Source organism: Syngnathus scovelli, chromosome 21, assembly GCF_024217435.2.
Source record: "Syngnathus scovelli strain Florida chromosome 21, RoL_Ssco_1.2, whole genome shotgun sequence".
NCBI classification, from domain to species: Eukaryota; Metazoa; Chordata; class Actinopteri; order Syngnathiformes; family Syngnathidae; genus Syngnathus; species Syngnathus scovelli.
Genome location: NC_090867.1, coordinates 2,734,705 through 2,794,672, shown reverse-complemented (window position 1 = coordinate 2,794,672; position 59,968 = coordinate 2,734,705). Strand labels below are relative to the sequence as shown.

At 46.2% G+C, this 59,968-nt stretch overlaps 1 protein-coding gene, 2 non-coding genes and 1 pseudogene across 3 annotated transcripts; 2 read left to right on the top strand and 2 right to left on the bottom strand.

Moving 5' to 3' along the window:
• The first annotated feature begins 5,636 nt into the window (after positions 1-5,636).
• Positions 5,637-12,214, top strand: LOC125991004 (transcription factor IIIA-like; annotated as a pseudogene).
• An 11,276-nt stretch (positions 12,215-23,490) lies between these two features.
• LOC125991005 (uncharacterized) lies at positions 23,491-27,348 on the bottom strand. The gene is given in 12 exon segments (XM_068649494.1): positions 23,491-24,166; positions 24,236-24,341; positions 24,479-24,599; positions 24,681-24,733; positions 24,735-24,789; positions 25,482-25,624; positions 25,704-25,764; positions 25,836-25,891; positions 26,057-26,139; positions 26,224-26,272; positions 26,351-26,391; positions 26,977-27,348. Coding segments are annotated over 8 exon segments (702 nt in total). The 5' UTR covers positions 25,885-25,891; positions 26,057-26,139; positions 26,224-26,272; positions 26,351-26,391; positions 26,977-27,348; the 3' UTR covers positions 23,491-24,052.
• Positions 27,349-39,391: 12,043 nt separating this feature from the next.
• LOC125991815 (U5 spliceosomal RNA) lies at positions 39,392-39,506 on the bottom strand. The gene has a single exon (XR_007489456.1). It is a non-coding gene; the product is annotated as a U5 spliceosomal RNA (small nuclear RNA).
• Positions 39,507-48,426: 8,920 nt separating this feature from the next.
• Positions 48,427-48,540, top strand: LOC125991816 (U5 spliceosomal RNA). The gene has a single exon (XR_007489457.1). It is a non-coding gene; the product is annotated as a U5 spliceosomal RNA (small nuclear RNA).
• The last annotated feature ends 11,428 nt before the right edge of the window (positions 48,541-59,968 follow it).

Genomic DNA, 59,968 nt, shown 5'->3' with positions numbered 1-59,968 from the left:
AAAATTATGAACAGAATCGGTGACAAAGGGCAGCCTTGGCGGAGTCCAACCCTCACTGGGAACGAATCCGACTTACTGCCGGAAATGCGGACCAGACTCTGGCATCGGTGATACAGGGACCGAACCGCCCTTATCAGTTGGCTCGGCACCCCGTACTCCCGAAGCACCCTCCACAGAACCTCCCGAGGGACACGGTCGAACGCCTTCTCCAAGTCCACAAAACACATGTGGACTGGTTGGGCAAACTCCCATGCACCCTCGAGGATCCTGCCGAGGGTGTAGAGCTGGTCCACTGTTCCACGGCCAGGACGAAAGCCACACTGCTCCTCCTGAATCCGAGGTTCGACCTCCCGACGGACCCTCCTCTCCAGCACCCCTGAATAGACCTTACCAGGGAGGCTGAGGAGTGTGATTCCCCTGTAATTGGAACACACCCTCCGGTCCCCCTTCTTAAAGAGGGGAACCACCACCCCAGTCTGCCAATCCAGAGGCACTGTCCCCGATGTCCACGCAACGTTGTAGAGGCGTGTCAGCCATGACAGCCCCACAACATCCAGAGCCTTTAAGAACTCTGGGCGGATCTCATCCACCCCCGGGGCCTTGCCACCGAGGAGTTTTTTAACTACCTCAGTGACTTCGACCCCAGAGATTGGAGAATCCGCCTCAGAGTCTCTAGGCCCTGCTTCCTCAATGGAAGGCGTGTAGGTGGAATTGAGGAGGTCTTCGAAGTATTCTCCCCACCGACTCACGACGTCCCGAGTCGAGGTCAGCAGCACGCCATCCCCACTGTAAACAGTGTTGACGTTGCACTGCTTCCCCCTCCTGAGACGCCGGATGGTGGACCAGAATTTCCTCGAAGCCGTCCGAAAGTCATTCTCCATGGCCTCACCGAACTCCTCCCACGCCCGGGTTTTTGCCTCAGCAACCGCCGAAGCCGCGTTCCGCTTGGCCATCCGGTACCTGTCAGCTGCCTCCGGAGTCCCGCAGGCCAAAACGGCCCGATAGGACTCCTTCTTCAGCTTGACGGCATCCCTTACCGCCGGTGTCCACCAGCGGGTTCGGGGGTTGCCGCCACGACAGGCACCAACGACCTTACGGCCACAGCTCCGGTCGGCCGCCTCAACAATGGAGGCGCGGAACATGGTCCACTCAGACTCAATGTCCCCCGCCTCCCCCGGGACGTGGGAAAAGCTCTGCCGGAGGTGGGAGTTGAAGCTCTTCCTGACAGGAGATTCTGCCAGACGTTCCCAGCAGACCCTCACAGAGCGTTTGGGTCTGCCAGGTCGGACCGGCATCTTCCCCCACCATCGGAGCCAACCCACCACCAGGTGGTGATCAGTTGACAGCTCCGCCCCTCTCTTCACCCGAGTGTCCAAAACATGCGGCCGCAGATCCGATGACACGACTACAAAGTCGATCATCGAACTGCGGCCTAGGGTGTCCTGGTGCCAAGTGCACACATGGACACCCTTATGTTTGAACATGGTGTTCATTATTGAAAATCCGTGTCGAGCACAGAAGTCCAACAATAGAACACCGCTCGGGTTCAGATCAGGGGGGCCGTTCCTCCCAATCACGCCCTTCCAGGTCTCACTGTCATTGCCCACGTGAGCATTGAAGTCACCCAGTAGAACGATAGAGTCCCCAGAAGGAGCGCTCTCCAGCACTTCCTCCAGGGACCCCAAGAAGGGTGGGTACTCTGAGCTGCTGTTTGGTGCATAGACACAAACAACAGTCAGGACCCGTCCCCCCACCCGAAGGCGGAGGGAGGCTACCCTCTCGTTCACCGGGGTGAACCCCAATGTGCAGGCGCCCAGCCGGGGGGCAATAAGTATACCCACACCTGCTCGACGCCTCTCACCGTGGGCAACTCCAGAGTGGAAGAGAGTCCAGCCCCTCTCGAGAGGGCTTGTACCGGAACCCAAACTGTGTGTGGAGGCTAGTCCGACTATATCTAGTCGGAATCTTTCTGCCTCGCACACCAGCTCGGGCTCCTTTCCAGCCAGAGAGGTGACATTCCATGTCCCAAGAGCCAGCTTCTGCAGCCGGGGATCAGACCGCCAAGGTCCCCGCCTTTGGCTGCCGCCCAGCTCACATTGCACCCGACCCCTTCGGCCCCTCCCACAGGTGGTGAGCCCATGGGAAGGGGGACCCACGTTTCCATTTCGGGCTATGCCCGGCCGGGCCCCATGGGCGAAGGCCCGGCCACCAGACGCTCGCCTTCGAGCCCCGCCTCCAGGCCTGGCTCCAGAGGGAGGCCCCGGTGACCCGCGTCCGGGCGAGGGAAAACTAAGTCCATTTATATTACTCATCATAAGGGGCTTGTGAGCCGTGCTTTGTCTGGCCCCTCACCTAGGACCCGTTTGCCATGGGTGACCCTACCAGGGGCATGAAGCCCCCGACAACATGGCTCCTAGGATCATAGGGGCACGCAAACCCCTCCACCACGATAAGGTGACGACTCGCGGATCTAAATAGTAAACAGGATTAAAAGTTTTGTTTACAACGTCGCCGTAACTACCCTCAATAGGTAGGGTCCCAAGCATTGGAGCGTAGGCGCCACCAACTGTCTGATGATGTATGACGTCAGTGTAGACGAACATGAAATATGATCCGGCTCGTCTGTCGGCAGGATGTTGTGCGTTTACGCCTTCCGGCTTGAGCGAGAGCCAATGTTCGGGTTTCATTCCAACAATGTACGCTAGGGGGCTCTTGAATATAATTCTCAACCCTTCTTCGCCCGAAAACAAGAACCTCTGTTTATGTTGATCAAGTTGGACATCAATCTTTTTGTTACTCGCTTTAGTTAATAGAGTTTGAATGTCCAAAGCTAACGACTCATGATCTTTATAGACCCCTCCTCGCGTTTTAATCATGGTCCGGACTTCTGATTCATCTTGGAAGACGTCCCCTCTATGAACCGGAAGCTTAGGCTGTTTCAGATAGAAATTCCGTTTTTTCTCAGGAACGTTAGGGATTGAGTTGATGTATGAAATCTCACATAAACCGACCTCCCAAGAACCTTTTAAATCGATATGTTGCGCCAATTCGGTTTTAAATTCTGTGAGGCTGTTTTCGCTAAAAAGATGCATACTAGCATTTGACGCTAATGTTACGTAGAATTCTCTCTGGCCTTCACCCATCTTGTAATTTTCACAGACTGACCGTTTTATCGAACGTCAAATGTTTTTAATACTCTTTGCGGGTACCCAACTGTCGAATTTGGCTGGCCATCCAACCCAGTGGACGAGGGACTCGCGTTTGCCTGACACGGTGCGTGATTTAAGAATTTTCTGTATGCGAACATTTTTTATTTTTTTTATTTTTACTTTTTGCAATTCCGCTTCGTAAAAGCTGCCTTCTATAGGCATACCATCCAAGTCCGATATTTTATAGACGGGAGGAACGCGATGGAGACGTTTTGTTATTCTGAATATTTCATCTGTATAACTTTGTAAATAACCTTTCTCAAAATCCCCTCTCAGCTTGGAAAGGCGCACAGTTTCACATGGAACGAATCGGAACTTGTCCCAGCGTTGAAAAGGGTTGTTTGTATACAGGTTGGTAAAAACAATATCTTTATTATCCTCGTTTACGGCGTTGTGTCATTTTTATACTACTGTGAAAACTGTCATTATAACTGACAATAAAATCCTGAATTACATCAATGTAGCGTTGCGTGTTCTTAGATGTGAAATACCTCCACATGCGCGTTTTCAACGTTTTGTTGAATCGTTCAACGGTTTGCGCTTTTGTATCGGAAGATGTTGCAAAATGTGTAATATTGTACTTTCTCATTAATTTCTGGAAATGTTTGTTAAAAAACTCCGCCCCTTTATCTGTTTGAACGCGTAATGGCGAACCGCTAACTGATAAGATATCTTCAAATGCTTTGGTGACCTGCGTACCTGTTTTAGCTTTCGAAACGCGTACATATGCACGTTTCGAGAAAATATCGATTACGGTTAGTAAATATTTATATCCATCGTTGTAGCGCGCTAGTGATTGCATATCACATAAATCTGCTTGGAATTGTCTCATAGGACCTCGAACAAAAACTTTATTTCTAGGAAAAGTTATTCTGGCTGGTTTGTGTAAAGTGTAAGCATCTTGATCGGATAAAAAAGCTTTCACTTTTTGAATGTTAGTGTTTTTACAGCTAACAGCCGCTGTTCTGTGTAGGCGTGTCTCTCCCCCAAAACTAGCTGGACTCTTAGCACAATAATAGAGTCTTTGAAGACATCTCTCGCCACCCATTGTTAGGTAAATTCTGCTGGATATCAGAGTGTGACGCTGTTAATAAAACAAACAGGTATAACATCTTGTGATTTTTAATTGAGTAAACACGGAGAAACAATCGCTTTTCACGTCACAATAGTTTATTACAGGAAAAAATCAACTAGTTCTTAAAAGCATTACTAATAAGCAGAAACAGGTATAAAACATGGTAAAAATAAAAACATGGTAAAAATAAAAACATGGTAAAAAAAATTTTTTTTCTACAACTCCCAAGGTTTAACATAACGCATGAATGAAGATAACATAGATGGTGTTACTTTGGACCCTATTAGAGTTTTAAACTTCTTTAGCTGGTCCCCGGTTATATCTAGAAATACTGTTAGGATAGTCACCAGTTGGGCCCACATTTTTTTCACAATATTTCCCATTGTGTCTTTCCAAACGTTCTAAATAATAGCGCGACTTCGCTGTTAGTCAATACAGTGTCACGAGCATCTTGTTTTATCATACGGAGCCGCGCAAAGATCTTGCACTCGTGAGCTAGGTCGTGTAGAATGGCAGAAACAGTATTGCGAATGTTTATAAGAGATGCTGAGGTTTTAAAATAGAAAAGCATTGTCGACAACGTATGGAGGAAGTCATCATTGCACAACTCAGCCGCCACTGCTTCAGAATTCACGTAGAAATAAAAGCTTCGATCCTCAACATACAAGCACGTATGATGCATCTGGCTAAGATCATCAAGAGCACATCCGTCACATGTTATTTTCGCATGCTTCATTAAGGCATCATACAAAAGATGAGCCACCATCAATTTCAGGCGTGTGTAATCTTCAATCACCAGCTATTTAAGAGGCTCTACCGTCATATTATATTCTGCGTCCTGTTGTGTGCTGATTCTCACAGGTGTCGACGTCACCGTAGGAACGATGCCAAACTCAAGGTCCAGCGGGGGGTCGTTGTCAACAATCCTGTCGTCAGCCTCCTCAAAATCACCGGGCACCTCTGTCTCTGTCTCTCTGAGCATGACTCTTATGTCAGCAGCAGACAAGCAGGGCAAATCCATGCCATTTTCAGGATAGCGTGCGCATGCCTCGTCAAACAGCTCGATGGGTCGAGACAAGGACCACGGTTCATGCTGTTGCTGCTGCTGCTGCTGTTGCTGCTGCTCCATCGTGCTTGTTAGGTTGTACCCCGAGGTTTCAGGGGTTTCAAACACGTCAAAGGTTGATGACAAAGCTCCGTAGAGAGAATCGGGTTGCAGATCGTCGAGGCAGATCGGTGACATGCGTTCGCTCGGGTCGGGAGTAGGCAATGGAAGAATCTCAAACATTTCCACCTCTGTCGCTGGCGTTGGTTCCGGTTGTTCAGCCGCCGTGCTTGGCCATGGTGCCGCTATGAAAGCCGTGTCCGCATCATCTGTCTCTCCATCAGAGTTGTCAGGGCTGGACCAGAATGTGATGCCAGGCCCATGTTCCATAGGTACAAAACTTGGTAAAAGTCGTCTGGCTAGGATTTTTTGAGCCATCTTCTTTCTCTGTTGTGTGTGTGTGTGTGTGTGTGTGTGTGTGTGTGTGTGCGTGCGTGCGTGCGTGCGTGCGTGCGTGTGTGTGTGTGTGTGTGAAAGAGGCATCTGCAAGTCCGCTCTTATACATTTTAGATAGTTATGCTAATGACTTTGTACAACTCCACCTTTCTGTGACTGCAGGTGAGAAAAAGAGGGGGGCTAGGAGGGGCACAGTCTAGTGTGCTGAGGAGGGGGGTAGTTTAAAGTTAATTTTTTTTGTAAGGGTTAATCTAAAGTCAGTTTACGTTTCACTCCGACGACGTTTGTCCAGACACGGCTTGATAGAAAAAGTCCCGTAATACTCTCACCAAATGCTTGCATCCTTTCATACCAGGCCAGGGATGTCAAAGTCAAACACACCGAGGGCCAAAAAAAACAAATTTGCTACAAGCCGAGGGCCGGACTGGTTCAATGTTTATTAAAATATATCGGAATGATTGCACATAGCCTTTTGAACTAAGACCTAACACAGTGTACATTATTTAATGATTAAATGAATATGGCAAGATTTTGTTATGGCTCTGTCAGTAACTTCAAGGGAAAACATTTTCAACAGCCAAACAGCAAAAAATTCAATTGTTTTAAAAACAAAATGTGTTTCTTAATATCAACATAAATGCATAAGTAAAAGTGCATGCATTATAAACTGAAAATGTATTATTGTGCTGCTCTATGATCTACCAATCATTGCTTTCAAATCGTAAAATAAAAAAATAATCAAATCAGTTGTATTCTTTCTCATGGCTCTTATCTGCAATTTTCCCTTGGTCCATTCAACTGAAAAATAAATATAAATAAATAAAATTCAAAAATTTACGGCACACAGACAAAACAATACTTTCTTCAAAGAAAAATCACATCTTGTAGAAACAAATGTAAAAATGTAACCGAATTAAAAAACGGAAAATACGTTACTGTTCTGTGATCCTCACTTGTCTGAGGCTGAGCCTGATACTTAGAGGTGTCTCATTGTTTGTACAAGTTCATCAATGTTCGGGGTTAGGCTCTGAGGCTCAAAACCCGTTTTTGATCAACTCTCCTTCTGCAAAGGGCCGGGCTGATTTGGCGATCTCTTTTGCCACAATAAAGCTAGCCTTGGCAGCAGCCTCGCTTTGTGATTTAGCATACGTGAGCATAGCCTGTCTGGACTTAAGGCCTCGTTTTAATTCTTCCACCTTCTGTAGCTTTTGTTCATATTCCATATTCTTGTCTTGGTCTGTGTGTTTCTTAGACGTTTGATAGTGCCTTCTTAAATTTAATTCTTTCATTACAGCCGCATTTTCTCCACACAGAAGACACACAGGTTTGCCTCTTACCTCCGTAAACATGTACTCTGCCTCCCACCTGGCCTGAAACCCCCTGTTCTCAGCGTCCACCTTACGTTTAGCCATTTTTGAGGAGGGGGGTATCAGAAAGTTGAACTCTGCTCTGACTACTGATGAATAATGAAGCCGCTTGTGCGAGCTGCAGGGACATCGCGGGCTACCGTTGCATTGTGGGAAATGTAGTGTTGGTGCGTGCAAAACACCAGCGGGCGGCTGTGGCCTACGGGCCGGTTCTAATAGTAATTCAATATCATCCAGGGGGCCATAGATAATCAATTCGCGGGCCGGATCTGGCCCGCGGGCCGTAACTCTGACATATGTGTACCAGGCAGTCAATGGCATATTCAATATTGTCTGGAAAACTCCACATTCGCTATTAAACACTTCTAGCTTTAGATACATTAGATCGATTAGCTCTCCATCTTCTGTCCCATCAACAGTTTGAGGAGAAACTGTAAGCCGGAAAAAACATCTTCCGCTGGCTGTAATTCTTGAAATCCAAGTTACATTCAGCTCACCTTCTAACCCTATTCATTGAGAAATTCAGTCAAAACCTCGGGCAGGAGTTGATTTAAAACACCCCATAATGCCGACTCCACTATTGTTTGTCAAATTACACGCGACAACACCTTGATTTTTTCTCTTTCAGATAACTTTGGCACCATGCTGACGACACTTCAATGATTTTCTCAACAAAACCCCCTTGATCCTCTAAACTATTGTTTTTCGAATTACATGCAACTCTCTTTCAGATAACTTTGGCACCAATTAATGCCGACTCCACTATTGTTTGTCAAATTACATGCGACTCTCTTTCAGATAACTTTGGGACCATGCTGACGACTCTCACGACCCCCACACTGACACAAACACCCCTCCCCTTCGCCTTCTCAACAAAACGGCCCCCTTCAACCCACACGTACTGACTGGTAGCAAAGCTAGCTCAGATGCTGCACCTGTTTTGATTCATAAAAATACATGCCCATACATATCCACATCTAAAAATGGCGCCAGCAAACCAAAATGGCGACAGTCAAAGATGGCGCCGTCACGACTAGCGCCATCTTGATGCCGCCGACCCCGCCCCAACCCAAAAGGGGGTGATTTATGATACCATAACAAGTCATAAAAAGGTCATACAATTTTATGACCCCTAACTCATTTGCATATGAATAGACATCAAGGCCTGGAGCATTCTTCTATTCTCTCCACCAAACGCGCAACCGTAGCGCGCCGCCGACTGCGCAACTGCTCCGCGCTTGTCGCATTATTGTGAAAGAGCGGTCGCTAAAATTTAGAAAATATTTTTAAAGTCCTGATGTACTTTCCAAAATTTAAGTTGACCTCAGTGCGCAGGGAGCTTAATTTCGTCCGATCGCGCATCTGCAGCACACCGCCAAACGCGCAACCGTAGCGCGCCGCTGACCGCGCAACTGCTCCGCGCTGGTCGCATTATTGTGACAGAGCGGTCGCTAAAATTTTGAAAATATTTTTTAAAGTCCTAATGGACTTTCCAAAATTTAAGTGGACCTCAGTGCACAAGGAGCTTAATTTTGTCCGATAGCGCAACTGCAGCGCACCGCCAAACGCGCAACTGTAGCGCGCCGCCGACCGCGCAACTGCACCGCGCTGGTCGCATTATTGTGACAGAGCGGTCGCTAAAATTTTGAAAATACTTTTAAAGTCCTAATGGACTTTCAAAATTTAAGTGGACCTCAGTGCGCAGGGAGCTTAATTTGGTCCGATCGCTCAACCGCAGTGCGCCGCACTGTCGCATTGTTTTTGGAGCGTCTTTGTGTTTTAGATTCAAGATTCAAGAGTTTTTTATTCGCCATGTTTGAGCGTGCCAAACAAGGAATTTGACTTCGGTAAATCACAGCCTCTGTTCAACATTTAGGTGACTAACAACAACACTCAGGACATGTGAAAAACGAAAGATATTCTCAAACATCCCCTGATCTTAAACTGATCTTAAACTCCCAAGAGGGCAAGGAAAAACTCAAAACTCCAGCTAGGGGAAATGAGAAACCTTGAGAAGAGACCACAGATGGGAGGGTCCCTCACGAGGATGACCAGGCTGCAATGGATGCAGAGAGTACACATAGTACAAACAGTGTAGACAAAAAAGGTGTGGAAAGCGGGATGTTATTTTAGGATGGCTTTACTGCTCCCACTTGCTTCCTTTGGAGGCATGATTAGAGTTGATGCAATCCTCAGAGTAATGAGAATGTAATAACGAACGGAGTCAGTTGGCATGCGGGTCCTCCCGGCTCATCTCGCGAGGTTCGACAACCGAATTTCGTCCGACATCCGAAGCAAAAAAAATCTCGAATTTTTTGTTCGAATACCAATTTGTTCGAGACCCGGAACGTTCGAAAACCGAGGCTCCACTTGTCAGGATTGAGTTAAGCCAGGGCGACCAAATGCAGCTTGAACCAGGATTTATTGAAGGGAAGGGGGAAAGTGAACAAAGGAACCGGCGGAAAGAGGCTCACGGACAGCGAGCGGGAAACGGGATTCATTCAAACACATTCGGTATAATAACACCATCAACTACAAACCAACAAATACAAAATTAAAACATCAATGTCGGCATAACATGTGTCGGCTGTAAATGGTTTTAGCAGCAATGCTGTCTGTCACTCACTCGTGAAGCAGCGCCAGCGAGCGTTAGATGGAGGAGGGACTTTACGAGTCAGTGACGTAACTTCCCGTTCACGTTGGTGAATTGCATTTCCCGTTCACCAACGAACGAATCTGTGAGTGAACGCATCACTCAGTGAGTGATTCACTCAGTGAGTGAATCATTCACTGAGTGAATCACTCACTGAGTGAATCACTCACTGAGTGATTCGCATTTCTAGTTCACCGCGAGAACGGATCAGTGAGGGAACGAATACTGGCTTTCCCGTTCGCGAACGAGACAATGAGTGAACTGCCTTCCTGTGCATCAACGGATTAGTCAGTGGACGTGTTGCGTCTCCTGGCGTGAACTATGTAAACCAAAATGTAGATTCACGAATTACTTATAGTAGGTTTTAAATAACGTGTATACTGTGTATATATGTTTCTAATATATCGACTGCAGTTCCACATTCGATTGCTGGTTTGAAATGTATTTTTATTATTATTATTATTATTAATAATTTATTATTATTATTATTATTATTATTATTATTATTATTATTATTATTATTATTATTATTATATGTATGCATATATATGCCTAAATATTGTTATCCAATATATCGACTGCAGTTTCATATTAGATTGCTGGTTTCAGATCCATCCATCCATCCATTTTCTGAACCGCTAAGTCCCCACGGGGGTCGCAGGCGTGCTGGAGCCTATCCCAGCCGTCATCGGGCAGTAGGCGGGGGACACCCTGAACCGGTTGCCAGCCAATCGCAGGGCACACAGAGACAAACAGCCATTCGCACACGCACTCACACCTAGGGACAATTTGGAGTGATCAATCGGCCTACCAAGCATGTTTTTGGGATGTGGGAGGAAACCGGAGTGCCCGGAGAAAACCCACGCGGGCTTGGGGAGAACATGCAAACTCCGCACAGGGAGGGCCGGAGGTGGGATCGAACCCGCACCCTCCTAACTGTGAGGCGGACGTGCTACCCAGTGCGCCACCGAGCCGCCTCTGGTTTCAGATGTACTTTAATTATTATTATTATTATTATTATTATTATTATTATTATTATTATTATTATTATTATTATTTTAATAAACATTTAAGTTAGAACTTGTCTGGTGTTTTACTCCTTGTTTTTATATTCGCCAATCAACACAAAAATCAGACATTTGCTTAACTGCTTTATATGACAAGATGTACGTATATGTATTTTACGTTGTTATATGAGTTGGAGACCCCAAAATTAACAAATGTCAGCACAACGTTTTTTTTTTCAACCTTTTATTCAAACACAAACACTTTCGATATATAATAACACCATCAACTACAAGCCAACAAAAACAAAACCAAGTCTGGCCGCGCGCATCACTTCGGCGGAATGCATGCCGTTCGGTCGGAGAGCAAGTTGTACGCGTGCACGGCGGACGGCTGCGACTTCGCGTTCAAAAAGCACCAGCAGCTCAAGGCGCACATGAGCGAGAGCCACACGCACTTGCCCGCCTACGCCTGCCCGCACGACGGCTGCGGCTTACGATTCAACTTCCCGAGCCGCCTCAAGCGACACCTCAAGGTCAGTGGCGGGAAGGGACAAAAAGGGGAAAGAACCCCGTGTTATGTTCCGGACACGATGAATCGGTACTACCTCTAGAGAAATGAAGCTATTTGACCCGCTTCCATTCACTTAGTTTCTTGGCTGAAATATGTGAACCATCAGACAGACGGACTCATGGAAATGTTGGATACGCTGTCAACGATGTTGACCGTGCTCATTTGTTGTTGTTGTTGTTAAACTAGTTCTACTGGAGCACTAAAGGCTTTGCTGTCTTTGCCGTCCGTCCAAGGTTCATCAAGGCTACCCCTGCAACCAGCCGGGCTGTACCTTCACAGGCGCCACCTGGACTGAGTTTGTGAGGCACCGCAAGGCGCAGCACCAAACTCGAGTGTTTTGTTTGGAATGCGGCAAGGCTTTCCGTGACTCCTGATTCCTGGAGCAGCACGGGCGCGTGCAGGCCAACACGCGGCAGGTGTACCGGTGCTTGCAAGACCACTCCGGCCGTGCCTTCACCACCCCTTTCAACCTGCAGAGCCACTTGCGCTCCTTTCACGGCGGGCTGTGACCCTTTGCCTGCAACCACCCGGGCTGCGGCCGGACCTTCGCCATGGGGCAGAGTCTACGGCGCCACGGCGTCGTACATGACCCGCGGCGGAAGAAGATAGCGCGGCCCAGGAGGAGGTCAAGGTCTCTGATGTCCCGCTTAAGCGGGTGCAGCGACCAGGTGGCTGAAGGGAAGGCGTCCGAGACCCGGGAGGCGTCCGAGGCCCGGGACGCTCCTGAGACGCTGCAGCTGCTCCATCTCCTGCGGGACACGGCCCTGTTGGGTGAACACCCTCAGGAACTGTCGGTGGCGCTGATGTCGCCGCTCATGCTGTAGATGAACCCTTCTGAAAGTTGATAAATCCTCCAAATATATTTGACTATTCTACAAGGATGCACTAGAGTGTTCACTGACCGGCCCCTACCAATGGCGTGCTGGCTAATCGGGAGAGTCGGGACTTTTCCCCGAGAGCCGCTCCATTGTGGGGCCATCATTTTATAGGCTACAAGTTAAGTTTTATTCAAGTTTTCAATTCAATTCATCTTCACCATATTAGCACTCATTGAAATTGAGTCCGAGTTTGTGCGCCTGGATGACGACGCCAGTTGAAAGGAAAACGCTTCAATATGGGGCGGGGAAGTTCCAAATAAAGGTATTTCCAACATGAAATCATTGTGTGGTCCTAGGTATAGTACGTCATATCATAGAAGTGAATAACTCTACCAAAATGACATTAAAAACACATTGATTGTAGTATGACTCATTTTTCACCCACTTATGGAAGAGTGCAGGCTCCACTCACTTGTGCATCGAAGGCATTGGCATGTTGGACGCTGTTGGAATAATTTTAAGTGAAGCTTTGGCCTGCCAGACCTGGAGGCCTCGCCTTTACGGGTTTATCTTTCCTTTTATCTAGGTTCTTGCTTTTATGTGATAGGGATGTCTTTTGATCCCTGTCAGCCATTTGCATCCTTCCTGTCCTTATGTTGTCTGTGTGTTTTTTGTTCCTGTAAGAGGCCTTCACTAACAATGAGCATTGCTTATTTGCATAGGTGACATGTTCTTTGTTTGATTCAGAGGAACTTCATTCCTTTTCATTTAGATGTAGGTTTGGTTCATAGATTGTAGTTCATCAGACCTGTTTTTCTTTGTTAAGGGTTACATACAGTTAGAAGTAGTTGCATAAAAGTTATCCCATATTTACTCAATGTTTGTTTAAGGAACTGCATACCAGTTACCTCACGTTTGCTTAATGTGTGTTGAAGTGTTTAGGACAAGTTACTTATTATTATTGTGTGTTAATTTACCAAGTAGATAAAGTTAGCAAAGGTTTAGTTGCATTTGTTCCACAGCAAAGCGGCAATCAACGTGCTTCAAGGTATTTGATCACAGTCGAGGACGAGTCAGCCAACTGTGAGGGAAGACGGCTGGGAACGGCCTCTGCGGGGGGTCACGAGCCAACAATGAAGTGCTAATTCACACCACACTACATTCTTTTGCTAATCAGCGTTGCTACAGACACAATCTCCCCTCCCTTAGTGTAGCAACGCCTCTGTAACCAGGGCAACCATAACATTAAAAAGAGGGGCACGTGGAGTAAGGACTCAGAACTGTTGGAGGTTGTAACTGAGATTGCTTTCTCTATCATCCTCCTTGCGAGTAAACCTGTTCTGGTTGTCTTCTCCTCTTCATTCCAGCGAGTGATTTAATGTCTAATTTTATTTAGACCTAACATTTAATTGGTCCTTCGAGCCGGATGCCAATACACCTGAGGATTCCAGCTGGCGGCAGCGGAGATCCAGAAAGACCGCGCGTGGCAGGACCTCCTGAGGTGGGGTCCTAGAATCCTTTTTAAGGGTTGGCTGGCTGCTCGTCAGCTGGGATCTAAAGGTTGAAGGCAGTCCGAGGTGCAGAGGTGAAGAGAACCAGAGGGTGAGTTTGTTTGTTTTTTTATAAAAGAAATGAGCGGCCGAGGGCTCGTCGTGCCCTATAAAAGTCCTAGGACAGAACGGAAAGGTCCGTTCTAAAGGTACCAAAACGGAGAGGTCTGTTTAAATAAAAGTTACACAATGCAGATGTAACAAACCGGTTAAATAAAAGGACAGAGGTGTCCGACGAAGAAATCCGTCTAAAAAGGTCAGCGGAGTCCGCGTGATGCCGAAAATTCCGTAATACTGAGTGATTGAGAGTGTGAATGGGAATACGTATCACTAGATACAGTATTCCATATTAAAGCAGTGGGGAACACATAACGTGGTTCTGTGGACACAATAGGCAAGGATTCTCCACCAGAACGCTGGTAGAAGTGAGAATCACAACAGGATCTTTTCATTAACCCACTGGAAACACCCGACTTTAGAAACCCCTATGGTTTTGCAGTTGGGACCAAATTGATTAAAATGGGGAACTGGCATAGCAAAGATAATATCCGGGATACACTACAAGAGCGGGAGGAGAAAACGCAGGCTACAAATCCGAAACTAAAGATCATAGCGAAGTTGTATCCGCAAATACATGACACATACAAAATTGAGGAATTACCTCCTCCTTATGGGTTGACGGACAGAGCCACTAGGCAGAAAAGCCCGCTAGAAATGGACTGGTCAAAGGAAATGAGGGCAAATTATACAGAAATAGGGAGAACAAAGCAAAATGATAATGAAGCCTTTGACGAGTATCGAGTGCGCATGACAAAAGTGTTTAAAACACATAGTGGGCTGGTGGAAGATAATGCGCCTCAAGGTGCTTATCAACAGCAATTAAAAAATGCCATCCACGCAGGGTCCAGGCCAGCAATACAAGGCTGGGTGATCAAACATTATATAGGCATGAACACCGGAACTTTGGAGGAATACATAAATCACGCCCTCCATGCAGAAAAAGTAGTCAAAGAAAAACAGAAACAAGTGAAAGCGACAAAAGACATTTTTTTGGTAGATGAGGACAGTGACACTTTCTATCAAGATACAGGCAGAGGGTGGAAAGGTCAGAGGGGGCGAGGAGCCACTAACAGAGGAGGCTTTAGAGGCAGAAGCAGAGGCAGAGGCAGAGGATTTGGACAACCCTGCCAGATAGAATGCTGGAGTTGCGGAGAAAAAGGTCACATGGCACGTGACTGCACAAATGTACAAAAACAGTTATGACTAGACTAGGATCAAAATAAACCAGGTCCCCATGTAACAAAATGGGAACCTGACTGCCAATATGAAATGGAGATTAGCCTAAATATACAGGAGATATTTTCTCTAGACACAAAGGGGCCGCAGATCAGATTGCTGGTGAATGGGAAGGCAATCACTTTCTTATGCGACTCAGGAGCATGTAAAAAAGCCTGTAGGGAGCAAATACCAGGCGCACGCGAGTCAGGGAAAAAGGTGGGGGTCAAAGCTGCAAATGGGCTAATGACCCATGTCACAATGTCTGAGCCAGTTTGGATAAGAGACCCTGAGGGAGGGCATCTAACCTACCGGTTCTGCTATATCCCAACTGTCCAATGAACTTATTGGGAAGAGATGGCTTGACGCAACTGACATTGGCATTGATAACTGATTCAAATGGGAGATTGGTGGTGAAGAGAAGGGATGAATTGCTGAACAGCAATGCAATGGTTCTCCAAGGTACAGGACAACCATTCTATTATTATGCTTTGGGCATACCAAACATACACCCAACGAAAGTTGCGGAAGCACTACTTCATGAAGGAGAAATGTCTCTGACAAAACCGGAAGAAAAAATGCAATCTAATGATTTGCATGTCACCACCTGGTACAAAAACTTTCCGGGGCCTAACAAATTGTACTATGACACTCTTATGAAGCTGTCACCAGTTGGAGCCACAATAACATATCTGTACTCAGATACTGAGAGTGTGGCAGCAGCAACAATAAAGATACCAGAAGGGATAGATCAAAAAATAAATAGGATGAATTATCCATTGCATGTATCATTATTCCGGGGCAAACATATGGAATGGAAAGATCTAGGGGAGTTCGTAGAAGAGGGGGATAATGCCACTGATTGGGTCGCAACATCAGTAAACACATGGAGAAGTGAGAGCACTGGAATGACACGTAAAGCGTTGAATTGGACAACCCACGTTAAAGGGAAAGTCCACATGATATCCGATGAAGACATGTGATCTATACTTCTAACGCAAGAAGAAGAGGAATTGTTGGCAGAAGTTCCTTTTCAGTTGTGGTTCCAAGGACCAACTGATGTTGGATTAATAAAAGGAGTTTTGCCAGTAATAGTTAGATCAAGAACAGAATATAGGCCGTGCGTTAGACAATACCCATTGAAAAAAGATGCATTGGAAGGCATAAAACCAGTAATAAGCGATTTAATCCAAGCAGGGGTGATAGTGAAATGTGATGATTCACCCTGCAACACTCCAATTTTTCCTGTGAAGAAGGCACCACCTTCCACAGGGTGGAGGATGGTGCAAGATTTGCAGGCAGTAAACAACACTGTCATTCAAAGAGCACCATGTGTACCAGACCCACATACGCTGCTAAATTCATTAAGACCTGATGCTAAGTATTTCACCGTAGTGGACATTAGCAATGCATTCTTTTCTGTACCAATTGATGAAGGAAGTCAATTTTGGTTTGCATTTACATATGAGGGACAGAGATACACGTACACCAGATTACCTCAGGGGTATTGCGAAAGTCCTACTATTTATTCGCAAGCCATGAATGCAAGCATGTCCACGTTTCAACCTACGGGAGGAAGCCAACTTTTGGTGTATGTAGATGATGTGTTGTTAGCCTCACCCGATGAGGACAGTAGCAAACGAGATACCATAGAATTACTCGGTCATTTGGCAAAACAGGGGCACAAAGTGAACAAAAGCAAGTTGCAGTTATGTAGGTCAGAGGTAAAATATTTAGGACATAACTTAAGTACAGGAGGAAGACCAATTGTTTCAGACAGAAAAATTGCCATACTGCTAGCACCAAAACCAACAACAAAGAAGCAAATGATGTCATTCCTGGGGTTAACAAACTACTGTAGATGTTGGGTACCAAATTATGCAGAAATTACAGCACCATTGCAGAGATTAATGTATGAGAAAGATATGAAAATGTCATCACCAATCATATGATCAAAAGAGGCAGAAGAGGCATTTTGTGTGATAAAACAAGCATTAGTGTCGAGCACAACCTTAGCATTACCAAATTATGCTAAACCTTTCATCCAGACTGTAGACTGTAAAGGACATTTTATGACATCACTGTTGATGCAGAAATCAGGAGATAAGTATCAGCCGATAGCATTTTTCTCAACCAAATTAGACAGTGTAGCATGTGTGCTGCCACACTGCGTAAGGGCAGTAATTGCGGCATCTATGGCAGTGGAAGCGAGTGTAGGAATTGTGCTGTTTCACCCATTAACTCTTAAAGTACCTTCAGGCCTGCTTTTACAGACTAACATGACATTCTTATCATCAGCAAGACATTTCTCATGTATGGCAACATTGCTGTCACAACCCCATTTGACCTTGGAGAGGTGCACAATATTAAATCCAGCCACATTGATCCCAAGTGAGGAGGATGGTGAAAAACATGATTGTCAAGAATTGGCCGAAAAAACAGCAAAGTGTCGAACAGATTTACGGGACACACCTTTAACAAAGGGGGAAATCCTGTATGTAGACGGATCGTCAAGGAAAAGTGAACTGGGAAAAACGTTAACTGGGTACGTGGTTGTAACAAAAGATAAAATGTTGAAAGCAGAAGCTTTACCGTCGAATTATTCTGCGCAAGCTGCCGAATTGGTCGCCTTAACTGAAGCATGTAAGCTAATGAAAGATAAAGTGGCAACAATTTACACAGACAGTCAATACGCGTTTTCTACTGTTCATGTGTTTGCACAATATTGGAAAAATAGAGGAATGGTGACCTCTACGGGCAAGAAAGTGACCCATGGCAAGTTACTAGAAGACCTTTTACAGGCAGTTCAAATGCCTCAAAAAGTAGCTGTATGCACACACACACACAAGGCTGATGAGGTGTCAAGAGGAAACGAGTTTGCAGATAAGGCCGCAAAGGCTGCTGCAGAAAAAACACCAACACTTTTTTACACACAAGATGCAGACCAAATCACTGACACAATTTTAAAAGATATGCAACAACAAAGCCCAAAGAATGAAATTCAATTTTGGATTAGAAAAGGGGAAAAAATGGTGAATGACATCTATAACTGACCAGAAGACGGACCTATCTTGCCAAAAAAATCTATTCAAATGGGCAGCAATATTGACACATGGCGCGACGCATGTGTCAACAGGGGGGATGGTAGGGCAGGTCAGCCGGACGTATACAACATACGGATTTAATTCATATTCAAACATTTATTGCAGAGCCTGTTTGATATGTGCTAAACACAATCCACAGGGTAATCTTAGACCAAGGCGAGGGAAATTTCCCCAACCACAATATCCATTTCAAGCAATACATATGGATTATAGTGAATTAAATCGAGATGATGGGAAAAAATACTGCCTGGTCATAATAGATGTGTTCTCAAAATGGATCGAATTGGCTCCAACCAAAACGCTGGATGCTTTAACAGTGGCAAAAACGTTATGTAAAGAAATAATACCAAGATATGGGATTCCAGAGAGGATTTATAGTGATAATGGGACACACTTTGTGAATCAAGTGATAAAGAAAATCAGTACAATGTTCCACAAAGAAATTAAAAAATCATTGTTCTTACAGACCTGAGTCAGCAGGTCTGATTGAGAGGATGAATGGAACAATAAAAAAAACGTTTAAGAAAGTGCATGGAAGAAACTGGAAGACCATGGACAAAATGTCTAGATTTGGTAAAACTGTATATTAACATTACAAGTACTGCGGGTTTAACCCCATATGAAAAACTGTTTGGGCGACAATATAGATTACCATATTTCCAAAATGAATGGGAAACTGATGATGATTCCAATCTGGCAGATTACATGAGAAAAATGTTTGAGAAGCAAAAAAAAAAAAAAAAACACTAATGAGGATGTTTCTGTCCCTCAACAGGATTTGGAATTAGTGGAACCAGGGGATTGGGTTCTCATTAAGAGCATCAAAAAGAAACACTGGCATTCTCCCAAGTGGGAAGGGCCGTACCAAGTATTGTTGACCACTCCAACAGCACTCAAAATAGCTGAGAGGTCAACTTGGATACACCTAACACATTGCAAGAGAGTCATTTCCTTTGAGGTAACGTCCGATCAAAACGGTGAGCAAAAGTCTGATTAAGGTGGCCTTATCTGTCAGTGAAATACCAATGCCAAGGAGGTGGATCAATGAGGCTGTTGCATGCCTGGTAGCCACCTGGGTTGCCATTGTGTTATTCTTGGCAATATGATATTCGCAGGAACCAGTGGGAGCACGGCCAGCCATGATGAGTGAGGTAGAGATGGGTGAGCAACTTAACCACACTGTCTTTGAAAATAGTACTGCATTGTATTGGGCTAAACGACAAATTGGACATGTTATCGAGCCAAAAACTGTGCCCGTGGGACACATTACAGACAGGTGTGTGAGAACTTCTGGCAGTAGTGCGGAATTATTGCACCAGAAAGGGACAACGGTAACTTATCAATTCGACCTTTGCAGTGTAATCTATTGCGGTAAATCTGGGCTGCCATGGAAAAAGCATGATATTTACATGTGTACTTTGACAACGAATGCTGTAGATGCAGTGCCATGGTGTAAGTGGGAAAATGTGCTGTGGAACACTGGGCCTAAGGGGTATGTTTCCGCTTACACTAGGGCATGGGAGAGGATGTTACGGAAGGAAATTACTTTGGCTAGGGCGCAAATACAGCCAGTGAAAGATGGCCAGTACAATCCAATTTTACTGACTATATCAAATCTCAAAAGTAACCCATACTCATTTCGAACAGTGGGAGCTTTCGCTCCTGCTTTGCAATTGCCAGGTTGTGCAGGGGTCTCATCGATCAATGATTTTTATCTGGTGTTAGGCGTAGATGTACGTGGTGAAGACCCCTTGGGGCTGATAAAGATAAAGTTGATCGAGGAGAAACAATCACAACAATTAATCCATCAAAGTTTACCTGTTCAGAAAGATGACACTCAAATTGTTTTACCACAGGTACCTTCTGTAGTGGCAGTAAATCTGTCAAAAATGAATGTGGATGATTGGTTTCAAGCTACTACGGGTGTGACTGGTAAAAGTAACAATTGGTTGTTATTGGCAGAACAAGCTGCACAAGCAGCAAAAACAGAATGTGTTGTTTGTATGGGTCCCCGACCATTGCTGTATGTTGTCCTGTCGCCATTGTCCAAAGATTGTGTGAAATCTGTTATGGCTACTACAAATCCTAGCCCAGAGTGTAAAATGTGGGATGAAGTGTTCCCTATGACGTCTGTTCAGAAAAGGAAACCATTGTTTTCGAGAAATGTAGCAAAAGGTAATTTTACGTGTATTTACATGACCGGATCTGGAAAAAAAGCTGGGAAATCTGTCAGCTGACTGGTGCAGTGAAAAAATTGAAACCGATGTATCCTTTGTTCCTGTGTCATGTAGCGATATATGGTGGTGGTGCGGAGATAATAGAATTTTTGATCGTCTGCCAAGAAACCGTACGGGTAGTTGTGCTTTAGTCACGTTAATTCTGCCCACAGCCATATATCCAGTGACTGCCGTAAATCTTGTGAAAGAGGAGCAAAGGGTGATGCCGGTGGAATGGGTCAAAGTCGGTAGAACCGAAAGATCTCTAAATTGGAAAGGCGACCATGATCCAACTTACATAGATGCAATTGGAGTACCCCGAGGGGTTCCTAGCGAATATAAATTAGTTGACCAAATTGCAGCAGGATGGGAGTCTTCCATTTGTTGGTGGTGTACGATAAACAAAAACGTAGACAGGATAAATTACATCCATTACAACGTGCAAAAATTGGGCAATTGGACACAAGCGGGGCTTGAGGCAGTGCATGAACAGCTAGCCACGACTTCCTTAATGGCCTTCCAGAATCGCATTGCTCTTGATATGTTGTTGTCTGAGAAAGGAGGGGTCTGTGCAATGTTCGGAGAACAGTGCTGTACCTTTATCCCCAACAACACCGCCCCTGATGGGAGCCTGACAAAGGCCATTGCAGGCCTGCGATCCCTCAACACGAGGATGAAAGAGAACTCTGGTGTGGACACATCAATGTGGGACAACTGGATGCATGCCTTTGGGAAGTATAAAGCCCTTGTGTCCTCAATTATAATATAAGTTGCAGTATTTACTGCTATACTCACCTTGTGTGGATGTTGTTGTATTCCATGTCTGCGTGCTCTGTTTAATCGTCTCATCACTACAGCAATATCGCCCATGGAAGACAAGATGGCCCGGGTATGCCTAATGTCTGAACGCCAGCATGTTGATGATAACGATGAAGATGAAATTTTTGCACTTGAGTTTACAGACTTTTTCCCAGATCTGTGTGTTTCCGAATGATGATGATGCAACATTTATCCTTTTTAGTATAAACATATTTGTGCTCATACCTGTGATCCGACAACTATAAATCGAGTGAAGTGGTTGTTTTTGGTGATGTAAAAATTGAGCAAATATGTGATAAACAGGAGGAAATGTTGGAATAATTTTAAGTGAAGCTTTGGCCTGCCAGACCTGGAGGCCTCGCCTTTACGGGTTTATCTTTCCTTTTATCTAGGTTCTTCCTTTTATGTGGTAGGGATGTCTTTTGATCCCTGTCAGCCATTTGTATCCTTCCTGTCCTTATGGTGTCTGTGTGTTTTTTGTTCCCGTAAGAGGCCTTCACTAACAATGAGCAGGGCTTATTTGCATAGGTAACATGTTCTTTGTTTGATTCACAGGAACTTCATTCCTTTTCATTTAGATGTAGGTTTGGTTCATAGATTGTAGTTTATCAGACCTGTTTTTCTTTGTTAAGGGTTACATACAGTTAGAAGTAGTTGCATAAAAGTTATCCCATATTTACTCAATGTTTGTTTAAGGAACTGCATACCAGTTACCTCACGTTTGCTTAATGTGTGTTGAAGTGTTTAGGACAAGTTACTTATTATTGTGTGTTAATTTACCAAGTAGATAAAGTTAGCAAAGGTTTAGTTGCATTTGTTCCACAGCAAAGCGGCAATCAACGTGCTTCAAGGTATCTGATCATAGTCGAGGACAAGTCAGCCAACTGTGAGGGAAGACGGCTGGGAACGGCCTCTGCGGGGGGTCACGAGCCAACAATGAAGTGCTAATTCACACCACACTACATTCTTTTGCTAATCAGCGTTGCTACAGACACAATCTCCCCTCCCTTAGTGTAGCAACGCCTCTGTAACCAGGGCAACCATAACATTAAAAAGAGGGGCACGTGGAGTAAGGACTCAGAACTGATGGAGGTTGTAACTGAGATTGCTTTCTCTATCGTTCTCCTCGCGAGTAAACCTGTTCTGGTTGTCTTCTCCTCTTCATTCCAGCGAGTGATTTAATGTCTAATCGTATTTAGACCTAACAGACGCTTAGCGTGTTTCTCATGGCCACCGAATGGCAATTCTTGGCAACAGTATCAGCTTTTCAATTGATGGGCCAACAGAGGGTTCTTTGGAACGCTATGAACAAAAGGGGAGTCGGTGGGAAGTGGTGTATGGAAGGCAAAACAAAATTCATATTTGTCATTGGATGAAATGTGCCACATGGTCCACGAGCGTCCAATCAGATCAAGTCTCCCTTGATCTTCTGCTACGAGACTCAGTACAGGTCGGAAGTCGACCTTGTGGCCACGTGGTGCAGGGACAACAACCTCCTGCTGAACGTCAGCAAGACCAAGGAGATTGTTGTTGACTTCCGGAAGGGTCACACCCAACACCTGCCACTTACCATCGATGGTGCTGTGGTGGAGAGAGTGAGCTGCACCAGATTCCTGGGGGTGCACATCAGTGAGGACCTCTCCTGGTCCACCAACACCGCATCACTGGCGAAGAAAGCTCAGCGCCGCCTGTACTTCCTGCGGAAACTCAGGCGAGCAAGTGCTTCTCCTGCGGTCATGACTACATTCTACCGTGGCACCATTGAGAGCGTCCTCTCCAGTTGTATCGCTGTTTGGGGTGGTAGCTCCACTGAATACAACATGAAGGCCCTGCAGCGCATAGTGAACATGGCTGGTAAGATTATTGGTGCTTCACTCCCCTCCCTGAAGGACATTTACACCTCCCATCTTAACCGCAAGGCAACCACGATTGTGAGTGATGTGAGTTACCCCGCTCACTCTTTGTTTGATCTTCTGCCCTCTGGGAAGAGGTGCAGGAGCCTGCCCTCCCGCACCACCAGACTCACCAACAGCTTCTTACTCCAGGCTGTTAGGATCCTGAACTCTCTCCCCCCTTCTGCGTAGCGTCCTGTACTTTTGCACTATATTCTGTCTGCTGTATGCACACTTGCTCCATTTTTGCTCCTCTTATTTATTATGTTATTTATTCATCAGTCTTATTTATTCATTGTTTGTGCCTTCTTGTTTTTATTTTTTGTTGTTTACCTGTATGTATCTTGTGTACTATGTCTTGTCACCGTGGGATAGTGGGAACGTAATTTTGATCTTTGTGTGTCTTGGCATGTGAAGAAATTGACAATAAAGCAGACGTTGACTTTGACTTTAATATGATGCCATTCGTACAAATCTGTCGCGGTGGCTCAACGTGGTTTGTTGGAGCAAAAGGGAAAAAGTCCACACGTATGCAGGCGCTATATCGCGGCGCCGTCGTCGTTTGCGTCGGGATCTTCCGGCTAGGCCGCCCACACTTGGACGCAGCCTTCGCTGGCGGTGAGGAGACGCGGCTGCGTTGGATGGAAGAACAACTTGACCACCGCCTTGCCCACAGGAAGCTTCAATGACAGCCAACCCTGATGCGCGCAGAGACCACAATGGGAACTGAGAATTCAAGTCCGTTCGAGTGCTATGCTTGCGAGTTTCTAAAACTGCGCACTGGCTAACGAGGAGGTGTTTACTTTTTGCATTTGAGCGCTTTTCGGAAGCATGGCCACTGGCTAGCGTTAACCCGGTCGCGTACATGCGCTCGCTACGAGCAATGGTTTTGCCATTGACCTCCACTAGGTCCCAGAAGTAGACGTGTCCGTCCTCGGAGCAGCTTAGCACATGAGTGTCTTTGCAGGACAGGCAGCATTCCAGCTTGTATCCCTTCATGGTGTGTCCCGTGTACCTGCGGCGCAACCGGGGGGATTTCGTTTTCGTATGCCTCCCCGACAAGATGACGGTGGCCTCCTCGTTGAACTGCACGCAATTGATTTTCTGCGCTGTGAAAGAGCAAAAGCAAAGGTCAAAGGAGAGGGGAAGAAGAAGAGGGAGGCGAGGCGGAGACGTACCGCGGCGTACCATCGAAATTTGCGAGCCACCTGACCCGTGGCCACGTCCCAAAGGATCACCGTCTTGTCGGAACTGCACGAGCAAATGTTGCTGTTGTCGAACGAGCTGCGCGCACAAACCAGATGAGAACAACCGAGGGCAGTTCAGCTGCATTTGCTCACGACGGCTTTTTGAGGATTTTTAATCGACGTGTGTTAACAATGAATATTAATGAGCACATTCATTGGCTGACGGTGACTCACCTGTCGGCATCCAGCACCTCAAACCCGTGGCCCCTGTAGGTCTTGAACAGCGTCCCTCGGCTGCCGCTCCACAGCTTGAGAGACTTGTCGCCGCCGCAGGAGAGCAGATACTGGCCATCCACTGATGGAATCATGAGAAATAGAACCATGTGACACCAAGGCGGTGAGCAAGAACAAACTGCGTTATAAATCCCATGATCACCATTGAAGCGCACCGCTCGGACGGCTCACTGCTGACAGTCGATGGCTCGGAGCGTAGTGAGGAAGCTGGGGGGTCTGAGGTTTGGGGAGAGGGAATGACATGGTGCCTCCTTGAAAAGGAAACACAGAAAAAGTCAAATGACAGTGTTGACAATAAAAATAAAAAAAAGTGTTGGTACAATAAAGCTGTGGAAAGAAAAGTTGCAATTTTGCTAAAAGGGGTCTTTTTTTTTATAGAAGTCTTAACTAACCACTTTATTTAATTATAAAAGAGACAATACGTAATCTTTTAAGAAAAAAAGGAAACGAAAATTTTTTGCAAGAAAATGTTTCATATTATCGAGAACATTCTATTTCTTGCAAAATTAAGCATCTTACACAAAGAATTTTTCTCGTTTAGGGCAAAAATATAAAACAAGACTGACAATTTTCAGAAAAAGAGCATTGTTTTTTTTCCAGGGGGTTGTAAGTTTCTGGGTCTAGATATTTTTCTATTTTGAGGACTTTAACCAAATTGACTTTAAAAAATATATACCTGGAATACTAATGACAGAATGCATAAAAACTGGCACTTTTTTTGGGGTATTTCAAAAATGTATGAAAATGAAAAATGCTGTGAATCAAAACTCGCAACATTGCACCTTAATAATGATTAATTAATAATAATAATGACACAGGAGGGATGAGTTCCCTCTGTCGCCTCCTTCATTCCTCCCCTCCCATCTTCCGTTCCTTGTCACACCCGTATTCTCTCCCTCTCGACAAGCGTGTGAAATGCTTGCAAAAAGTGCCACTCAAGTACCAGTAGTGAGTATCTGCTCGTTTTCGGCCATGTCCCATCGCTCCTCCTTCCTCCTGGTGCCGCTGACGATGACGTAGTCGCAGGCGGCCGGGTCCGTCTGTATCTCGATGTAGTTGACGCACAGGTGGCACTTCATACGGAACCTGTCAGGGAGGGATTTCAATTAGGGTTAAGCTTCATGATTACATTTATTTCATTAGCGTTGCGCCCCTTTGCACTCACCTGTAGATGGGCGTCGTACAGTAGTTGCCCACTTTCTTCTTCTCCGCATTGTACCGGACGCCTGAAGGACAATCCACCGTGAGGACGGACGGGGCCAGATCGTGAAAAAAAAAAGGTATAGCGCATACGTACCCATGCCGATGTGGTTCTTGCAGCCGTCACACCAAATGTTGTACAGCATTTCAAACCTGCAAACAGAAAGAAAAAAAAATCTATAACTTAGACTACGATGTGCTAAATGTGGGTGGTCGTTGAATCAAACGGAGGCTTCAGAGTCACGGATAATGCCTTTTAGGAACAATGCGAGGTGACCATATGAAGAGCATTTATGATGCCTTTGGGTATGGACAAACCTGATGATGAGGATGCCTTGGGATAGCTTCCTGGCCCGCTCCCGCAGGGCGTATGTTTTGTAGTAGCCATTGAGAGAGCCGTGCTGGAAAAGAGAAACAAACAAATGTCCAATCGATGCAACAAACAAAAAAAACAGAGTTAATAAAAACAACAACATCTTGTTCACCCGGATTAAAGTTCGTCGGGTAGTACTTGTTTGTTCCTTTTCGTTCTCCCTACAAGACAACATAAGAGAGTTTGTAGTGTTGGAAAATATCCACACTTGGCTGGAGCGTGACGCCCGCCCATCTCACCATGTTGACGACGACACCTCTGCACGGCTCACAGATTCAGTCTACGTTTAGAAAGAAAGGAAGGAAGGTCAATACTTGTGAGTCATAATGAGCCAGAAGGTTCCGAGACGGGAATGCTGGCTGGGGTGCACCTTTTGGGACAACCAACAGACTCAAAACATAATTTTAATCAGATGACAGAGACTCGTTACAATTATTGGGCGGCTAAAGAGTGTTTTTTGTTTTTTTTTTACTGTATATGAGAATAGCTATGATATTGTAGCGTTTCAATGAATCAGGCACGTCGTGTTTGGTAACTGGCTCTTTATTCCACGCAAAAAAGAGGAGTTCGAACATCCGCGCTCGGAGACAACAAAGTCAATTATTGTTGTGACTAAATGAGGAGTTTAGGATGGTAACAAGAATGATATTTAAAGCAACACCAATAAAACGTTTTGGCTGACATGTAACGTCAACACGGCGAGCAGTAAACAAACACGCTAACTGAATGTGATTGTGGCGCTAATGCGAGATTACTTTCGAGCCATAGGCCAACTTTTAAAGTCAAAAAGTCAAAGTCTGCTTTATTATCAATTCCTTCACTTCTTAAAGCTCGTTTAGGTGTAATATTAAGTTCAAATACTTACAAATGATGATGTAAACGACCAGCAGGCGCTAAGAGATGTTTTGTGAAACTGTTGAACGTTGCGGCTAACTAGCTTTAGCTAGCTTAATTCACACGATGTCCTCCAAACGTCACGAAAGGTTTCTTCAATAAGAGCAGGAAAAGAAAAGGAAAAAACGGCAGCTTTACTGGTGCGAAAGGGCTTTATACTACGAGTGAGTGAGCAATTCGTTAAAAAGAACGAATCTTTTCAGTGAACGAGAGATTCGTTCTTTTTTTCCTTTCATATATAACTTCAACCAGTAGGTGTCAGTAATGCCCATTGAAGCTGGTGCTACCTTAACGTAAAACAAAACGAAGAAGAAAATGATGTATTTTCCCGTTCACCAACGAACGAATCTGTGAGTGAACAAATCACTCATTGAGTGAATCACTCACTGAGTGATTCGCATTTCCAGTTCACCGCGAGAACGGATCAGTGCGGGAACGAATCCTGGCTTTCCCGTTCGCGAACGAGTCAATGAGTGAAATGCCTTCTTGTGCATCAATGGATCAGTTAGTGAATATGTTGCGTCTCCTGGCGTGAACTATGGAAGCCAGAATGTAGATTTACGATTTACTTATAGTAGGTTTTAAATAACATGTATGCATACGTATATATGCCTAAATATTGTTATCCAATATATCGACTGCAGTTTCACATTAGATTGCTGGTTTGAGACGTACTTTAATTATTATTATTTATTTATTTAATTTTAATAAACATTTAAGTTATAACTTGTCTGGTGTTTTATTCCTTGTTTTTATATTCGGGGGAGGGATTCATTGAACGATTCGTTTGAACGAATCTTTTGAGTGAACTGATTCTAAAGATTCAGTTCACCTAAAATAACTGGAATGCACATCACTAGCGGACGATGGATGAACTCTTGTCAGCGTCACGGTCACGCCGATCTGCCAATCATTCCTTTAACCCCGCCTGTCACACCCTCACTGCCCCACCCCAACAATCAGCACACCTGTCTCTGGCTTGTTTATTCGGCTATTTTAACGCTGCCAGCGGAGCCCTCCCTTGTCAGTCTCTCCCGTGATACTATCTAAAAGCTCACTGCGCCCTACCATCTGACTCCCATTGCTGACTTGTTTAGCTTGTTGTCCCGCCTTGTCTTGCCAGCCGCCTGCTCTGACCATTCACCCGTTAAACCACGCTCTCCTCGCCGCCCGTCTCCTGTTTGCGTGCTATGCCACTGTTAAATTAAGTATAAAAAAACCAAAACAATAAACTCAGCTGTTCTCTCGGCCCGTTGAAAGTATATAACAAGGAGAAATAATCAGTTATCCTTATAGATGGCGGGCCGAAGGCGATTAAAGTAAACTTGATTGATCTGCATCGAGGGAGTACACGATTCTTTGTGTGTGATATCTAGTTATCATATTAAGTCCAAAACAATTTGTTGGGAGCTAATTTTTGGTCATCCTTTTTCACAATCCTACATTGTAATAAAAATGGTCTCATTCATATCGTTGGACACCTCTAGCTGATAAACATTCGCATACGGGGATTAAGGACCCTCCCCCAATGTAAACAAGATGGAACTGCATGCTGTCTGCATTGCATCGGAAGAAAGTAAATACAATTCTAATAAAACTTTCAAGACTATGATCCGACTTGTGTAGTGTTTTCATTAAATTTTACGAAGATTGTTGAACCCTGGCATATTTCCTCTTGTATTTCGCAAACTGTATTCAGCCATACTGACGTTACTGAGCTTGCTTGCAATTAACCTCGATGGCTAACGTTAACGTGATATTAACGTTAGTGCTTGTAACGTTACTAGGTGGCGTATTTATTTATTTATTTATTTATTTATTTATTTATTTATTTATTTATTTATTTATTTATATTTGTTTGTTTGTTTGTTTGTTTGTTTAGTAGGTATTTACAATGGGAAAGATTGAAGATGGGGTGCTGCATGCATGCGTGCCATTCATGTAAAGAGCCTACTATAATAATTCCATTTTGTTAGGCTGCGGATTCTAGTTATTGATCTTGGAGGAATTGTGTGGAAGAGGATGAGGGATATTGGATGTGCCATGAAGAATGGATGGTGAAATATTGGCTTGGGGTTTGTTGGATTCTGTCCACAATTTAGGGAGCGCGTTATCTGTGCCTCACGGCAAAAGCCTTTGCCAATCACCTGTTATCCAATTTACTCACTGCGTGCTCGTTTGATTTCTTCAGATTTAGGAAAATGCAAAGACACTGAAGCAGAAATTAGACTTAGACAGATTGGTTGAGTTCAATCACAATTATTGTTCAAAAAGCTCTGTTTTCAGGAAAGTACAATACAGCGCTGGGCCCTTCAAGAGCGGAAAGTCTCCATTCAGAAAAGGCAAAGTCCAAGGTTGTTAGATCAGTTTTATATTCAGTAGCACATTGTGGGCTGGGATTGATGGGCGATGAGTCTTCGGGGTGGGGCAAGTTCGAAGGAGAGTCTGCTTCCATGGGAGTGGTGCTGGTTATGGGCGATTCGGTGTGTTGGTGGGGGGCTGTTGGTGTGTGTGTGTGTGTGGAGGGTGCTGTTGTCTTCCATCCCGTCTCTCGGCCTTGGCGATCATCTTTGGCCGAGTTCTCGGGTGGCTCCTTCTGGCACCCACTGGTTTTATCTCCACGTGACCTTCCTGTGAACATTCTTCTCCAATCTTGGACATACACTGTCGTACCGCATTCAACCGTATCTTTTCTTTGTTAGACAAACTATTTCCCTCTGTGCAGAGCGTTCAGTAGTAATCAAAAACTGGCGTCTAGCATTAGTCAAAACATAAGATACAATCAAGTACTGAACGGTCAAGACGACTCTGGCCGTGTCCATGATTCAGAGAAAAAACATCAGGCATGCATTCCACAGTTCCTTAAGGGTCATTAAGCTATTTAGGCAATATATCAAAAGTCATTTGTTATTTCAAAGTCCTCAGAAATATATATATCAGATCATAAAGTTATAAAAACCTTTCTCATCACCACTTATCAAAAATGTCTAGTTATGTCTTCTTTATTGATTTGGTGTGTAGGTATAATTATATGCTTCAAATGTTTCTTTTATTTATTTAATGTGTGAATATACTTGTCTGCTTATGTACTTTATTCAATGAGGTTTGAGCATATCTGTTTTTGTAGCGAGGCAGGACTTTTTGTATTTCTACCTCATTCCTTCAGGTTTGTGAATTTCTCGGGGACCGTGAATGTTTAGAATATTTGGCATGGGTATGTGGAGTGTGTTGGGAGTGGAATGAAGTGAATCAGATGAGTTACGTGGAAGTGGTTAAGCTAAAAAAAATAAATAAAAAAAATAAATAAATAAACAAATAAATAAATAAATAAATAAATAAATAAATAAATAAAAGGCAGAAGAAGTTGAATAATAAAGTCAAGGCAAGTCAAGTTTATTTATATAGCCCACAAGCAAGTCTCAAAGGGCTTCAAATGTACAAAAATTGCCAATTTAAAATACAGGAACAATAAGTGTGAGGGCCACAATGATGATCATGACAGCAAAAATATTTCTAATTGGTTTTGATAGGTACAAAGGGGGAATGTGGAAGAAGGTTTTCAAAACTTGTGATATAGCATGACTCCATTATCAAGAGTAAGCATTTCTTTTTAATTCTAAGAATTGGCATCAACAAAAATGAGAACAATAATCTTCAAGGTGATAGTGTAAGTGGCAGGAGGAAGCTGTGTATATTGTTTTTAAACATTATTTTTAGTATCATTATTTTTTTAGGAGGGTCAGTAATGCTTGTGAGGAGATGAATGAAGGAACAAGGGAACAGTAAAAGGGAGTGCTCTATACATTTTTGGTTCTTTGCCAGAGGTAGTTATTTGGAGGGATGAATTTAAACTGAAAGCAAAATGGAACTGTTTAGTGGAAGAAATATGGGAAGGTGAAAATATTGAAGTTACAGCTCAACACAAAGTGTCAAATAGTCTAAGTGTGAGATATGAGCAAACTAAATGGGGAGTTAAATCATGTTCCAGCATTATGCATATTGGCAAACGATGTGAGGACAGGAGACCAGACAATTAGATATTAATTTTGGATTTAAAATAATAAAAGGGAAATTTTAATTGAGGAGAAAATTTTGCGTAGGGAGGGTTCCTTTTACAATTTAATATTGTATGTTTTTGTGTGTGTGTTGTGGGATGACCGTTTGTCTGTAATGGTGTATGAATGTCAAGTCTGTGCTTGTGGTGTGGTGTTTGTGTATTGTGAATGGTTAAAGTGATTTAAAGTTGGGGTGATGTGATCACAGCAGAGGATAACATTCCTCTCACCTGAAAAATACAAAGATACTACAGATTTGAAAAAGCAAGATTGATCAGGGCTAATTTTGGACTAAATATGGGTTTAGGATTACTCTGGGGCACCATTGACAACAAAAGACTTCAATGGAGAAGGCCCATTTCAAGATTATGACCAGACGTGACTATACCAGCATTGACAATCAAGACTCTGAGCCAAGACAGTGTATGACAACAACTCTGGACTTACCTGACAGTGTGACGAAATGTATGTGACGGAATTTGTGATGACTTGCTTTGTTTTGATGTTTTACCTAATTGTATTGCAGCCTCTAACAGCAACCCAGGGAGCAGATTGTGCTTTATTTGTTAAACTCGTGTTTACTTTGCAGGTTGTCAACTGCAGTCTTGGAGAATTTTGTGTCATATCTGTGAACATGCATTAACAACTAACACCTTACTTTTCATAATGAGTTTGTAAATGTGATCATTTTCAGGACAGGCTCGGCAGGTTCCAGTTTTCAATTTCATACGTTTGACATGCGCCCGGGTGTGGATTATTTTTTGTTTATCATTATGAATTTAAATTTCATTTTTTGGTATTATGAATGTTTATTGTGCGGAGAGCTGCATGCACAGTTACAGGAGGGTGATGGCTTTTGTTCATACAGCCATGTGAGATGCTGCTAGTCGAGTTTCAGGGACTGAGAATTGGTGATTCCAGGCCAGGATGGCATCTGGAGGTACACCGAAGTCCAGCTGGCGATGGGTATGTTACTATGGGCATTGTTATTTTTACTTTTTAACCATAGTGACACATTTTTTAGAATGTGTCAAAAGGGGGAGGGAAAAAAACAAAACAAAAACAAAAGGGGGAATTGTGAGATTTTAAGTGTTTTCAGATTTGATGGTTTTTAAGTCTTCAACATGCTAGACGGAGGAGAAGAAGCAGCTCGGCAGAAATGAAGTGAATGGGAGACAACATCATGAAATAGAGCCAAAGCCTGAGGGACTTGAAGCGGCTCCACAGAGGGACGTGGGGTGCCAACAGAGGGACCCTGGTGGTATCAATGGTTTTGGTGACCTCAGTTAAACTGAGGTCAACAGAGGGAGTGAAGGAATGGGGTCGAAATACAAAAAGTCCTGCCTAGCTACAAAAACAGATATGCTCAAACCTCATTGAATAAAGTAAATAAGCAGACAAGTATATTCACATATTAAATCAATAAAAGAAACATTTTAAGCATATAATTATACCTACACACAAAATCAATAAAGAAGACATGACTAGACATTTTTGATAAGTGGTAATGAGAAAGGTTTTTATAACTTTATGATCTGATATATATATTTCTGAGCACTTTGAAATAAATGTTTTTTGATATATTGCCTGAATAGCTTAATGACCCTTAAGGAACTGTTTAATGCATGCCTGATGATTTTCTAAATCACGGACACTGCCAAAGTCGTCTAAAAATGTTTAGTACTTGATTGTATCTTTTGTTTTGACTAATGCTATAGACGCCAGTTTTCGATTACAACTGAACGTTCTGGACAGAGGGAAATATTTTGCCTAACAAAGAAAAGATATGGTTGAAAGCATGATTAAACTAAAAATATGATGACATAAGCAAGTACATGGAGTATCAAAAGAACAAACAAACAAAAACATGGTAAGTGGTGAGTACAAACTTTGCATAGTCAGGGAACATTAATAAATTGATGATGTCACAACCAAAAGCTAACATAATTCAACATTTTAAGCATATAATTATACCTACACACAAAATCAATAAAGAAGACATGACTAGACATTTTTGATAAGTGGTAATGAGAAAGGTTTTTATAACTTTATGATCTGATATATATATTTCTGAGCACTTTGAAATAAATGTTTTTTGATATATTGCCTGAATAGCTTAATGACCCTTAAGGAACTGTTTAATGCATGCCTGATGATTTTCTAAATCACGGACACTGCCAAAGTCGTCTAAAAATGTTTAGTACTTGATTGTATCTTTTGTTTTGACTAATGCTATAGACGCCAGTTTTCGATTACAACTGAACGTTCTGGACAGAGGGAAATATTTTGCCTAACAAAGAAAAGATATGGTTGAAAGCATGATTAAACTAAAAATATGATGACATAAGCAAGTACATGGAGTATCAAAAGAACAAACAAACAAAAACATGGTAAGTGGTGAGTACAAACTTTGCATAGTCAGGGAACATTAATAAATTGATGATGTCACAACCAAAAGCTCACATAATTCCGTACAAAATGACAAAATTGAAAGAATGATGAATGGATGAGGTGTGACAGTGTATGTGCAAGAATGGAGGAGAATGTTTACAGGAAGGTCACTTGGAGATAAAACCAGCAGGTGCCAGAGGGAGATCGTCAAGGCTGAAAGACGGAAAGGAAAACAACAGCCCCCACACATCGAATCGCCCATAATCAGCACCCAACCCCACGGAACCAGACTTTCTGCTCTTGAAGGGCCCAGCGCTGTATTGTACTTTCCCGAAAACAGAGCTTTCTTAACAAGAATTGTGATTGAACTCAACCAACCTGTGTAAGTCTAATTTCTGCTTCAGTGTCTTAGCATTTTCTTAAATCTGAAGAAATCAAACGAGCACGCAGTGAGTAAATTGGATAACAGGTGATTGGCAATGGCTTTTGCCGTGAGGCACAGATAACGCGCTTCCTAAATTGTGGGGAAAATCCAACAATCTGACTCCAAATTGCTATCAACACTTAACACGAGTTGCTTTAACCTAAACCACACACTGGTGCACCTAACAGTTTTGCGAGTTCGTTCTGTCAAAGAGAAGACCGGTAGATCAATCAGATCGAATTTACCAATTGTTTATTCCTGACAAAGCAAGCTAATACAGGCGCCTGAGTCCCGGGTCTCTCACACTAAAACTCGTGTGTTCTTGTGACCATCAAGAGACGACACATTCTTCCGGGTTGCCCAGTTATAAAGGAACACAATATGAATATTCAAACATGTAAAACATTGTGTGATGATTGGTCGATGGCCATCTCCTCCCCATGGGATGTCGTTGCTGAGTGCATCTGTTCTCGTGTTTGGGTCTTTCTCGTGAAGCTCGACCACAAGGACAGGCGTGTTATTCTCGTTTCTCACCTATATCGAGATGTTCTCGCCAGCTGCTCGTCTGTCCCGGTCTCGCTTAACCAATGATACATCCTGTTTGCACAACTCTTACAAGAAAACAACTTCGTGCAGTTGCCTGCACATTTCCTTCAACACTCATCATGTGATCATACAAGCACAGCCACTACTGGAGATTATATTGATGTGATTATATATAGGTCTAACGCAGCCTTAATAAAATATGTTTGCAAACTGCCAAAAGCACATTTCCCTTTAATTTTCAGAGACAAGTCGGGTCAAATTTATTAATTGTACATTGTAGTGGGCTAATTTAGATGTCCCAGAGAGTGCAGTAGAACAATTTGCTGTTAAAACATGCAACTTAAAAGTTATAAGCCCGATTCCAGATGTGAAAGCTAATGCAGGTTACCACAGAGAATGCTACGTGCAATTTGCAAACACACGGAACAGAGGCTGCCCGCAAGAGGAAGGAAAAAATGACAAAGACCGCAAAAGGTTCGTACCAAATTAGATTAGATCAGATTAAAATTTATTGCCAATGTACAGCACTAAGGGCGGCTCGGTGGCGCACTGGGTAGCACGTCCGCCTCACAGTTAGGAGGGTGCGGGTTCGATTCCACCTCCGGCCCTCCCTGTGTGGAGTTTGCATGTTCTCCCCGGGCCCGCGTGGGTTTTCTCCGGGCACTCCGGTTTCCTCCCACATTCCAAAAACATGCTTGGTAGGCCGATTGATCACTCCAAATTGTCCCTAGGTGTGAGTGTGAGTGCGATTGGTTGTCTGTCTCTGTGTGCCCTGCGATTGGCTGGCAACCAGTTCAGGGTGTCCCCCGCCTACTGCCCGATGACGGCTGGGATAGGCTCCAGCATGCCCGCGACCCCCGTGGGGACTAAGCGGTTCAGAAAATGGATGGATGGATGGATGTACAGCACTAATAAAATGCAGTGACAAGAACTTTGACATCCAACCAGAAGTGCAAAAAGTAAAAGTAAAGTGCAGAGTAAAAAGTAAAATAGTAAAATACTGAGCAGTAGGTACAGTGCAATCAGGTAATTATGAGGTGAGTTATACTATGCGGGATAATATACACAAGGGACGAGTACGGATATGACTAGCTAAGTATTTACAATAAGGTGCAGTAGAACAAATATTTGCAGGCGGTACTAGAATGCTAATTATAAATATTGGGTTATAAATATACAACATAGTGTCAGTATAACCAGATATGTACAAGCGGAGTAAGAGTGATGAATAAATACATAGGATAGGAATGCAGCAATTATATGCAGATATGGACAGTATATGCAGGTAATACAGGTGTTGTTGTGGTGGGGTTGTTGTGCTGCAGGGTTCGGAATGATAAGAGTTCAGGGGGATGACAGGGGTGTTGCGCTGCGGAGTTCAGGGCGATGACGACAGAGGGGAAAAAGCTTTTCCTCGGTCTACTCATCTTGACCCGAAGAGTCCGGTATTGCTTCCGAGGAAGGAAAAAGAGTAAACAGTCTGTGGTTGAGATGATAGGAGTCTTTGATGATGGACTTTACTTTAAACATATGGCACATGATTACTGTATTTTATTTTACTGGACTGGTCGTGAAATTTGCTCTGTTTTTTCTCTTAAGGAGAAAGCTCTGAATATCAAAGTCAAAGTCTGCTTTATTGTCAATTTCTTCACGTCAAGACACACAAAGAGATCGAAATTAAGTTTCCCACTATCCCGCGGTAACAAGACATATATACATACAAGTAAACAGCACAAAAAGGAAAAACAAGAAGGCACAAACAATAAACAAATACGAGCGATGAATAAATAATAAATAACAAACATAAATTAAAAAAAAAATAAGAGGAGCAAAAATAGAGCAAGTGTGCATACAGCAGACAGTCAGAATATAGCGCAAAAGTACAGGACGTTATGCAGTTATGCGTTATGGGTGTGAGAGATGTGTATTAATCCTGTAACATGGACATAGCATCTTAATCCTGTAACATGGGCACAGCATGTATGAGTCAAGGTCAGATCTAGTCTCGAATAGACAGGAATCAACAGAATGTTGATTTTGTGATGTGTAACTACAGTGCAGGGGTGTCCAGCTCAATCTTTGATCTTGCAAGATTACGATAGACCCCTCAGGCTAGGTTAGATCAGATTAGGCCCGGAAGATATCTGTAGTGTTGTCCAAGGTTGAGCATCTGGGGAAACAGAAAAACAACCAATACATTTTGGAGCATTGCTACTACAATACATAAAGTTAGTCATCCATTATCTCTCTATCTAACCCCTAAAAATGACGAAGACGAGCACAGGGAACATACAGTATCAAAGAGGATACAAGCACTTCTGTGAAACACCTACCTTGTACAGACGTATGTGTGTTTGGACTGTCTGAACACTGTTAATAATAAATGGTAATGTTGTTATTGTGTTACAAATATAAATGTTCTCTACCACTATGATCCTCTCTTTGGTCTTGTTTAATGGTATTCCACTACCCACAACATGCTAGTAAAACACCCAACAAGAATGTGAAACAACTATTATTAGCATTGGGTTAGGGTTGTTTGACTAACATTTATGTTAGATTACTATCTGCGAAAGACGGTTGTCATCGTTTTGGCGATTGATTTGACCCACATGAAGGAAACCAACTCAGAAGTTCCGAATGAGTGATGAGTGTTTATTGGAGGAGATGCGGTGGAGGCAGAGCGGGAGGATCTGAGCCAAGAGCAAGGAGTGGGAGCAGCAACGGCGGAGCGTGTGGAGTTCAGCCAGATGGGGTGGATCTTGGCGGTGAGTCGTGGAGGGAATCTGCGAGCAAAATACACAAGGCTTCGTCAGAGGATACAAGATTCAAGAGTTTTTATTCGCAATGTTTGAGCGTGCCAAACAAGGAATTTGACTTCGGTAAATCACAGCCTCTGTTCAACATTTAGATGACTAACAACAACACTCAGGACATGTGAAAAATGGCAAATATTCTCAAACATCCCCTGATCTTAAACTCCCAAGAGGGCAAGGAAAAACTCAAAACTCCAGCTAGGGGAAATGAGAAACCTTGAGAAGAGACCACAGATGGGAGAGTCCCTCTACTAGGATGACCAGTCTGCAATGGATGCAGAGAGGACACATAGTACAAACAGTGTGGACAACTCAAAAAAGGTGTGGAGAGCAGGATGTTATTGTACAGTAATGACTCTGAGACTCTAAGAGTGGTGTGAGTTCATCAGAGCAACAGCCTGGGGGAAGAAGCTGTCTCTGTGTCTGCTGGTTTTGGCGTACAGAGCTCTATAACACCGTCTGGAGGGGAGTAGTTCAAACAGACTGCAACCTGGGTGAGAAGGGTCTGTAGAGATGTTACTTGCACGTTTCCTGGACCTGGACAGATACAAGTCTTGGATAGATGGGAGGTTGATTCCAATTATCTTTTCTGCAGTCCTGATTGTCCGTTGCAGTCTGTGCTTGTCTTGTTTGGAGGCCGATCCAAACCAGACAGTGATGGAGGTGCAGAGGACAGACTGGATGATGGCAGTGTAGAAGGTCTTCAGCAGCTCCCACGGCAGGTTGAACTTCTTGAGCAGTCTCAGGAAGTACAGCCTCTGCTGGGCCTTCTTCCGGACAGAGTCTATGTGGCCGGTCCATTTCAGGTCCCGAGAGATTGTGGTTCCCATGAACTTGAAGGTGTCTGTGGAGAGAATAGTATTACTGCGGATAGTGAGGGGTGAAAGTGGTGAAGGGTCTCGCCTGAAGTCCACTGTCATCTCCACAGTCTTGAGCGGGTTCAGCTCCAGGTGGTTTTGGCTGCACCAGTGGACCAGCCGCTCCACCTCCTGTCTGTACGCAGTCTCATCACTGTCCTGGATCAGTCCGATGAGAGTGGTGTCGTCTGCATACTTCAGGAGCTTCACAGGAGAGTCACCTGAGGAGAAATCGTTGGTGTAGAGAGAGAAGAGCAGTGGGGAGAGGACGCACTCCTGAGGGGCTCCAGTATTGGTGGTCCGGGTGTCAGATGTGATGCTCCCCAGCATCACACGCTGTCTCCTGTTGGTCAGGAAGCTGGTGATCCACTGACAGGTGGAGGCAGGCACCGCGAGCTGGATGAGCTCACTTTCCGCACTGGTGCAGGGGGCACAGAGATACCTTTTGGCAGTAGCAGCAAGATCAGGAAGCCGATGTGTCATGCATCCTTAATTACGGTGTAGCAGTGGTCCAGTGTCTGTGCCCCTCTGGTGGGACACGTTATGTGCTGTCTGTATTTGGGGAGTTTGTGTGCAAGGTTCACCCTGTTAAAATCACCCAGAACAATGATTAGTGAATTTGGTAGAGGTTTCTCCATGTCTGTCACCTGGTCAGCCAGCATCTGCGTGATTTCACTCGCACGTGCGTGTGGTGGAACGTAAACAGCCGTCATGACGATCGAGGAGACCTCTCGTGGTGAATTGAACGGCCGGCAGTTTATGAAAAGTGTTTCTAGGAGAGGGCTGCAAGACTCTTTCAACAGCGTGACATCAGTACACCAACGTTCATTAATAGAGAAACAAAGACCACCTCCATTTGATTTTCCGGTGAGCTCCGCGCTGCGATCTGCACACATTAGCCGAAACCAGCTAATTCCACGGCGTGGTGGGCGGTGCGTCCGTCAAGCCACGTTTCAACGAAGCACAGCGCGGCGGATCTGCTGAAGTCCGTGTTCCTTGAAGTGAGGAGCAGGAGTGCTTGTGCAATTGAGGGGGGTGGTTATTAGTCTTTATTCATAAACTATATTTTTTTTGCCAAATTACAATAGACTAACGTGCCCATTCAAATGGGTACCACCAGAAATTAAACTGCATTGATAAACGAGGGCTTAAACGTGATTGTCTGTCTGTACTCGGCATTAATTATTTCTCTGTTTATGTTCACATATATGTCGGTATGAATTATGTGAACGTATGACTGTTGCACGGAGTATGATACAGGTGGCGTTGCGATATTGATTTTTTCACAGAGAAAGAATGCTCCGCTTTCGCAGAGCATCAAAAAAATTGAGATAGACTCTTATTGTTCCTCCCCACGGAAATCTTTAGCAAAAGGCAAAAGATTTATTCGATCTGAAGAGAAAAAAGAGTGAGTTTATAATCTGGGTCAAAACGGGCCACCCCACTGCTGGTCTCACCAAATTCACAGGCGGTCTCACACTCAAATTGCAGCAACCTCTCCTTCTAATACAAACAATAGACGTTCATAGATTTACTATACTTAGAAGGACTCAAACTAAATAGAAGGTTTAAACGAATATTTTGTGCTCATTAATGTCTTTTTTACTTTAAACATTGTTGGCGCACAGGATTATAGGTACCTGATCGAACACTGACGACGCTCGTTCTTTCAAACAGCGTCACCTATCGATTGGGCGTCTATTTTGAGTATTTAATGTAAAAACAGTTGTATGTCGTAGTACGTGTACTTTTGGTATGAGAGAATGGGAAATGATCCCATCTCTGTGTTTTATTTGAAAACGGTGATTTCATAACTTTATTCAACACAAATCGGGAAACAAAATACGATCGTAATTTCTCAAATTATTTCTCGAATTTCAGAAGTGCTCTATATCTTTCGTGTCGCAAATAATTGAGAATTTTCACGTTGCTGGCATGGTTTGGAATGTAATTCACCTCCACTGCGATAGTGGCGTTCGATATTTGACAATTTGAATATGAATCAGTCATTTTACTTTAGGAAGTACAAGTTGTTTTCTAGGAATCCATACTTTTGATGTATGAGGAACAACAATCAGGCGCATTCTTCAAAAAGACAGACCTACAGCCGACAAAAAGGTTTTGATATGTTAGGCTACGGATTCTAGTTATTGATCTTACTCCAAATTGCGATCAACACTTAACACATGAGTCTTTATGTCCTATTCCACACACTGGCGCACCTAACAATTTTGCGAGTTCGTTCTGTCAAAGAGAAGACCAATTGATCAATCAGACCGAATTTACCAATTGTTTATTCCTGACAAAGCAAGCTAATACAGGCGCCTGGGTCCCGGGTCCCTCACACCAAAACTCGTGTGTTCTTGTGACCATCAAGAGACAACACCAGTTATAGAGTTATAAAGAAACACAATATGAATATTCAAACATGCAAAACATTGTGTGATGATTGATCGATGGCCATCTCCTCCCCTTCTGGGTGTTATCGCTGAGTGCAGCTGTCCGGCCTCAGCTGTCTGGCGGTCGGGTCTTCCCCGCGAAGCCCGACCACCAGGAAGTGGTGTTATTCTCGTTTCTCACCGACCTTGAGGTGTTCTTGTCAGGTACTCCCTGTCTGGGCCGATGATACATCCTGTTGCACAACACTTTGAAGAAAACAACTTCGTACAGTGGCCTGCACATTTTCTTACCACCCACCATGCGACCACACAAGCACAGCCACTACTAGAAATTATATTGATGTGATTATATATAAGTCTAACGCAGCCTCAATAAAATATGTTTGCAAACTGCCAAAAGCACATTTCCCTTTATTCCCTCTCATGACCTCATTTATGAGGTCATCACCCGTTACTCTAGCAAGCAGCGACCAGCACGCTGTCGGTACTTTCTTCCCCCTGCGGCTCATGTTGAGTCACCAGGGTATATTGGCCATTCGGTGGCAACGGGCCAACGGTTTTCTCGATCAACCAGACAGTGAGTGATCTAATACATGTAATACAACAACAACCGCATAAAATCATTATTGCAGTAAAAATAGCCACAGCAACAATCACAGACATGATGAGGCCTTTCCAGCTTCCGAACGTTTTCGTCCAATCAGACCAAATATCGGTGCGTACACCTGAATGATCTTTCATCTTATTGTTCAGTGTCCTTAGTCCTTCCAACGCCCTGGTCAGTCGGCCCCCTGGTGCCGTGTTGTTTGGGATGAAAGTACAACATGCATCACCAAACATTCCACACACACCATGTTCCTTAGCCAATAGCATGTCCAACGCAATTCTATTTTGGAACGTCATCAACGACGTTGCAGCCAATTGTTCATGAACTGTTGCAAAGGATTCAGCTGTATAGTTACCTAGTCGTTGAACATTGCAATGAACGTAATTAATACGGTCTACATTTTTATTGGGGGTGATCCATAGGAAGATACTTTCGAATCCCGAGGACACTTGATTAACGGGTTTATACGTATCTGGCACACCCCGGGGCACTCCCATAGAGTCAATATATGTTGGATCGTTGTCGCTCAACCATGGGGGCAGAACGTCTCTTTTGGCTCGCTTTAGGAGCCCCGCCAGTGGGGACTCCATGTTCCAATTGAGATTCTGTATTTCAATGGGGACAACCACCACAGGCATTATCAAAGACACAAAGGCACAGATACCCGATGCATTCTTCGGCAAGCGATCATATAATTTGTCATCACCATACCATAACCAGATGTCTGCACGAGAGAGAGGAGAGGTTATATTCAGTGACAAATTTAATTTGCACCATGAGGGATCTATTGTCCCAATATTTATGCCGGTTCCCTTTAACTTTAAACATGTCATATTTTGCTGAGTCACATGGTTATCAAAAATGGGCTTTCTTTTTTGCAAGTCTACGACTGGGAAAATATCATCATAAATCAAACAGTTACCACTGGTACTGGACTGGGTCAACACCTGTAAGATACAAGATGATTCTACTGCAGCTGGAATGACTTTTAACACTACTCTTGCTTTGAGACAGACCACACAATCTTCACCAGTAGTATTAGCAACTTGTTCTGCCATCAAAATCCAATTATTGTTTATAGCGGTGACTCCCGTAGTGATCCTAAACCAATCATCTATGCTCCTGACTGCTTTCGTGAGGATTCGAGGGTTTGTCGAGGGACTCAGGGATAATTCTTGTTTGGCATCCTCACCTTGACATAGGAACACCTGCCAATACGGGTATCCATACATATATATGTTTAACTGGAAACCCCAGCATCCTATTGTGCGGCTTCCTAAATGTAAATCGTGTGAAGTATTAACCCACAAGGTGATGCCTGTCTGCGTTTCTCCCCCTTTTATCATTTGCTGATCTTGTTTCGCTTCAACACTAGTCCCCCATGACTTATACCAATCTTTGGTGTCCCATACCAAATTTTTCCAACCCCTGTTTACCAACTTGTTGGTCAGATACCAATCATAATCCCGATAATCTTGTCCTCTAATCTGCCCGTTTACCAAACTATCAAACGGTATGGTAATTTGTACTGTCACGTTTTTAGGGATGCAAACCTGGATCTCCCATTTAAATGATTGAACCGGTTCGCAGAGTCCCTGGTGTGTCTGAGTGACCCCGGTCACCACTTGTCTTTTGGACCGGCTGTTTAAATGGTACTCAGACACGATGTTGTTTGTTGTGTGGCACCATGTTCCATTACAGTACCACAACAGTTCCATGATTGGGGCCGGGTTTTTCAATTTATCGTTCAACCTTCCTTGACTTACTTTCACCGCCATCTGTGTCATCTGAGTGAATAATTGTATACCGTGACTCTCCAATACCCTCTCAACCGAGGACAAACTAAACTCATTCCCCAAGCATTGAGAATAAAACAACCACATTTCTCCATATGTTAACTTCTTTTGTCCATGATATGAAGCAACTACAAACTGTCCGTCTTCTTTACATTGGTAAATACATGTCCCTTCTCCATCTGGTGGGGCTAAATCCAATATGTCCTTTACCTGTTGAATTTGCTTCCTCCACACCCTTCTCTGGTACTTTTCCAATTTGTCATGTAATGTTTGGTTTGCCTCTGTCCAATTAAACAACGTGACATACGTTTGCCAATTTTCGTTGTCACATCTCTGTCTCAAACCCCCCTGTTCCTCTCGTGAGAGCTCTTCTGTTGTGTTCACCTCAGCTTCATAAACTACTTTTCCCCTGCATCGGTGTTGTCTGTAGGTGGGTGAAATTCGAATCTGGGACGTTTTCTGCTGGATGGTCTCATCAATTGTCATCAATGTCCACACAAAAACACAACTTACAAATAGCACTCCTCCTAAAATTTATTCCGAAAAGCCTTTTGGGCCCTCCCCTTTCCTTCTCCGTAATGCTACTCCTACTCTTTCTGTCCCCCCCCTCTTGACTGGGTCCGTGACACGGCCAAACAGGAATACCTTCATCCTGACGGAACAAACTCTGGGGCTGGACGGAGTTGCGAGTAGTGATACCACTTGTGTCCTTTGAAGTCGAGCTGGGCCGCGTGAGACGTCCTGGCCAAGACACGAAAGGGACCCTTCCACCGGGGGTCCGTCCACTTCCTGGAGATGACTCGGAGGTACACGTACGGCGTGAGCTGTTTCTCCACCGACACGCCTTCCTCCGCCGCAGCCGCAGCGGATTTCTCTCTAATCTGTGTAGAAACACTGAATACCAAAGCAGACAAATAGGACCAGTATGCTGTATGAGACAAATTTGGTACCGGAACATCCTCCGGTGGGACGAGCGTCGTTGTGCTGGTCCGGCATTAGACGACCCGTCATCAATTCAAACGGTGCGAATCCAGTGTGCCTGTTAACGGATTGCAGCACAGACAACAAGGCAAGTGGAAGTGCTTGTAGCCAATTCATTGTCGTCTGAGCCATGATTTTGGCTAGTTTCTCCTTCAGCGTTCGGTTCATGCGTTCCACTTTGCCTTGGCTTTGAGGGCGGTACACACAACCAAATCGATGCTTCAACCCCAAAATTGATTCTACCTTGGCCAAGGCTTTGTTGTTAAAGTGTGTACCATTGTCAGATCGGATCAGGGCCGGGAAACCATGGGTTGGGATGTAATGGGTAATCAAAGCCTTGATCACAGCAGCAGAATTTTCCTTCGAGCCCGGATAGGCCTCAGGCCAGCCCGAGTAAGCGTCAACCAACACAAGCAAAAAGCGTTTTCCATTCACTCTTGTATTCATGTCCGTGAAATCAATGAATTGAATTGAAATGAACCGGAACTGGCCCCTTCCGCGCCCCACCACCTGAGGAGCCTGTGACATTTGCATTTCCTTTTTCTGTGATTTGGACTGTTTAGCTTCTTCATGCATCTTTGCCAATTGTAATTTCAACAACTGTTTGGATAATGCGTCTGTCTCGTTTTCAACTTTAGGTTGTGACTTAGTGAATGTTCTGCAGTGATGCAAAAGATGACGTTTAAATCGTGCTTCGGCACAAACCAGAATGTCAGGGTCTGACATTAGCTGCTTCTTCACATCTGGCGGAAGTCCATCCACCAGCGCCGTCTGGAAGAGCACCTCTGCCTCGGGCGAGAGAGCCGGATGGCGACCTGTGGTTTCAATCCAACTCTCCACACGTTACATAATGTTGTGCTGGTGACATTTTCGCATCATAAGGAAACATAGTGGGGACCAGATCGGTGGGGTGTGGGAAAGTCAATTTAATGTTTTCAAACAGGGGCGCCGCTACTTGTGGCAATGGCAGCTCCCTCCCCAGTCTCGCTGTGCCTGCTGCTTCCTCAATCGCCTGCACTTGCACTAGGGAGCATGCTCCTGCCAGCATCTGGCGGATGTCACCGAGTGTACAGCTCTGCCCACTCATCAGGGCCAAATATTTGTTCAGCCACACCTTACCTCCTCTGTGAAGTGGGGGCATCTTTTCCATCATCACGGTCACATCGCGGAGCACCATGGGCTCGTAGTGCTGACCGCCCGATGTGGTCACCAGCAGACACATCAATTCATTTGTCTGCACCTCGGCCTGTGTCATCTGTCCCTGACCACTCCGCAAATTATATTCTTTCCGTGTCTCTCTCTCTCTCCCTGCCTGCGCTTCTTTCTACTGTCCTGATTCGCGTACTCTTAACATTTTTCTCTGTTGCATCACAACATCATCTTCTTCCTCACCCTTGCTGCTGTCCCACTGTGGATGGTCTTTCTGTCTCCGCTTGCTCTTTCCGTCTTCTCGTCTCACTTTCTCTGTTGCCAATTTTAACATCTGTGCTTCCTGTCTACGCTGCTCATCGGCTTGATCAATTTTCTCCACGTTCTCGGCACTAAGTCTATGCCAGCTTTCTCCTTTCGTCACGTTGGACGTTTGAGGGTTTGGGCCGGGGGTGGATGTGTCCACGCGGGATGTATCCCCCTCCCGGGCCCGTTGCCTCTCTTTATTTACTGCTTGTTCAATCAGCTGCACGATACTCTGATCCGTCCTTTTGCCTTCGCCCTCGACATCCATTACCATCCGGCCACCCAACGTCACAACCGGAGCCATTACTCCGGGGTCGCCGTACGACGGCGGTTTAACATTGGTCACTCCGAGTGTGGGGGCACTCGGGTGTGTCACATCGTGCAAAGATGGATAAATGCCCTTATATTCATTCCTCTCCTCGTCTATTTTCACCGCTTTCTCTACCTCCTCTGCTTTTCTCACATTCTCTGCGTTTTCTACGGGCGGTTTCTTCTGGGTGGCGAACAAAGCTGTTGCAGCTGTCCCCAAATTGTGCAGGGAGCACCGCTCTTCCTCTTTCTCCCTAATGTGCTTCTCTAGCGATCGAGAGCTCGGCTCTGACTTCGTCCAGTTTATTGCCCAGGCTGTGGTACGGGGGTTTGAGACTTCTCGGCAGTTTGAGTAGACAATGCAAAGTTGTCCCAGAAATGTTGAATGCCGCCGTGCCAGTGAAAACTGCGAGAACAACCGTTTGCTTGGAAATATCGGCCTCCTCAGCCAGTCGTGGTAGTCTCTGCAGTATTTTGGTAACCTCTGCGTGGATACATTTGATCAGATGCAATTTGCCGGTCCCGGCGCCACCGTTGATGTGGTAGAAGAACTGCTCAATTGGCTTTGAGCTACACACATGTTTTATGCACCAATCTCTGACCTTGTAGAAGACGGACGCTTGCTTTTGGTTCAGGTTACGATACATGTCGCGTAACACTTCGGGATCGATGGCAGCAGCCTCTGTCACGATGGATATTTGCAGAGATGGGGACTCGAGTCACTGTGACTTGGACTCGAGTCGACTCAAGTCGCTGTTTTGATGACTTCTGACTTGAATTGACAAAAATGAAAAAACTTGAGACTCGACTTGGACTTGGAAGTTAAAGACTCGGGACTTGACTTGACTTGAGACACGATGACTTGAATGACTTCAGTGTTATTTAGTTCATGTTTTCAGTTGGAATATAAAATTAATAATACATTTTAAAAAATATTAGCGATAACACGGTAGGAGCGCAGGCTAAGAATGGCGTTGTTATGATTGGATCACTACCCTGTCAGTCAATCAGTCGTGCCCTGTCTCCCTACCGAATGTGTTTATTGGAGAATCATGCCCCTTTATATCATACATGTGCAAACTTGTCAGCGGGAGCGGCAGAGATGGGACCAAGTGACACATGTGCAAGTCTCAAGTAAGTCTCAAGTCTTAACCTTCAAGTCTCAAGTAAGTCCCAAGTCATTTTTTTCTCGGGCAAGTCAAGTCAAGCCCTTAAATAGGTCAAGTCAAGTCCAACTCAAGTCCTTAAATAGGTCAAGTCAAGTCCAAGTCAACTGTAGTTTTGATTTATTAACTTGCTCCATATTAAGTCATATTTACTTAATTCAGTTTCATCATCATATTCATTGCTTTAAAGCTATATATATACACACACCTATTTAGATAAATGAAAAGCACTTACTTGGCAGAATGGCTCTTCAGAGGACGGACAAAGTTTGAAGTTGTCATCTGGCTGTGCGAAATGTTTTTGTTGCATATCTCGCACTGTGCTGTCCGTCTTTTGCCGTGATAAAAGTAATTGCGATAGCCGAAGGTGTTGACTCGCGGTACCACTCCCGCTGACATGTTTGTGCATGTCTTATATAAAGGGGCGTGATTTTCCAATAAACACGTTCGGTAGGTAGACAGGGCACGACTGATTGATTGACAGGGTATTGATCCAATCATGACGCCATTCTCAGCCTGCGCTCCCACCGTGTTATCGATAATATTTTAAATGTATTATTAATTTTATATTCAAACTGAAAACAAACTAAATAACACTGAAGTCATTCAAGTCATCGTGTCTCAAGTCAAGTCAAGTCCCGAGTCTTTAACTTCCAATTCGAGTCTCAAGTTTTTTCCTTTTTTGTCAAGTCAAGTCACAAGTCATCAAAACAGCGACTCGAGTAGAATCGAGTCCAAGTCACAGTGACTCGAGTCCCCATCTCTGGGGAGCGGTACCGCAAGTCAACACCTTCGGCTATCGCAATTACTTTTATGATGGCAAAAGACGGACAGCACAGTGCGAGATATGCAACAAAAACATTTCGCACAGCCAGACGACAACTTCGAACTTTGTCCGTCATCTGAAGAGCCATTCTGCCAAGTAAGTGCTTTTCATTTATCTAAATAGGTGTGTTAGCTTTAATGCAATGAATATGATGATAAAACTGAATTAAGTAAGTATGACTTAATATGGAGCAAGTTAATAAATAAAAACTACAGTTAACTTGACTTGGACTAGACTTGACCTATTTAAGAACTTGACTTGGACTTGACTTGACTTGCCCAAGAAAAAAAATGACTTGGGTTAGGGTTTGCGACACAAGAGAGATATAGGGCATTTCTGAAGTTTGAGAAATCATTTGAGAAATTACGATCGTAGTTTTTTTCCCGATTTGTGTTGAATAAAGTTATGAAATTACAAATTTTGAAATAAAACACAGAGATGGGATCATTTCCCGTTCTCTCATACCAAAAGTACAAGTACCAAGACATACAACTGTTTTTAGCTTCAATACTCAAAATAGACGCCCAATCGATAGGTGACGCTGTTTGAAAGAACGAGCGCTGTGTCAGTGTTCAATCAGGTACCTACAATCCTGTGCGCCAACAATGTTTAAAGTAAGCGAGACACTAATGAACACAAAATACTCGTTTAAATCTTGTATTTAGGTTGAGTCCTTCTAAGTATAGTAAATCTATGAACATCTATTGTTTGTATTAGAAGGAATGGTTGCTGCAATTTGAGTGTGAGACCGCCTGTGAATTTAGTGGCCCGTTTTTACCCAGAATATCAGTTCATTGTTTTTTCTCTTCAGATCGAACAAATCTTTCACCTTTTACTAAAGATTTCCGTGGGGAGGAACAATAAGACTCTATCTGAATTTTTTTGATGCTCTGCGAAATTGGAGCACCCTTTCTCTGTGAAAATATCAATATCGCAACGGGTAGCTGCCTATATCATACTCCGTGCAACAGTCATACGTTCACATGATTCATACTGACATATATGTGAACATGTTCACATAAACAAAGAAATTATGCCGAGTGCAGACAGACAATCACGTTTAAGCCCTCGTTTATCATCCATCCATCCATCCATTTTCTGAACCGCTTAGTCCCCACGGGGGTCGCGGGCGTGCTGGAGCCTATCCCAGCCGTCATCGGGCAGTAGGCGGGGGACACCCTGAATTGGTTGCCAGCCAATCGCAGGGCACACAGAGACAGACAACCAATCGCACTCACACTCACACCTAGGGACAATTTGGAGTCTTCAATCAGCCTACCAAGCATGTTTTTGGAATGTGGGAGGAAACCGGAGTGCCCGGAGAAAACCCACGCGGGCCCGGGGAGAACATGCAAACTCCACACAGGGAGGGCCGGAGGTGGAATCGAACCCGCACCCTCCTAACTGTGAGGCGTACGTGCTACCCAGTGCGCCACCGAGCCGCCCCCCCCTCGTTTATCAATGCAGTTTAATTTCTGGTGGTACCCATTTGAATGGGCACATGTCAGTCTATTGTAATTTGGCAATAAATATTGTTTCTGAATAAAAACCAGTAACCACCCCCCTGGACACTGGACCACTGCTACACAGTAATTAAGGATGCATACCACTCTGTGGCTCGTGCAGCTTTAGGACTCTCGGACCACTGTCTACTTCAGGGGTCATCAACCTTTCTTAAACCGAGAGCTACTTCCTGGGTACTGATTAAGGCAAAGGGCTACCAGTTTGACACACACTTCTGAAATAGCCAATTTGCTCAATTTGGCTTTCACTATGTTATTATTGTCATTTCTCAGTTCACATGTAAGTGTGATTTTAACAAGAATAGCGAAAAATACAGTCTGTTAGGGTTTACAGATTATCTTGATCGTATGATTATGTTGGAATGTAGACTAGAATTATTAACTTTGTTTAAACCTTTTACCTTTCCTTGACTCTGAAAAGTTTAACCATTCAGTTGTTGAAACTTTCCAAATGGTCTGGAATCATTCTTGCTTAGTTAGTCATCTAAAATGCTCCACTAGTTCTTGTTTCCACGACCTTGTCAAACAATAAGCTGGGATCCTCCGCACTGATTAAACAGTTCCTGAGGTGACCACCAAACATGTCCAATGTCACCCCCACCCTGCTTTCTTTCAATAAATACTCTCTTGCAAGAATCCAAAGTCAGACCTCATTCGATAATCGCTGTACGCACAGCGACGAATAACTCTCCACTTGCAAGTGCTTAAAAAGGGCATACTGTCTCCCGTGTGGTTCTTGCAAAAATAAGTTAGAGTGAGCACCACTCTAACACAGTCAAACCTTGGTTTTTGACCACAGTCCGTTCCAGAAGGCGGTTCGAGAAGCAAAATCGAAATCCTAATCTATTTTTCCCATTACACATAATGGACATTTTTTTAATCCATTTCAAGACTGACTCCCACCTTTGCACAGATCTTCAACCGTTCCCTGGAGCTGTGTGAGGTACCCTCGTGCTTCAAGAGCTCCACCATCGTACCGGTGGCCAATAAGCCCACCATCACAGGTTTGAATGACTATAGACCTGTCGCTCTGACATCTGTGGTCATGAAATCTTTCGAGAGGTTAGTGCTGAACCACCTGAAGGATGTCACGGGCCCCCTGCTTGACCCCCTCCAGTTTGCCTACCGGGCAAACAGGTCGGTGGATGATGCGGTCAACATGGGACTGCACTACATCCTGCACCACCTGCACACCCTAGGAACGTACGCCATGATCCTGTTTGTGGACTTCAGCTCGGCGTTCAACACCATCGCTCCTGACATCCTCCAACAGAAGCTCATCCAGCTCGTGGTGCCTGCCTCCACCTGTCAGTGGATCACCAGCTTCCTGACCAACAGTGTGAGGCTGGGGAGCATCACATCCCACACCCGGACGACCAATACTGGTGCCCCTCAAAGGTGCGTCCTCTCCCCACTGCTCTTCTTTCTCTTCACCAACAAGTTCTCCTCAAGTATGCGGACGACACCACTCTCATCGTACTGATCCGGGACGGTGAGGAGACTGCGTACAGACAGGAGGTGGAGCGGCTGGTACACTGGCGCAGCCAAAACCACCTGGAGCTGAACCCACTCAAGACCGTGGAGATGACAATGGACTTCAGGCGAGATGTTAGAGATTTGCTCACTCCAACTTATTTTGCAAGAACCACACGGGAGACAAGCAAGTTCTTTTAGACACCTGCAGGTGGAGAGTTCACTCGCTCCAGGAATGAAGTCTGAAAACCCTCCCAACTGCAAGGACATATTTATTAAGAGAAAGAGTAATCTGTTTGTCCTTTCTTTAAGCTTAGATTAGGTTAGCAACACGAGCGATTTAGAGGTTCAAAAGAAAGACAGTTAAAAGAAAATAACATTTTTGATTTGGACAATTGCAGGCTAACAAGAGCATGAGAAAGAAGAGCTGAGAAGCGGGATCCAATTTGATCGGGGAGATTGGAAATTCACAGTACCATATTCTAAGGCACATTTTTGAGCAAGCATGACACAGGTAATAATGTTTGAGAGGTCAAGACATAGATCAGGGCAAGATGTCGAACGCAGACCTCGATGAGTTAATTTTGAATAATGATACTGAAGACACAATGTACTGTCGCATTAAATTGGAACTATAGACTAAACGTAGCTCGGAAATAGGATGAGTTGCAGGACTTACAATATAAAGATTGTCACGTGCTGGTGCCACCTGCGACAAGACCACGCCCCCCTGTCAGTGGAATCGCCGTCACCTGCCACGGGCTCATGGACAGCGCTATATCAGCGCCGCCAGCGCAGACCTGAGTGTCAGTCTGTCCCTTGATGCTGCTTCGCTCATCAGTCCCTGAGATACTGACTCGCTTGACTATTGGAAATCCCGCAGAATCGCTTGTCCTCTCCAGCCCGATCGCCGCTCCAGCGCCAGCTGTTACCATCATCCCCTTCCACAATAAAGTCTGTCGCTACGCACTTGGCTGTACTGTCCGTTCCCTTACAGTACAGACTGACCAACGCTATGCAGCCAGCGAACGACGAGACTGCATTGAGCCGACTGGAGCGAGCCGAGACCGCCGTCAGCAGCCTGTCTGCCGACATCCGGTACCTGATCAAGGTTGGTCAGCAACAACAGCTACAGCAGCAGGAGATGGCCCAAGCCCTCCAGACACTGTCGGTGGCTGCGTCCCCGGCTGTTACGGCACCCCCGCACCGCCCGTCTGCCGAGGCCAGGACGCTCGTGGACGTCCCGGAGCCCCGCCTTGGCAACATCGCGAAGTTTAACGGCGATCCCAAACACGTGAGGGCATTCGTGACCAACTGCCGCATAATGTTCAGCCTCCAGCCAACCACGTTTTCGTCGGAATCAGCCAAGGTCGGGTTCGTCCTAACCCACCTCACGGGCGAGGCGCGGCTGTGGGGTCTGGCCGAATATGAAAGGATGGCCCCGGCTTGCGATTCCTTCGAAGCCTTCGCGGAGGAATTGCTCTGCCTGTTCGACCTGGGATCCGCCGCCGAGGACGCCGCCGAGGAACTGGCGACGCTGCGTCAAGGTAGCCGATCGGTCGCCCTTAAGTTCCAGACGTTGGCCGGCAGCAGCGGATGGAACACGCCGGTGCTCGTTAGCACCTTCCTAAACGGCCTCGCTGAGTACATGAAAGATGGACTGGTTTCTTACGATCGCCCGCGAACCCTGAAGGGCGCGATGGACTTGGCGGCCCGAGTAGACCGACGGATCCGGACGCGGCGGCGCGATCGGGAGAGGAGGTCCCCGCGAAACCCGTGTGGTCACATTCCTCCGTCTGCTGGGGACCCGCCAACCACACCACCCGCCGAGCCCATGGATCTGGGAGGGGCTCGGGTTCCCTCGGAGGAGCACCGTCGACGCCCCTCACTGGGCTTATGTTTTTACTGTGGGGAGGCGGGTCATCGGGTAGCGGGGTGCCCGTTAAAAAGGCCGGAGCTCATGCGGCGTCGGGGGATCCGCGTGAGCTCGACCAGCACCGGCTCTCCCAGCCCCAGCACGCTCACGCTACAGGCACGCGGCCAGCTCGCGGCAGGCGACCAGAACGTGGCGGCCTTGGTGGATTCCGGCGCGCAGGGGAACATCATGGACACTGGCACGCCAGTGGGGTGTCGGCTTCCTCCCTCTGAGCCCGTCCATTCCCGCACGTGCCATTGATGGCCGTCTGATCGGCAAGGTGGCTTTCGTGACGGAACCAGTTAAGTTACTGCTCTACGGCAATCACCACGAGACCATCCAGTTTTTTCTTCTTTCCCTCCCAGGACAGCAGCTCATACTGGGGCACCCTTGGTTGCGGCAGCACAACCCGGTGCTGGACTGGGAGGTGGGGGTTGTTCGGCAGTGGAGCGAACGCTGCCATCGGGTGTGCCTGAAGGCGGCCACCAGCCCACTCGGCAGAGCCCTGCCCAGGTACAGTCCCGACATCCCCAATGTCCCAGCATTTTATCACGAACTCAAGGAGGTTTTTAGTAAAGCCAGGGCCACTTCTCTTCCTCCACACCAGTCCTACGATTGCGCTATCGATCTGTTACCCGGCACCTTCCCTCCCAAGGGACGCGTCTACTCCCTGTCCGCTCCTGAGCGCCGGGCTATGGAGGAATACATCCGGGAGTCCCTGGCAGCCGGTATCATACGGCCGTCCTCTTCACCTGCGGGAGCGGGGTTTTTCTTCGTGAAGAAGAGGGAGGGCACGCTACGCCCGTGTATCGACTACCGGGGAATAAACGATATCACTGTAAAGAACCGATACCCTGTGCCTCTTCTGTCTTCCACCTTCGAGAGCCTTCAGGGTGCCACCATTTTCACAAAGCTGGATCTTCGCAACACCTACCACCTGATCCGCATCCAGGAGGGAGACGAGTGGAAGACGGCTTTCAACACCCCGAGCGGACACTACGAGTACTTGGTGGTTACGTTTGGGCTCACCAACGCCCCAGCGGTTTTCCAGTCCCTGATAAACGACGTGTTACGAGACATGCTGGACAAATTCGTGTTCGTTTATTTAGACGACATCCTCATCTTCTCCTGCTCGCTCCCTGAGCACATCAAGCATGTTCGGGCGGTGCTGCGCCGTCTCCTTGAGAATTCACTCTACGTGAAGGGAGAGAAGTGCGAGTTCTACGCCTCCTCTCTCAAATTCCTCGGCTATGTGGTGCGTGAGGGATCCATCGAAATGGACCCTGGGAAGGTGCAAGCGGTCACGTCATGGCCTGTTCCTGAAACACGCAAACGACTGCAACAGTTCTTAGGGTTTGCGAACTTTTATCGCCGTTTTATCCGTGGATACAGCACGGTGGCCGCGCCCCTCACCGCCCTTACCAGCCCCGCCTCCCCGTAGAAATGGACAGAACGGGTAGAACAGGCATTTCAGGAGCTTAAGAGGAGGTTCACATCCGCTCCCATCCTCAGGGTTCCCGATCCCGACAGACAGTTCGTGGTCGAGGTGGACGCCTCGAACGTGGGTGTCGGGGCGGTGTTGTCTCAACGTAGCCGCCAAGACGATCGTCTCCACCCGTGCGCATTCTTTTCTCGCCGTCTGTCAGCCTCGGAACAAAACTATGACATCGGGAATTGGGAGCTCCTCGCCGTCAAGTTGGCCTTGGAGGAGTGGCGGCATTGGCTGGAGGGCGCCACCACTCCGTTCATCGTCTGGACCGACCACCGCAACTTGGAGTATCTGCGATCGGCCAAGAGACTGAACGCGAGACAAGCACGGTGGGCTCTGTTCTTTGACCGGTTTAAGTTCTTTCTTTCCTATAGACGGGATTCCCGTAACGCTAAGGCGGACGCCCTGTCGCGTTTGTTTCCGGGGGGGAGGAGGGACAGGGTCCGCCTCCCACTATCCTCCCGAGCTCGGTTCGGGTGGCGGCTCTTACATGGGAGATGGAACGCCAAGTGGAAGCCGTATCACGCGATCAACCCGGCCCCAGCAACTGCCCGGAGGGTCGCCTGTTCGTCCCTGAAGGCCTGCGGTCGTCCGTGCTGCAATGGGCGCACGACTCACGCCAGGCCTGTCATCCCGGCGCTGCACGCACGAGGTACGTGGTGGCACAGCGTTTCTGGTGGCCCACCTGGCAAGTGGACACCAGCGATTACGTCAGAGCCTGCTCAATTTGTAACCGCTACAAGACGTCTACTCGTCCTCCGGCCGGGCTGCTTCAACCCTTGCCGGTTCCCCAGCGTCCCTGGTCTCACCTGTCAATCGACTGTGTCACGGGCCTCCCCCCCCTCAGAGGGAAACACGGTGGCCCTCACGGTGGTGGACCGTTTCAGCAAGATGACGCATTTCATCCCTCTGCCTAAGCTACCATCTGCGAAGCAGACGGCATCCATCATGGTGCGGGAGGTGTTTCGTCACCACGGTCTCCCACAAGACATCGTGTCAGACCGAGGTCCTCAATTCGCTTACACCTTCTGGACGGAGTTCTGCCGACTCCTCGGCGCCACGGCCAGCCTCTCCTCGGGGTTTCACCCTCAGTCCAACGGTCAAGCGGAGCCCCTGAACCAGGAACTGGGCAGGTCTCTCCGATGCATGGCCGCCGGGGACCAGCGCGGGTGGGTCCAACAGCTTCCCTGGGTAGAGTATGCTCACAATTCCCTCCCCAGCTCGGCTACGGGACTTTCGCCTTTCCACTGCGTCTTCGGGTACCAGCCACCCTTGTTCGCACACCAGGAGCGTGGTGCGGCGTGCCCGTCGGCCCAGGCTTGTGTCTGCCGTTGTCATAGTGCCTGGGCGAGGGGCCGGGTCACTCTTCTCCGCTCTGTTTCAGGCTACGCCCGCCAGGCGAACAAGCACCGGACGCCGGCTCCGGAGTACAGAGTGGGGCAGCGTGTGGCTCTCGACGCGGGATTTGCCGCTGCGAGCAGGATCCCGCAAACTGGCGCCCCGCTTTGTTGGACCGTTCCCTATTCAGAAGGTGATTGGCCCGGCCGCAGTCCATCTTCTCCTTCCAGATTCCATGAAGGTTCACCCCACGTTCCACGTGTCCCGTGTGCGGCCCATCCATGAGAGCGCGTTGGCGCCGGCGCCCGTTCCGCCGCCGCCGCCCCAGCTCGTTGATGGGGGCCCGGCTTACGCTGTCCGCTCCCTGCTCCAATCGCGGCGTCGCGGTCGTGGCCTCCAATACCTCGTGGATTGGGAGGGTTATGACAACGCGCACCGCTCCTGGGTTCCGAGCCGCTGGATACTCGACCGTTCGCTCATCACGGAGTTCCATCGCTGCCATCCGGACCAACCGGGTCCTCGGCGCGGGCGCCCGAGGAGGGACGAGGGGACCAGGGGTGAGGGTCCGGGGAGGTCTTGTCCGCCGGTACCGGCGTCTTCTGCTCCCGCGTCCGTCGATCCTGCGTCTGGCGAGGTGTCGGACGTGTCGGCGGTGTGCTGACCCCCCCACCTGGTCGCCCGGGGTATTGCCTTCCTTTTTTTTGGTTTTTGGTTTCTGGGGACGTCGGGAGCCGTCCCTTGTGTGTGTGGGGGGGGTTCTGTCATGTGCTGGTGCCACCTGCGACAGGACCACGCCCCCCTGTCAGTGGAATCGCCGTCACCTGCCACGGGCTCATGGACAGCGCTATATCAGCGCCGCCAGCGCAGACTTGAGTGTCAGTCTGTCCCTTGATGCTGCTTCGCTCATCAGTCCCTGAGATACTGACTTGCTTGACTATTGGAAATCCCGCAGAATCGCTTGTCCTCTCCAGCCCGATCGCCGCTCCAGCGCCAGCTGTTACCATCATCCCCTTCCACAATAAAGTCTGGATAAAATTCCTCTCACCTGAAGGGGTGGTACAGACTGGAGGGTCTGGAACTGGTAAGTGATGAGTTCTGACCGGAACCATGGTTCAATGATCAATCAGGGGCACCATCAACAACAAAACGGTGTGATGGAGAAGGCCCGTTTCAGTGATATGGTCAGACAAGACAGAACTAGTATCGAACAGCAAGACTTTGGACGATTTGATGTGTGACGACTTTGAGCTCACCTGACGGGGTGACGGACTAGGTGGACAGTGACCAATTGTTTGACGCTTGAACGTGTTTGAGACAATAGCACGCTCTGCTTTGTTTTTCTGTGTGACTTTTTTTTGCAGCATCAGCCACCAGCCAAGGAGCGGATTGCGCGTTGCTTGCGTAACTTGTTTTCATTCTTGCAGGTTGTCGATTGCGTTCGTGGAAAGTTTGTGTTGGATTTACATGAATATGTTAACCCTTGCCCTTTTGGTTTTTATGATGAACATCGTTGATGATGTGGTTATCAGGACATGATCCGCGGGCGCCAGGATTCATTTTATGACTGTTTTTATTTTGATACTTGATGTCTGTTTTTGTGTGTACAAATGTCCGCTGTCAGCCGGGCTATAAGCTCACTGACAGGAGTGCGATGATTTTTGTTTGTGTTGCCGAGTGTGTGTGGTGGACAGTCAAGTTTCAAGGACTTGGGGTGATGGTCCCGGGGCCCAGATGGTAGCTAGAGGTTCCGTGGGCCTGGCTACAATGAGTGTGGTGATGAGGGGGGACGCTTTGCAGGTTCCTTTTGATACGTAATGACACATTGGGTGAATGTGTCAAAGGGGGGAGTGGTAAAATAGAAATGGGTGAGTAGGTTTCAATTTGTAATTGTGATATACAAAGTTTTTTCCAAATTCACTTGTTTTCAAGCTTTAACAGGACATGCCAGAATTCACCCAGCAGTGATGGAAGGAGCAGAGGAAGACCAGTGACATCTGGTTGTGGTGTGGTGATGACAAATTATAGGATTGCTTGCCGAAGAATGCATCAGGTATCTGTGCCCTCGTGTCGTTGATCATGCCTGTGGTGGTTGTCCCCATTGAAATACAGAATCTCAATTGGAACCTGGAGTCCTGAAGCGAGCCAAAAGAGACGTTTTGCCCCGTGGTTGAGCGACGACGATCCAACATATATTGACACTATAGGAGTGCCCCGGGGTGTGCCAGATAAGTATAAACTCGTTAATCAAGTGTCCTCGGGATTCAAAAGTATCTTCCTATGGATCACCCCCAATAAAAATGTAGACCGTATTAATTACGTTCATTACAATGTCCAACGACTGGGTAATTATACAGCTGAATAATTTGCCGCAGTTCATGAACAATTGGCTGCAACGTCGTTAATGGCGTTCCAAAATAGAATTGCGTTGGACATGCTATTGGCTAAGGAACATGGTGTGTGTAATGTTTGGTGATGCATGGTGTACTTTCATCCCAAACAACACGGCACCAGGAGGCCGACTGACCAAGGCGTTGGAAAGACTAAGGACACTGAACAAAAAGATGAAAGATCATTCAGGCGTACACACCGATATTTGGTCTGATTGGATGAAAACGTTCAGAAGCTGGAAAGGCCTCATCATGTCTGTGCTTGTTGCTGTAGCTATTTTTACTACAATTATGATTTTATGTGGTTGTTGTTGTATTCCATGTATTAGGTCACTCACTGTCCGGTTGATCGAGAAAACCGTTGGCCCGTTGCCACCGATGGGCCAATATACCCTGGTGACTCAACATGAGCAGCGGGGGGAAGGAAGGACCGACAGCGCGCTGGTAGCTGTTTGCTAGAGTAATGGGTGATGACCTCATAAATGAGGTCATGAGAGGGAATGAAGGGATTTCGGCAGTTTGCAAACATATTTTTTAAGGTTGTGTTAAACTTATAATCATATTAATATCTAGTATTGGAGTGCTCGTGTGGATTGGTGGGTGGCGAAGAATGTGCAGGCAAACTGCATGAACTTGTTTTCTTTGAAGTGTTGTGGAATAGGCCCAGACAGGGAGTACCAGACGAGAACACCTCAAGGTCGGTGAGAAACGAGAACAACAGCATGTCTATGTGGTCGGGCTTCGCAGGGAAAACCCAACCGCCAGATTTCAGCGACACCGAGACGGGGAGGAGATGGCCATCTGTCACGGTCGGGTGGAGCATGGAGCAGGACGACCAAGTGCAGCTTGGACCAGGGTTTATTGAAGCAACTCAAAAGGCAAACTGACATGACTTAACATACAATAACTTGACTGACTGACCGGGACGTGAAACAAGAAGACAGCAGGACATGACGGCATCAAGACAGTACGACAACCCCGAACGACAGCAACCAACACGACAGCAACCAACACGACAGCAACCAACACGACAGCAACCAATGATCCGACAGGGAGTGAGGGGCAGACAGGACTTTTATACACGACAGGTAACGAGAGGCAGGTGGGAATAATCACACTGATCATGGGCACACAGGAGGGGAGGGGCGAGCACACAGACAGAAACCAAGACAACAGACACATAGTGGAGCAGTTGGGGACGAGACGTGACAGAACCCCCCCCACAAGGGATGGCTCCCGACGTCCCAAAAAAAAAAAACTAGGGGAACCAACCCGCACTCGGGCGGCGACTTGGGGAACCGAACCGCACCGCACTCGGGCGGCGACTTGGGGAACCGAACTGCACCGCACTCGGGCGGCGACTTGGGGAACCGAACCGCACTCTGCGGCAACTCGGGGAACCGAACCGCACCGCACTCGGGCGGCGACTTGGGGAACCGAACCGCACCGCACTCGGGCGGCAACTTGGGGAACCGAACCGCACTCGGCGGCGACTTGGGGAACCGAACCGCACTCGGGCGGCGACTTGGGGAACCGAACCGCACTCAGGCGGCGACTTGGGGAACCGAACCGCACTCGGGCGGCGACTTGGGGAACCGAACCGCACTCGGGCGGCGACTTGGGGAACAGACCCACACTCTGGCAACGACTTGGGGGACAGAACCGCACTCGGGCGGCGACTTCGGGGACAGAACCGCACTTGGGCGGCGACTTCGGGGACAGAACCGCACTCGGGCGGTGACTTCGGGGAACAGAACCGCGCTCGGGCGGCGACTTCGGGGACAGAACCACGCTCGGGCGGCGACTTGGGGAACAGAACCGCGCTCGGGCGGCGACTTGGGGACAGAACCGCGCTGAGGCGGCGACTTCGGGGAACAGAACCGCGCTCGGGCGGCGACCTAGGGGACAGAACCGCACTCCGGCGGCGACCTAGGGGACAGAACCGCACTCTGGCGGCGACTTGGGGGACAGAACCGCACTCGGGCGGCGATATCAGGGACAGAACCGCACTCGGGCGGCGACTTCGGGGACAGAAGACGTCATCTGATGGCGCCGCGGATGGCTGCCACGGTGAGTCGCTCTCTGTTTCTTTGTCTTATTTTGTGTGTTTTCTGTGTCTTCTGCTGTCCATCCCGGATCACTTTTACTAGAGAAGCACTGTTAAACATCGGTCAGTCTTCTTCTGGTATTTTCTCTCCTGTTCTCTCTGA